At 47.0% G+C, this 71,288-nt stretch overlaps 2 protein-coding genes across 3 annotated transcripts; both read right to left on the minus strand.

The window, feature by feature from the left end:
- Positions 1 to 11,068: 11,068 nt before the first annotated feature.
- Positions 11,069 to 34,543, minus strand: MFSD4A (major facilitator superfamily domain containing 4A; the record flags this gene model as incomplete). Of its 2 annotated transcripts, XM_079698207.1 has the most annotated exons (11): positions 11,069 to 11,090; positions 11,332 to 11,383; positions 12,529 to 12,649; positions 13,948 to 14,018; positions 17,421 to 17,568; positions 20,294 to 20,467; positions 21,540 to 21,655; positions 22,101 to 22,263; positions 25,295 to 25,555; positions 26,217 to 26,415; positions 34,314 to 34,543. In XM_079698207.1, the coding sequence occupies 11 exons, from the start codon at positions 34,541 to 34,543 to the stop codon at positions 11,069 to 11,071; spliced, it is 1,557 nt and encodes a 518-aa protein (XP_079554333.1). The 2 variants fall into 2 exon arrangements, with proteins under 2 accessions (XP_079554333.1, XP_079554332.1); XM_079698206.1 differs by lacking the exons at positions 11,069 to 11,090; positions 11,332 to 11,383 and having other exon boundaries at positions 12,452 to 12,649.
- A 13,812-nt stretch (positions 34,544 to 48,355) lies between these two features.
- On the minus strand, positions 48,356 to 48,838 carry LOC307048784 (large ribosomal subunit protein eL21-like; the record flags this gene model as incomplete). The annotated part of the gene is made up of 1 exon (XM_079697997.1): positions 48,356 to 48,838. One exon carries the CDS (start codon positions 48,836 to 48,838, stop codon positions 48,356 to 48,358), a length of 483 nt encoding a protein of 160 aa, XP_079554123.1.
- Positions 48,839 to 71,288: the final 22,450 nt, after the last annotated feature.

The following is a 71,288-nucleotide window of genomic DNA, read 5'->3' on the forward strand; positions in this document are numbered from 1 at the left end:
CAGGGGTGCCTGGAACCAAGGGCACCATTAAAACTCAGTCAAAGCAACTTCCTAGGAACCAGTCTTAGTGAGTCCTCTGCCTATAAACCTCTCCCAGAAGTCTCTGAGAGGTGTGGGCCTTAGGAGGTTGAGGATGATCTGCTTTCTCTTTGAGATCAACTATTTTGGGGAAGTTGGTGTGTGTGTTTGTGTGTATGTATGTGTTCACTTTTTTAAGTGAAATGAAACTGCAACCATAGTGCAAGTGTATGAGGCAGATCGTTCTATTTGTAAACTACCTCCTTCCTGGAAAAGTCTCTGTTTTGTATTTTTTTGAACATCCACAGAGTTCTTCTTAGCATCAAAAGGTGACATACCACTTAAGATCAGTATTCACTGGAGAGACTTATATTTGGTAGCGGTAGCTGGTATCCATCACTAGTCACTTTGCCAGGATGAATGCTGGTGGGCAAAAGTAGCCCAAGTTAAGATAGGGGAGCAGGTTTAGTGAGTTTTTGCGACTTCTGCTGTGATTAGCTTAACTTTTCATTTGCTCTGGCCAATATCTAGTCAGTTGTATGCTGCGAGATGTTTAACCACCAGGCTCTCTGAAGGGGAAAAAAGGCCCTTAAATTGTAGCATTTGCTGATTCCCATCATGTAAGTTACTCCCTCTGTGGCTGATTTTAAGCCACCACCTTGGAGTTGAAAAGGGGGGGCGCACAGTTGGCTCAGAGCCATACACTCAGCCAGCAAACCACTGCACTTATTTCACCCTAGGGTGGATTTTCACATAATTTCTAAAATAATTTTTTCTTTTTGGTTTGTCACAGTGCTTTTGTGATACAATATTCCTCATGGCATATTTTATGTGTTCAAACAAAGGTGGACACTTCCATTGATTTTTTAAAAATTTATACATGATGGAAAAACCAGAAACCCTCAAAAGTCAGCCTTATGCTTCTTTGAGTTAAAATGTAGGTTTAATTTTTATACATCTTGGTGGTTAAAATACAGGTAACAGTAATTTTTTTCTTTAGATTTTGATGGGGAAAATAAGCCCGTGAGCCTATAGTAAAAGGGTACTGGATTTTTTTTTACACTGGATCTTTTTTTACAATTCCTTGAAGATTTACATACTACATTAGAGATCAAAAAAGGCAGCACTGACTGTTGAATCTCTTTACATGGCACAATTTTTAGTTTTCTCCGTACTGTGTGTCACTTAGGCTTGGAGGAGACAGTAAATCAGAGGCTTGGAATTCTGGAGCTGTAACTGCAGGCTGTTGATATTATCACTTCAGTTCCATTCACACTTGGCATTGTGTGATGTCTAGTCTAATGACATTGTTTCATCCTGATCTCAGAACTTGTGTTATGATTCTAAAGTTCTCAAAGGCAGTTTTGTATGTTTCTAGTGAATTTATGCACATTAGAGCCACTTACTGGCATTTCAGAAAAGCAGTCTCCAACCTTTTTGAACACACACCTTGATCAATAAAAGGCTTTGAACACAAATACCCTATTGCAAATTTATATGTATATATGTTAAGTTATATACTGCTATACTAAAGTCCTGTGTACACTATAAGACATAACACAAAACAGAAATTAAGGATGGCATAAAAATAAATCTTGAGTAGAAATTCTAATATTTTTTTCCTGCACCCAGTAGATTGTCTTGTGCACCCCCCTGGAGGCATGTACTCTACTTTAAAGCCCCCTGACTCAGGGTCTGTTTGTCAGTCTAATCTTGAAAAATACAATGTGGAAGCTTTGGTTGTGATATATGGGGAAATCCTTTACATATTTGATTTGATTTTTATGTAAAATCTCCAGTAGAGATTAGGAATTTTTCAGCAGAGCTTGTCATCAACTTTCTGAAATTTCCTATTTCTTTTTCATAAGAAATTTCTTTTTCATACGTTGCCAAATAGCCCATTACCAAATGTTTTCCAGAGCTTCATGCTTATTATTTTTGACAGCCTGTTGTCTCTTTCCTTTTCATATTAGGTATGACTTTATAATTTACTTTTATTTTACTAGCTGCTCTCAAACTTCTTTTGGCCTTATTAATGTTACATTTTACCAACAATTTCAGAATTATTTCAAGTTGCCTTATGTTAAAATACATAACCACCTCCATTTTCTTGCTGCATTGGTAAGTTTATTATTATTATTATTATTTTTTTGGTAACATTTTGGCATCTGAACAAATAAATATTTTCTTGATGGGTCTGTTCTATCTATCACTTCATTTATTGTATATATTTTATTTACCCATGCCAGAAATCTAGAATTGTGCTGAGGTGCCATTCTTAGGTGTGTAAACAAGTATGGGAACAAGTGCAGGTCTCCGTGCAGAAGCCTGGAGCTCTGAGTGAAGGACCACAGCAACAGGAAAACTAGAATCTTCATGAAGTACGTAGTCTGTGATCTGAGGGTGTGACAGGATGGAATTGAGAACTTAATTGTTCAATTCATAGTAGTGAAGTGGAGGCCAGCCATAATTATCTTGAGCAGGTACTCTGACCAGAGAATTAGTTCGATGGAAAGTGTTTGGTTAATTATCTTCTTGGTTTTGGGTCAACAATTAAATTAACAGTTGTTACTGTTTTTAATGCTGCTGGCGTTGCCTGAAACAAGGTGCCCTGATATTTCTCTGTGTCATCAGAACTCTGCTTACTGAAGTTGAAGTTTTAATCTTAAAATCTAGAATTCTTGTGGGTGGTGGTGTATTAAGCAAGAAAAGAAGGCGGTTTGATTTCATTTCTCGTACTTGGTGGAACCTGTTAGGATGAAAGTCATGTTTTTACCTGTAAACAGAGCAGAACTGAAAAGGTGAGTTATTGATGTAGTATAAATGTTCCATTTGAAGCTGCCAGTTTCTTCAACCTACTTTTCTGAAAAAAAAAAATTGTGATAGATTGACAGCCTGCCAGAAAATAGCAATTTCTAGGGTGCTGCCGTCCACACTTAGCTGTGGTGAAAATGGAAATCAGAGTGGTTTGTGCGAGAGGGGAAAGGTTGGCTCTAAGCTTTGTATAGAAACCAGGAAATTCAGGCTGTTGTTAACATTTTAAATGAAACCTTTAACAAGAAAATTTATGAGGGATACAATCAAACATAGTAAGAGTATAATATAGATCAAAAAGTTTTATGAGGCTTAAGTTTTTATTTTAAAATATTTTGGGAAACTAGAGCATTTCTTTCCAAGTCATACTGATTGGCTGAGTGCATATATGTGTGTGTATATATACTGATGTATTGACTGAGTATATGTTTGTGTGTATGTGTATAAACAAATCTATTTTTCAGAGGGAACATATGGTCATCCTAGTCTAGGATGGTTCCTAGGCTATTTTATACTAAAACTTAAAAACAAAAATTGGCTGCACTTTGCAGTTGTCACTTTTTAAAAATTAATGCCTTGCACATTTGTTTTTTTTAATGCATAGAATCATAGGCCTTAAAGACTAATTGCTTGTTTACTCTTTAGAAATAATGTACAGTGCTACATGTGACATACTCTAAGCAAAGTCATCTTAAACTGTTTTCTTATATTCATGTATTATTGAGCAAATAAGCATGTTCTTTCTAAAAATTTCTACATTTCTGTGTAAAATCCTTGTTACGTTGGGTTCTAAGTTTCTCAGAGAGGAGGTTTATACTAGACGTAGTATTTCTAAAATACAGATTTAACCATGATTGATATAGTGGTGGAGGAATTCTGGCATTGTAGCCTATTCATCCTTTTGAACTGTACATAAAAAGCATTAGCAGAAAACTCAGAGTATCTTGGGCTGGTCTTCTCAGCTTTGCCTTGTTTCCCATCTCTTAAGGGCCCGTTCTTGTTCTTGTCCCCTCCAAGGATTATGAGCCCTGCGAGGACAGGCCTGGGATCTTCTGGACGGGTTGGGGGTGGGGAGGTGCCCTGTGGCTGGGCCTGAGTTCTAGCCAGTCCATCATTCAAGCTTGCCTAGAGTTCAGGGGTGGGAATGCCATATACTGGTATGAAATCACTTGGCACTTTTTGGGACACCATTATTAGCACTGTTCTGTTTTTAATAACTGGAAGCACTTAATGGTTATTTTGTTTAATTGCATCTTGAGGATATTGGGGGTCAGGGAAGTTAAGGTTTATTGCTTGTTTATGTTTTCTGGAACTTGACTGTTTGGAGAAGGGATAAATGGATTACCCAGTGAGCCATTCTAGGCTCTGTAAGGTATGCTGTTTTGGCTAGGATGCTTTAAAATAATTTACAAGCTTTTAATATTCTGCTTTGTAGAAATGTATGACTTTTAATGATTTGCAGTTGGTGGATTATACTCAACTTTGTGAATTCGCCAACTTTAAGTTTCTTTTCTGTTTAATCATTGTTGCTTATTGCCTGTCAGGTAGGGGACACAGTCCTTTCTAAGACATTTCATACTTTTTTTTTTTGATGGCAGTATTACCAAGGGCCTTTAAGTGTACATTACATTCACTGCTTATGTGATAAAGTAGCATATTGTATGAACTTCCCTGTTCAGTATTAGTGAACTAAGATGCATATTTGTAAAGACAGAAATGAATGCAATTAATTTTTGATTACTTGAGGCCTATTTATTTGGTTTGGCCATTCGACCTTTTCTAGTCACAATCCATGTGTATTTCTTCACTTTTACCTTCTAGCAGTTTCATTTATCTTTGTGGGTAGGGAAGAAGATTAAATATGAAACTCAGTCCAGTCATTTTCCTACTGGTTGGCTTTGGTTTGAGGCAAATAAAATTTTTGACTTAGTTTTTCAGAATTCTGCCCTTTACACTAGATAATCAAGTTGGCTTTTAAAAAAAGTGTACAATTTTGTCCTTTGAAGAACTAATAATTTTCTGTGAGCCCTATTGGATCTTCAAGTATGGATATCACTTGAAAATTAAATACTGTTAAACTTTTGATTTTCGCCCACCCAATCTGTAAGTCAGAAAGAGAGCATATGTCTGCTGTGGTGTTAACACAGAGAGATGTATTCTTTTACCTCAGCGTCTTAGTTTGGCCTCTGTAATAAGAACTTGTCAGGGTGCTTTTCTTAAACTCCGATTCATTCAGCTGAGAAGACAGTTACTTCATTGTTTATTTTTCCCCTTGTTTATTTTATTGAAATCTATCGCTCACAATATCTAGTATCCACTACTTTTGTATAAACAGAATACTTACATATAATGCCAGTGCACACCTATCCAAAAGACTGCATTATTGTTAAAGTGTCATTAATAATTTGTCTTGATTAATGTCAGTTTAATTTACATGAGGGAGACCTTCGAAGTATTAAAATCACTTTCTTTTTCCTAAAAAAGCAATTCAAATGATGGTAACTGCTAACATTTATTAAAATCACATTAATTGTTGATGCAGCTGGAGAGAAACTGCCACATCTTCTAGCTAAGCAGTCTGACTTAACGTGTTGGGAAACTAAGGGATGTTGTTTTAGGGTAATTAGTATGGCTGTAGCTGGAGCCTTCAGCTCTACATGTGTGTGGCAAAAAAACTTTACAGAGTTTAGGTTGGTAAGGAAGAATATGCGCTGGCACTTTGAGGGCTTTATAATATGCTGCTTTTAGGAGGGAAAAGTGTAGTTGATATTCAGTGCACCTCCAGACATAGTAAGGGGTTGCTCTGAATGACCAATCAGGTGATCTTTTTTTTCTATGGCTTCAAGTTTTATGCAAAAATATTGTTAAATTCTGTAATGATGATATGCATCTTTTTAGAAAGATGATACATTTTTAAAAACTATTTTATATAAGAACTGTCAGAGGAATCTGCTTTGTATAATGGCAAGCTAGCTTTAAGAAAGCACTGTATCAAATTTACTAAAGTCCAAAATTATATAGATATGTTAATAGATGTATGTGCAACTTGATATGGACAATTGTATTTTTTTAAATAAATATTTTTAACAAAATGACTTTCTGAATTATTTCCCTCCTCTCACATCTATTGAGGTAGTCTTTGTGTATTATATTCCTGTCTATGCTAAATGTGGGTAAGGAAAGTTCTGCTTTCCCAAAGGTTATCATTAAAACCTGGCCTTCAACTATTTGATGTGTATCTACATTAAAATATTTAAAGCTTGTGTTGAGATAGGTAGTGAAAAGGGGAAACTGTAAAATGATTGTTGATATAAAAAGGAATTAAAAGAGTACTAACTGGCTAGAAAAATTATTTGCCTTGTGAAATCTTTTTATTTTACTTTTAAAATTTATTTACATTTTTTTAAAGTATTTAAATTTTAATCAGGTTCTTTTGTTTCAGTCCTTTGTAAGAAGCAGCTCTTGCTTATTTCCGCTCTAGGCTCTGTTTCTTCACGTAGTTTTTGAGATTAGAAACTAGAGACTTCAGTTCGTTCAGCAAATGAAGTTAGGCCTTTTTAGAACTGGTCTGATAAAATATACATGGGGGCAAGTGGGGTTAATAGGTAGCAAAATCACATCAGAGCTCTGTTTCATATCTCTAGATGAAAATAAGGGTAACAAACTGTTCCGCAGGGGACGACAGTTCACTAGCCCTGGTGACATGGCTGTGATGGGGCAATGATGGGGCAAGGTTCACTCAGCACAGTGGGTGGTAACCACTTGTGAGGACTGCTGGATTCCCCTAAACCAATGTTCTCAAAATGCATTGCCTAGAACAGTAGTCCCATGAGGGCGAATAAGTTTGGGAAATGGGGTCTTCACCTCTTGGAGAGTTGAAGTGCATATTAGAATATTAAAAGCCCTAAGAAATCTTTTACTCAAAAAAACCTGTTTAATCCACCATTTGCTAACCTTTCTGACTGCCGACACGTCCTCTTTTGAGAGGCATAATGTCTGTTTTGCAATTATCAATACTTTCTGTGTTTCATAGATGCATATAATGATAAAACAAATATCCTAATATTGGGTAATTTTCCAGGGCTGGCATTATTCGGTAGGAGATAATCATTAACAGTTGTAAGATTTCACATTGATTGTCACTACAAAGCACTGCACTTAACTGGAATACACCCTGTAACTGAAGGGAGTCCACAAAGGTGACTTCATTTGGAATAATTTTCCAATAAGAGGGCAGTATATAATGAAAACTGAAACAGGGACAATAATTTCTAATAGCTGTGCAAGTTAGGTGGCAAGCATTCGTGGCAAGGAGGTTGCTGGAACAGAGCTGATTTTATGATTCTCATAAGTTTTGAATACACATCATTTGATAGAAACCTCTCTCTAGTCAAGGTCACCTTCCGTATTGCCAAATCCAGTGGCCGATGTTCAGTCCACATGGGACCTTGTAGCAACACTGATTACTTCCTCCTTCTTAAGATATTCTTCACATGCATTCCAGGAAACCACATTCTCTCCTGAACTTCCTCCTACTTCTCTGGTTGCTTCTCTCATTTACTCTGCTGGATCCTGTTCTTTTTTTCAAACCTCTTGGTGTTGCAGAATCCCAAGGCTCCATCTTTGATCGCTCTCTACATTTACTCCCTAGATGACCTCATTCAGTCCCGTGGCTTTAAACATTCTTTATATGTAGGTGACCACGAAGTTTGTATCTTCAGGCTTGACTTTTCTTTTAACCTCTAGATTTTATATCTATCAGCCTTCTTGACATCCAAGATAGCATCATAAAATGAACACGTCCTGAAACAACTCTTGAGCACTCCTGTTGTCTTCCAGTGTTAAATGGCCTTATCACATGCCCATAACACAAGTCAAATGCCTTTGGGGTTATCCTTGATTCCCATCTTTCTCTCATGCCCCACACCTGATTTATTGGCAAATTGTCAGCGTGACTTTCAAAATATACTTTAACCCAATCACTCTGACTGCTGATGCTACCAACATTGTCCAAGCCACCACCATCTCTTACATAGTTTACAGCAATTATACCCTTTCTGGTGTCCCCAGTTTCATCCTTGTTCCACAGTCTCTCTCTTCTTCACACAACAACCAGAGTATTACTTTTAAACATGTAAATCAGATCATGTCCCTTGCTGCCCACAACTCTCCCAATAACCTCACCTAAGTAAAAAAAAAAAAAAAAAACCACATTCCTACCATGGTTTATATGATCTGACCCCCCCACCCAGCTACCTCCCCAACTTATTTGCCACTCTTCCTGCTTCCTCACTGCACTTAGCCACACTGGCCTGCTTGCTGTTCCTCAGACACTATAAGCATATTCCGTCTAAGGCTCTTGCACTTGCTGTGTCCCCTGCCTGACAGGAAATACCTCAGGTCTTTGGGTGGTTGCTCCTGCCTCTCATTTCGGTTTCTGTATAAATGGCACCTCTTTAGAAAGGCCATCGGAGCATCTCTTGACATTCCCTCTTCCCATCCATCTTCCCTGCTTTATCTTTCTTTCTTTCTTTTTTTTTTTTTTTCTGTACGCGGGCCTCTCACTGTTGTGGCCTCTCCCGTTGCAGAGCACAGGCTCTGGACGCGCAGGCTCAGCGGCCATGGCTCACGGGCCCAGCCGCTCCGCGGCATGTGGGATCCTTCCAGACCGGGGCACGAACCCATGTCCCCTGCATCGGCAGGCAGACTCTCAACCACTGCGCCACCAGGGAAGCCCTGCTTTATCTTTCTTTACGCGCTCAATTATCACTCACCCTGTGGCATGTTGTTTACTGTCCTTGTGAGGCAGGGACTTCTGTCCCATTCTCTGCTGTATCTGCACCTAGATCAGTGCTTTAAACCTAGCAGGTGATCAATAAATCTTTTTTGAATGAATAAATGAATTCTCTAAAAGACTTTTTATGTCACTGTGAATCTGGTATACTTCCAGATTCTGGTATACTGATGGGGTTAGATTCCCACATCCAAGGGCAGAAGGAAATCTGGGAACAGGGTGATTCCACAGCACTCTGAAATGTCAACACCCTTCAAAGAAGATCAGGAAAAAAGCCTACTTTCTCTGTAACTGATATTGAAGTGTGGTATAAAACCTACCTGCTTCCCCTTATTCTGATCATATGTAAGAGGGAACAGTAGTTCTCAGTCCTCCCTCTGAGAGTTTTGTTTCTTCTAAAATATCAGCCATGGGAACCTATAGTATGAGAGAGACCTGTCTTTGGGGAACATCTGGTCATTTGTTTCTGAGCTTTTATAAAAGGATCAATTGTCCTTCATAATGGACAACACGCTTATTAAATTTAAAATATTTTATTTTAGGAAAGGTACTCTTAGATTTGTTTCAATCTTGTTTTCTATATTCACAAATTAATCATGATCACCTTAGATATAGCTATTGATTCTTCTTTCTAAATCTGTATAAAAAGGATGTTTTCTTGAAAAAACCACAAGAAAAATATAGCTGCTTTCTTTTTCCCCAGGTCAGTCACTCACTCTGGTTAGATTGCACAAGTAAGTCTGGCTGCCATCTAATACTTTTAAGTATTTACAGGCATAGTTAAAACTATACCCCTAGACCACCAGCTTTCAAAAGAATTTGGATCTGTTTGATTTACAATAAATATGTACCAAACATATGAACAGTTTCTAAGCTGCTAACGAGGAGGTTTTAAAAATAAAAATTGCTAACAGTTATTAAGCAAATTTCTATGTCAGGCATATGATAATTGCTTTACACAAATTCACTTAATTCTTTCAGAATTCCTTTGAGGTAGGGTAAGGTTCTTTTAGAAATGTCACTTTACAGATGCAAAAAAGCAAGGCTGGAAGAGCCTCAGTGATCTGCCCAGGGCCACATAGCTACAAGGTGAGGCCAGGGCTTCAACCAGGTCTCTCTCTATAGCCAGATTCTCACTGTGACGCCACGTTGATGGCAGATGGAGCTGGCTAACATGACAATGCCGATGGTTCCAGGACAAGCCTTTGGTGTGGGGCATGTGAACTGCTCCACTTGGACAGGTTATTGAGAACCGTGATCCACTTATTTTATATTTATACATGTACATTTGTATTTACACAGAGAAAGTGCTGGTAAACTAACACACAAACAGCCACTGGGATAGCCATTTCACTACTTACAGAAGTCTCAGCACTCTTAACCGCTCCAAGTTGCTGAGTTTGCATTCTGTCTCTGTATTACTACAGGATTTGATCTGGAGCTGATACTCCTTGACAGACACTGCTTTCAGTATACTGCACAGCTCGAATTGGTCAGTCATCCAGCTTTATATTAAAGATAATTCTGACGTGATATAACGAGTTTTTTTCCCTATAGAAGATGTAAAGTTTAAATTAGGTATTTTTGAGAAATTCTTAATGCTGTTTCTATACCTTTTATAAGCCATTCAATGTCAGTAAGAAAAGCAGAAACTCTATCCCATTCTCCCAGACAACTTCTGGACAAATGAGCATTGATGATTAGCAGTGGTATGCTGGTAAATGTTTATCAAATGGCTCTCCAAGGGGACAATAAAGCCATGATTTGTAGCTTTTGCCAATTTCTGTGGTGAAAATACTCCCACCATGGCTGATCTCAAGCCACTAACATGTTATCACTGAAGGTGGGGTTGGAAAGACATACACGGAAGCATACCTTTATATAATATTTCTACCCTGCAGGCACAATAAATAACTTCAAGAGCATAGGTATAAAAAAGTTAGGAAGTGATGAGTTTTGAATAGTTATAGTTAAATTACATTAAAAACAAAGGTAATAAGTTTCTCTAATTTAATTTTAAATAATGGCTGTGTTTAACAACCAGCTCTCAAAATGAAAACTTAACAATTGGCTTTTATAAGCTGGTATGAGCTAGCCCAGCATACCACTGAAGTGCCCCAAAGGCAGCAAGATTCAACTTTTCCTTTCGATGTTTTAGATTACAGACGAACTACTGACAGCAGCAGCAGGAATTGGAGGGCCTTTGGACTATAATAAGTAAAAGCACATAAATCCCTTGAGCATGCCAGGGAATAACTTGGGGTTTGTTTTGATTAATTTAAAGTCTATCTACATATAGCAATGATCATCGCTCTTTAAAATTTCAACTTATTTTTTCAAACTTCAACCAAGAGTGATCTTCAAACCCAGGGTATGGTCCTTGAAGGAGGCGGCCAGTGGAGTGAAGCATCTAGCTGTCTTCTTCCTTCCCAGCTGGGTATCCTAGCCCGCTCTTACCAAAAGTCTGAGCCAGGGAAGAGGAGAGTAACTTGAATAGCCAGGTAAACATCTAATGATTTGCCCAGGGAGGACCCAGGTACCAGAACTCAATTTAATTTCTTCTACCCAACCAAGAATTAGTGAAGATCGGAACCAAGGCATCGAGAGGTTGCCTCCGCTGCCAACCCAGCTTTCTTCCGCCCTTTGACCTGAGCTGGTGCTCAAGAGGCCGGAAGTCTTCGCCAGCCTCCTTCATCTAGTTTTACCTCTGGTAGCACTCCAGGCTTTCCATTCCAAGTGCTTTGTCCTGGGTAGGAACTACAAGAGAAAAAACAGGTAGCATGTTTGAGCAGTTCTGATTCACTAGCCCTTATTCATCCCGAGAGCTTACTTTTTGTTTCTCTGCCATTCAATGGCTCACTTAGGGAGCCGAGTGGAAAGTCAGACCTACAAGTTATGGCAGACTAGTCGGTGGAGGCAGTTTGCTGAGACTAGTGTCTAGGGCTTGGGGGATATGTTTTTTTTTTTTTTTTTTGTCTCCCGTGAACAGGGAACTCATTAAGTCTTACTCATTGGATACTCATCAGAGCTTTCTTGAACAGTGGCCTAACTGAAGGCCCTGTGCCGAGTGCTGGACTGAACAACTCTGGTACCTGCCATCTCAGGCACAAGGATGTAGTGTGTGCTGACTGGGGGGCCCACACTGATGTTTAAAGGGAGTGTAGGTCCACCTACTGAGAGATAGGACCATGGATGCCTGACCCTTCAGTCTTTTTGTGATTGGTATTTTACTTTCTATGAAGAGGATAAGGGTTCTGCCTGGACACCTTCTCTTAAGAACTGGCTATGTGCACAGCTGGTTCAGTTGCTGGGACTTTGAGGGCTCTGGGCGGAAAGGCAGGTGAGGGCTCAGGGTTATGAAAACAGCTTTGGGACTCTCCCTGCCTGGGGTCTCCAGGAGCGAGACTATTCTTAGGAGGTGTCTCTGCCCTGAAGGAGCTTTTCTTTGCCACTTGGCCTGAAGGACTTCTTTTTGAAAAAGAGATTTGGACTCGAGTCAAGTCCCAAACTGCAAAGAAATGGCCAATTAGGCTGCTGGGCCGAGTTCCAGCCAAGGAGGCAGGCTCTGCCTCTCAGTGCTCAGCACAGGCTGGAATGCGATTCTTGGCCCATGGTCCCCTGGTCTGGTGGGATGCAGGAAGCCAGTTCACAGACCATGCCCCTCTCCTGATGGAGAAACCATGAGTCAGCCTATCCCGTTCCCTCTTGCCCTGAGAGCCCAGCACAGACAATTGCAGGGCAAAGCAGGAAGAGGGGAAAAGGAAGCTGTAGAAAAATAAACATTTCCTTGCATTTTACTTGGAACAGAACATCATTTGTGGCGTGCTAAGATCCACAGCATCTCTCACGTGCCCCCCTGCTCTGTTTTCCTCCTCTTGTGTAGAAACAGATTCTTTCCTTACCTGATGAGAGTCCAGGGTGCATCCTGTGGAAAAACAGGAGCAAGATATAGAAGGTAAAAGCCAAGCCACCAAAGATCACGCCACAGACCAGGAAACTATAGCTGCCCTGAGCCTGGAATATCTGCCAAAGGGGAAAACACAGAGAAACAGGCCATCAAAACCTCACATAAAGATGTATTGGAGGAAGCAGCCTTCTCGGGCCTCAGCAGGTTTTTCAGTCAAGTTCTGGCCCATCATGCCAATAGACAGAAACACTGGTAGGAGGGACATCTTGGCCTTGTTTCAAGGTTATGTTTCTGGAGGTGGCAGAAATCCTGCTGTACGGCAGAGGTTGGACCCAGTGACCCCTGCAGTCCCTTTCAGCTCTGTGTCCTGGAACCTTTGAAAATCTCCATATCTTCCTTAAAACTCCAATCATATTAGGTGTTTCTATACCCTCAAGCCCTGACCAGAACTCTGCAGAGGAGAGAGATATATATACATATCCTTTTATTATGATATATATGTGTGTGTATATATATATATCTCCTTTTATTATGGAAAATTTAAAACATATACTCAAGTGGCATATGAAATCCCCATGGACCCATCACCAACTTTAGTAATTAGTATGTTTCCTCTGTACCCCTCTGTACCCCTTCTTCCCTGCACTAGATTACACTGAAGCAAATGACATCACGTCATTTCAATGCAGATGGTAGCGTAAGATGTAGCTCTTCCTCCTGTCCAGCAGGACAAAAGAAAAGGGAAGGAGAACTGAGTAGTGATTAGAGGGATTTTGGAGACTGAAAGACATAAGTATGGACATCTCTGTTGGTTATTACAGGTGTGACTGAAGGCAAGTTGCTTAATTTCTCCGAGTTTCAGTATCCTCCTTTGTAAAAGGAAGCATAGCAATATCTTCATTACAGTCTTCCATAAAAAGTAGGTGGATTTTTTTTTTCCTGATGAACGAATGAAACGTGGGTATGTCTGAAGAGAACTGGGTGAGTTGGGCCCTTGATCAGGGCAGGAGTCGGGCAGGAAAGCTGGGCCCTTTGTAGGTGGCCAGAGGCGAAGAGAGGTGGGGCAGGGAGTGGTGGATTGAGAGGGATGGAAAGGAACTCCGCCTGCAGCCCAAACCCATCCCAGGCTCCGAGAGCTAAACATTCCCACGGGGCCCTCTGGCCCTGCTCCCAGACATGGCTTGTGTTTGCTTTGGACAATACCTAGCATCCCTTTACACCTCCGGGTCCCACATTTGGAGGCTCAGCTTTCAAGGGTGTCTCGGAAACGGAAACAGGTGACAGAGACAGAGTGGGGCTCCCGCTTGCTGTGTGGGAGGCTCAGGGAAGGGACAGTGGGGGCTGGCCACATCTTCTCACCTGCCTGGAGGAGCGCTCCCTGATTACTCCCCCCACCCCGAGTTTCCCCACATACCGAACCAACCAGCATCTGGAGGGCCATCTCACCAACGCCTGCCCCTGTTACCAGCACTGTGGTCGCACAGCCTAACCAAAAGAGAAGGATCTGGCTTAGTAATAGCAAGTTAAGGAGACCGAAGTCCGCTGGCATAATCCAGGTTGTTTCCGGGAAGCCTCTGGAAAGTGGTACAGCTGCCTGAGAGGACTACTTTGGATCCCTGAGATTTCTCAGACTTTAGCTCTTAACTTTCCTTAGGTCCTACCTGTCATTATATCCCTTCCTTGTTCTGAAACCTTCAGTTGCTCACGATCGTCTCCAGCGTAAATTCCAAGTTGCTTAGCCTGGCATTCAGGGCCCTTCCCAATCTGAACGCCAACTACCTTTCCAGAAAGATTTCCTGATCTCCTCTGCCAGGCAGGCTAGTGTCCTCACTGCCCTGGCATCGTGCTGACCAGCCACACCTCTGGTCAATCCGGCAACATGGCACAGACCTTCGGAGCCCAAGCTTCAGAGTCAGACTTGGGTTCCAAGCCCGCTACATCACCTACTAGCCATGGGACCTTAGGCAAGTCCTTCCCATTCTCTAGGCCCTGGTTTCCTTCGGTAAAATGGGCACGACAACACCTCTTTCGCAGGGTGGCTGTGTGGATAACTGACGCAAGACACGTGAGTGCTCGGCAGAGCGCTGGCCAGTTCTCCGCTTAAACCCTTCAACGCTGGCATCAGGATCAGGTCCAAATGCTTTAATGTGGTTTGCAGGGTCCTCTATAATCTGCCCCCGTTGAGAGCTCAGACTGTCACAGTATCTGCTCACAATCTACCCTCCAGTCAGGAGAAACCCTCTTCCGTTTCCTGACCCTGCACACACTCTCACCGCCAGCTTCTCATACATGCCTTCACCCCCTCCTGAACATTCCTCCTCTTCCTCTTTGTCTGGAAAACTCCTGTTCATCTTTTAAGTTGAGATTTCCATCATAATCTTCTCCCCCAGCCCCGTCCTTGAACCTGGATTAGCTCCTCCTCTGTGCTCCCTCAGCCCCCTGCACTCTACTCTCAGGTGCCTCACCCACCTCCCACCTGTTTATCAGGCAGCCTCCCTCTATAGGCTGGAAGCCCATGAGAGAGGATGTGCCTTGAATTTTAGTTCAGTGGCATATACCACTGCTTAATATTAGCACAGTGGCCAACGTACGGTAGACACTTAGTGTTTTTTGAATCAGAGGTCGCCATTGTCTCCTGTCCTTCAAGTTCCTCACTTACATTTATACCTGTCTCTGTGCCTTTGCTCTCACCCTGTTCACTGCCCCCCACCCCAACCTTCCCCGGAATGCCTTTCCTTTTTCCTCCGACTTTCCAAACCCTGGGGCAGTTCATGTTCCCTCCCCTCCATGAAGCTATCTCTAGATTCAACACTGGTCAGTGGTACCCACTGTCTGTTCCACTCATACATTCAAAAACCTTTCAGTACCTGCTATGCATCAGGCACTGTGCTAAACACTGAGGGTACTCAGATGAATAATAAGAGTTAACATATATACTGATCACCTGTGAGCCAGTTACGCTGCTAAGTCAAGAGCTTTACATTTCCTCTAGTGCACAAAACCATCCTCACAGGAAGGTATTTGCATCCCAATTTTGCACATAAGAAAACTGAGGCTCAGAAAGGGGAAGGAAATTGAGCTGCACAAGGTCACAGAGCCAGAAGGTGTGGAGACAGGACTGACCTTCAGATCTGCTGATGACCTCAAAGCCCATGCTCTTGCCCTTGTCCCTTGCTGGTGCATTCAGGGAGCGTGTCGTCAAGGAGAGGACACAGATAACATAGGTAGAAAAGCCTTGAGGTGGGACAAACACGAGAGGCAGGTACAAAGGAGGGGGGCACACCTTCCCAGTGGGGTCAGAGAAGCTTCCCAGAGTGGGGGGAAGGGGAGGGACTTGAGCAGGCAGATGAGAGGGTGGGACAGAAGAGGGCATTCCAGGCAGAGGGTTCACTTTGTGCCAAAGTGTGGAGATACAGAATGGGTTTTGTGCCGTCAGGGAATAGCAAGTAATTCAACATGGCTAGAAGGCGGGCTCTGAGGGGAAGCAGGGAGGGAGAAGGCTGGAGAAAGGAAAAGCGCTCCACAGAAGATGTGAAGGCTGTGAGCAGCTCTGTGTTTCCAAGCAATCCCCCTGGAGCCGTGTAGAGGACGGCCCAGTAAGTGTTCCTCACCCTGGCTACACGTTACCATCACTCAGCAGCTCTGGACCAGTTAACATCAGACTTCGTGGAGATGAAGCCCAGGCATTGGGCTTTGTTACAAAGGCTCCAGGTGATTTTAATGTGGAACCAGCAGTGAGAACCACTGATGGAGGCAAATCTGAAGGCCAGGAGACAAGCCAAGACCTGCCAAGGCAGGGATGGGAGTGATTAGAAATTACGAAAAGCTGGGAACCCTTAACTATTCCAAACAGGTTAAGTGGTTGAACTAAGGCGGGGATGGTGAGAAAAGAAGAGGACCGATTTGAGTGATCATTTGCAGCAGAACCAACCAACATAACATTCTTCTTCTTATTAAACTCTAACATTTGTTAATCACTTCAACCTCTGTGGGATATACGATGTGACAGGTGATACCAACATTACTTCATTACTTCCTTTACTCGTTTGAAGGTTGGGGATTATCCTTTGAGTTCAAGGACCCAGGTCTCAGGATCAACTCAGCGGATGAGCGGGATGTAGCTCTCATTGCTCTGACCCTGCCTGGCGCCCCCCGCAACCCCCCACACCAACGGCCCCCACTCCTGCTCTAGAGAAATCACTCATCTTTAGTGCTGGTTTTCCAACACTCTAGGGCACCTCTGATTACTTCTGAGGGTAACGTTAAATGTGTTCAAAACATAATTATTTTTAATTAACTTATTTTTTTAAAAAAGATCTTTGCTATACGCCCTTGGCGGGCTACGGAAAGGGAAGGAGACTCGTTGAGGGAATCAGAGGTTTCCGACATCAAGGAAGCTAGGCACAACCCTGAATCAGGTGTGGAGTCATTGTTCTACTTCTCTGTTTCAAACAACATCCACAATAGCAACAAAACACAGAGGTCCTTTTACTGATAAGTTATAAAACCCCTTTCCTGTGCTATAATTTTTCCTGTGCCACTTTGCTTTTCTTTGAACTTGTTATTTCCAGCACATGGGTGTTACACAAGATGCCAGCTGTGGGTCTCTAGACACCGCTACGGGGGAAAAAGAAAATGGGAAAGAGATGCTTACTGTTTCTCTGTGGTCTGAAATCACATGATCCGGTATAACGTTGAATGGGGTGGGGGGGACACGTGGGCCAGAACAAGCCTGTTGCCCCCAGAGTCAGGAGGGGAGCCTTCACTTCTGTGAGGAGGTGGGTCAGGGACCTTGTAGCTGGAAGACCCCAGGAAGAGGGGCTTGCGGGGAGGAAGCAGCGCCCGGCCCGAGGGAGTGCCTCTTCGCTCTTGGGCGTTCGGGCTCACCTTTGTACTGCAGGATGTCCTCGGTGTAGGCCAGCATGCTGGGAAAGGTGCTGCTGAGGAACAGGCCCAGACTGGCTGTTCCCACGAACAGGAAGACGACGTTGTAGGAGAAAACAAGAAGCACCAGGAACGTCACCACCACGCCGACCTGTCATGGCGGAGACGAAGGCGATGAGAAATTGGGGAAAAGCTGGGTGGTCATGGAGAAAGGAAAACCAGCAGTCCGTCTCCACACTTGAAAAGTTCCTCTCCGGCCGCAGGGGCAGCGCTGTGAGACCCTTGCGCCCCCATGTGGAATATATGGGAACTGCACCTTCCCCAGTTGGTGTCGGCCAAGGAAACCCTGAGAATAGGAGAAAGGGGGGAGGGGAGCCCGGCCAGACCTCACGCAAACAGCGTACCGCGCATGCCGTAGAAACGCTTAGCTCCTACTCCGCTCCGACCTTACAAACAAAGCCTTGAAGAGTCGCCCGGAAAATCTCTAGACTTGGGAAGTTTTAAAAACACCTAACTCTCTTAAGTTAGCCTGCATGACAGAAGACTGAGGATGCCAAGGGCGAATTAGCAACTCTGCCAACCAACTCTGCTCCCACTCGGCGTGGCCCCCTCCTCAGTCGGTGGCGCGGACTGGCTGTCATCCTGCTTCTCACCTCCCTACCGGTCCCTCATCCTCACCTCTGCACCGGGACACACACGCTCCCTCTCCCCTGCCCATCTTCTTCCCTAGCCAACTGTAAGCTCCTTAAAGGCAGAGACCTCATCTTATAGAACTCGGCACCCCAGCAGTTCCCCGCAGCACCCCCCCCACCACCACGTGTGTACTCATTAACCAGTAAGTGGTTGTTGAGATCCAGGAGGACATCAAGAGCAGAGTGACCCTTAATTTTAAAATGAGCGGAATCTGGGAAGAAGTTGCAGTGAATTCGAGACATGGCAGCTGCAGCATCTGGGGGCTTGCTCAGGGCTGTTCAGCTGTGGTCCCAACAGGCTGCCCACGAAAAGTACCTGAAAAGCTTTAAAACAATTCAGACACCCAGGTTCCCCTCCACACTTCCCCCTGCTCCCTGAATCCGAATCTCTGGGGTAGGGGCCCAGGAATCTGTATATTCCAAAAGCACCTCCAGTGGGTCTAATGTATTTGGGAATCACTTGCTCTAGGATAGTGTTTTCCCAAACTTGCTTGACAACACGAACCCCCTAGAGTGTTTGTTGAATATATAGTTTGCTAGCCCCCTCCCCTGGGCATTCTGATGCACCAAGTCTGAGCTGGACCCAGAAATCTGATTTTCCTTTTTAAAAACCAGCACCCCGGGTGAGTTTATCATCAGTGCCTAATTCATGTGGAGGCTTCAGACTTCCTTTTCTCACCAACCCAGAGTCATACCCACTGTCTTCTCTCTAAGCAGCTGGCCTCATGTGCTAGAGAGTCTGGCCACCAGCAGCCCCTGTACCCTCGCTCTTCTCCACCCCACGGACCTCAGGAGTCTTTCTGCCTGCATCACGTCACCATCACCCCAGCTCCACAGAACAGGGGCGCTCTTCTTACTAAGCTTAGCACTTCCTTCGCCTCTGTCCTTCGACCCCGTCCCCTCTCCCCTGGCCTTCTTCATTCACTTACTCTCTGACGTGTTATCCTCACAGGCCTCCTCCTTACAGGCTTCCTGCCTTTCTCCTCTGCCTACAAACACGCTCATACCACCTGACTCCTGTCAAACAAGACTCCCTTCACAGACTTATTTGCAATTCTCACACCTCCACTTCCTTCTTACCCTCAACCTCTTTTTTTTTTTTTTTTTTTTTTTTTTTGGCTTCCACTGTGCGGCTTGCGGGATCCTAGTTCCCAGGCCACCAGGGATCGAACCCACCAGGGATCAAACCCGTGCCCCGTGCAGTAGAATCACGGAGTCCTAACCACTGCACTGCCAGGGAATTCCCACCCTCAACCTCCTGAGTTTGGCTTCTACGCCCCTCCCCCCACCTCCCATCTACATTGAACAGAAAGTTCTTTCTTGAAAGTCATCAACCAGCACAAGGCCAAATCCAAGGGCCTTTCTTGGGGCTCATGATCTTTGACCTCTGTAGCCTCTACATTATTTCCCAACCTTCTCTCCACTAGAAACTCAACTCAAGGAAGTACTTTCCGACAGTGGATTGGACTTCCTGGAAAGGTGGTGCGTTTCCAGTCACTCGGGGGTGTTTAGACAGACTGTGGACCCCTTGGAAGGGATATTACAGAGGTGATTCAATCCCTGGTCGGAGGTTGGGCCAGACAACCTTACAGGAATCTGTAGTCTGGACCTCTTTGTCATAGATGGTGGCATGGACACACAGACCTCCTGCCTCTGGAGCAGACCAGTTCCTTGAAGGCCATCCTGCATGCCAGTCTGGCTACTTAAGAATCATCTGGGAGAGCTGCAAGATGTAAATTCCCAGGCCCCAGCCCAGAGACGGTGATTCTGAAGGCCGAGGGATCCCTGGCCTCCACTGGCCATAGGGCTCTGACCAGCTGGGCACCACGCTGAACAAGGGAGGATCAAGGCCAGCACCTGCTTCTCTCTACTCCTTGCAGGCTGTCAGCTGGGATCTGCTCCAGACACAGCACTAATCTTCTCCTACAGCCCCTTTCTTCAATGGGTACAAAATCAGAGCCCCACAGAGGGGAAAGGACTTTTCCAAGATCGCACGAATAGGCTCCACCCCTTGGATTTCCATCCCTTCCCCACCAGCATCCCTCTCCTCTCCTCTCCTCCCTCTACTTCTACATGTCTCACCTGCTGGCAGAGTCCAGTTCTGAGCAAATGTCCTGGGGCAGTGCTAGGGCCAAGAGTGAATGGTTCTTCTGGGTCTCCAAAAAGTGAAAGGAGGCCACTTACCACATTGACGAAAACCATGGTAGCTGGCTTCACTCTTGAGGAGATGGGAATGGAGATGAGCCGACCCAGAGTGATGAAGCCCCAGAAGAGGCTGGGGAGGTAACCGGCCACCTTGTGTCCCACAGACAGCGGTTTCTCTACTGCATAGCTGTACACAAAGGCGGAGTATGCCCCCTGTGGGGAGACAGGGCCTGCTGAGCACACCTGCAGCGTACCCCCCGCAGAGGAGGCCTAGCTGGGGCAGGTGTGGTGTGGGCTGGCAGGGACTGGTCCTGCTGCTGGAGGCTTAGGGGTGGGTTTGGAGCCGAGACCACGCGGCACACACAGGCCTGAGCTGAGAGTGGAACCTGGGCACCACAGCTTACGGACGGTGCCTGCAGGAGCTAGGGGATCCAGGAAGGTGTCTCTGGGTCCCCACGGGGGTCCCGAAGGGTCTGGTCATGCAGACTCTGTCCCCGCCTTCAACCAGAGCAGAGTTCCACTACATGCCTTATTTATGAGGATCCCACAGAAGGTTTTTTGTTGAAGGAAGGGTGCTGCAGCTGAAAAAAAGGTGTGTATAGGCATCTCATTTTACAGATGAGAGGGCAGAGGGAAGTGAATTGCCCAAGGTCACACTGAGAGTTGGAAGTCAACCAATACTGTCACGAGTACTTGCCACCAGGTCATCTAGGTTTTTAGGGCCTTTTCTTTGGAGAGTCCCTCATATGGCAAACCAGTTAATCAATCAGCCATTCAAAACTGTCCTAATCCTTAGAGATTTCTGGAAAAAGGCACTAAACAGAGTAACAGAGGTCACTAGTGGACTGAATAGCTGGGCCCAGGTCCCGCCTGTAGTTTGGTTACCACGTGGCTTGAGAAGCCCAGGCTTCGACTGTATTCTAGGGGGCAGAGTGCCCTAGAGTTTATATGGCATGACCTCTACTTGGGGGAAGAGGACACCGCCCCTTTAAAAAATGCGGGGAGCCTACACTCAGTAACAAACCAGAGGCCCCTATCCACAGGGTTCATGAAAATAAAGACAACTGAATGAGACAGGAGACCACAGTTCCAAGGGGCTGTATTCAATTCTGGAGAGACTCTCCCCTGGGACTTGTGCTCGGTTTAAATTTTGGGACCCACTGTAGTACAGGTGAGGTCTCTAGGAAACCTTGACGTTCCTCCTTTCTCTTACCATCCCCAGACTTGAGGCTCAGGGGGCACAAGGGGCTGCCCAATAAGGGACACCGTCCAAGGGCAGGCTCACCGTCAAGCCGTCGGTCATGAACAGGACCAGGGCGGCTGTGATGTGGATGGCGAAGAAAGAAGAAGGGACTCCTTTGAAGTTCTTCCTCTGGCAGCAGTGGAACAGGTCCTCGTGCCCTGGATGAGACACGAGAAGAGCAGGGACAGGTCTCAGCTCCTGCTCCCTTCCTCTGCGCACCCAGGGACAGTGGCCGGCGGTCAGGAGAGCCCTGGCAGAGGGGAGACCACTTACTGCCTCCCACCTTCTCCAGCTTCCAACTGTCTATTAGGAACAGTCCCTGTCCATCTCACAGTGCTGTTGGAAGCAAGGCTCAGAGAGGTCAGGTAACTGGCCCAGGGTCACACAGGAGGGGTTAGGTAGAATGCAGGCTGGAGCCAGGAGTCTGCCTTCCTCATTCTCTTGGCCAGTTTGTTCCATCTCCTGCCTCCCGAGACCAGCAGTGCCAAGGGTTCTTCCCCAACCATTCTCACCTGTGATCTACATTCTCCCTCTGGGTGGGAGGGCTTACCAGGGAAGCCTCGTTATGGGGCCATGAGCCTGAGAGTTCATTAGAGCCCCCACCTGGGTGAAACTTAGGGGGCAGCGAGGAAGTGTCTTCCTTCTCAGGAGGCTGCGTCTCCAGGGTGAGCTCATCTGCAGACAGCAGGAGGGGCCTCCTCTGAGGGCAGCAGGTCAGCAGCCGCTCTTTGGACAGCAGATACAGCACAGCCATGGGCACCGGGAGCTGGGGGTGGGCAGAGGGTCAGGAGAGCCCTGTTCCCATTAGGGTCCCCATTTCCCATGCCTGGCCTGCCGCATACACCTCCACGTGGCTGTGTGGCAAATGTCTGCACAGTCCTGGGAGAAGACAGCTCTTTTCCCACGGTGCCCACCTGGGAAATGCAGCCAGGTGCCTTGACCCCTGGGCAGGCTTGGTGTAATTGCTGCCCGACTTTAACCACAGTCATTTCCCTGAAAAGACAGGTACTTGTCACATGCAAAGCTTGGACTCACACCGGGCCTCTGCTGGCACAGGAGGTGCTAGAGATAAACTCCTTTCTAACATCCTTGTCCTGAGCAGGGCTGGAGCAAGGCCCCTCACACTCATTCATGCTGGTAGAGCATGTGATGCTTTCCAAAGAAGTTTGGCTTTTGTTCATCAGAGTTCTGTAAAACGTGCTGGGGGGAAATCATTAACCCCATTTTCCAGGTGGGGCAACTGAGGCTCAAAGTTATTACTTAGTCAAAATTGTTACAACTGGAAGAGACCTGAGAGCGTTAGTGCCGGTCACACAGCTGACTTGAGGCAGCGCTAGACTGGCGCCCGGGCAACCTGATTCTGACCAGTGCCATCTCCATGTCAGGGGTTGTTCTGGGTGACGTTATACCTTATGAAGGTACAGAGAGTATCCTCAGGGAAAACAGACACAGGGACTCCTTTGGATTGAAAAATGCATGCTGTGAGCAACACACATGCAGAGCTCAGTGTCATGCTCACTGATATTTATGTTAAGCCGCTTCAGTTTTATGAACTCCCCAGAGGAATGGGAAATGTCTCCTGTTCCTGAGGTTGCCTGGAGAAGCCTTCACCACCTCCCTCAGGTGCCTTGCCTGTGTCTAACCACCCTCACTGCCAGGAAGCTCTTCATCAAGTCTAACCTCTGCCCTTCCTGCTGCAACTCCTTTCGCTTCAGAAAGAGAGGAAGCCCAGGGAACTGCGGAAGTGTCCCAGGGGCTAATGGGCTGCTCTGGGCTCGCAGGCGAAGCTGGCCTGGTAGACGGACATCAGGGGGCTGCCAGCCCCTGCCTAGTGCTGCTCTGGGGAAGCCTCCCCGTCGCCTGGAGGCAGGCTGGCTCACACAGACATTTTCCCAAGTCACCTGAATGCCACCCCTGTGCTGACACCTCCCTGTGGGCACCTTGGGAGCCTCCCTCCACTTATAAATAAGTCAGACACACCCCAGCAGCATTAGAGCCATAAATCTGGTCTGAATGCACAAGACAGCCCTCAGGAGTCCCGGGTCTGATGGGGGAGGTGAAGCCCTCCCTCCAGTTTGATGGGAGAAACAGGAAACCCACACGAAGAGGCCTGTGGTAGCAGAATGCCTGGGGGAAGGCCAAGGGGAAACAGCTGTATAAGAGGTGTGCACACGCAGGTTGGGCTCTCCAGGGAGGTGGGTGGTGGGAAGGACTTCACAGAGGATTGGCTAACGTTGCTGGCAGGAAAACACCGGATCTTTATAAGAAGCCCATTCAGGGAAGGTAGGCTCTACCTTTAAAGTCAGAGAATGCCAGGTGGGCTGGCCTGTGTGAATGTGTTTGCCCACATGCATGCACAGCCCATTCTCTTCTGGGGTGGGCTGTTTATCTTCAGATACAAACCAATGGAAAAAGTCCGGAAATCCTGCAGCAAACAAAGTGCCTCCAGTCTGCACCTCATGGGGCAAGAGAAAACAGACCTCAGGCTTAAGCTGGCTGGACCTTCTGGCTTCCTGGTCCCAGAGTCTCAGCCTTGACATTGTACTGACAGTGCTCTTTGCCTTCGTAGGTCCCCTGTGGAGGGCACAGGCCCAAAGCTGCATTGTTTCCAAAACAATGATGGGTATGGACAGAAAGGAAAAGGAGCAGACGGAGAGGGGTATGTTTTTCAGAGCCCCCAGTGAAGAATCTGGTACAGGGAAAGTTACAAAAGAGAAGGGAAAATGAGCAGGGACTATAGGGCAGCTGTTAGGGGCTTGTGCTGGGGGTCAGGGTTCCAGCCTGGCCAAGCCTCTTACTAGCCCCTTATCAGGCCCTTGAGCCAGTGATGGTATGACAGCCCTGCCCTGCTGTTTAAGTGGGACTGGGTGCCCTCAAAGGCCTCTTTCAATGCTACGTGTATAGCATCACTCTGAGGCCCAGCCTACCTGCCTCAGGAGGAGTAGGTAACAAGTCTGCCTAGAGCAAAGACAGACTCCAAGTTGGGGTGACAAACCATGTGGCACCTCCATCCCATAGCGAGGTGGATGGCCACCTGGAATACTCCCCACCCCAGTGCGTGCTGCTGGTGTTCACGACCATTCTTCCCAAGCTGGAGAGGAGCTGGCGGGGAGTGTGTCCCACCTCTCCCTCTGGCCCCAGCCTGGGCTAACTTGGGCCACAGGGCACCAGAGGAGGTTTCCAGCTAGAGACCAGAGTCGGTCCTGACGTAGCAGGGGAGGATGCGAGCTGGGAGCAGAGGGCCTTGGTATCTGACCCAGACGCAGTGACGTGGTCTCCCTGTTCTGTTCCCACCAGGGCAGCCTTGGCAGGCAGGGTCCCTTGGAGGTCATCTTGTCTATCTTCCAGCCTCCACAGGGGCCCACCTCACAGCAGGCACAGGAGAATCCCACTAGTGACTGAGGACCCTGGAGAAGAGCCTGGTATGTCCTGCAGTGCTGTCCCAGGGTCTACATCATCTGGCCTTGGAGGAAAAGAGCTGGTTCCCCAGGGAACCTCTGATGACTTGGAAGTTGACCCTGATCTCATTGCACTAAACCTGCTCACTGTTTCACCTCCCTCGAGAATCACAATCCCAGGATGTCACAACTGAAGGACCTTAGAGGTGATCTCCTGCGACCCCCTGTGTTCAGATGAATCCCCGGGGGTCAGTTCTCCCCTCTTCTTGCCTTCCTGAAAGCACATCTCAGCCCCAGTACGTTTCTCAGAAACAGAAGAATCTGTACTGGGAGCTGGTATGGACTGGTATGGGTGACTGTCCACTAGTCCCCACCCAGCCCTGCCCCAGTGGCACTCACATTGATCAGGGCCATGATCCAGAAGGCGTAGGACACGCGGACCCCTGCCCCGTCCTGTGGGGTCAGCCCAGGGAGCGTCTGGTTGGACCAAGGCTGGGCCCCAGTATGGTGGTGGGCCAGGACCCTGGAGGCATGCAGCAGGTGGCTGCCGGAGGTGGTGTTGGCTGTTCTATTGGTAGGCAAGCAGTTGGCCTCAGACAGAAAGGGGTCAGCGATAAGGGGGCTCAGCAGTGCACCAAAGCCCACAAAGAAATGGAGAACCTGGGAAGGGAAGAGAATTGGGGTGGGTGGAGGCATGGCTCAGGCTTTGCCTGCCCCCCACCTTGTGTCCCATCGGGGGAGCCCCTGCCTGGGAGCAGTAGGGTGGGAGGCAAGAGAGGTGAGGAGTGAAGCTCCTGTCACCACCTTCCCACCTGGGATAACTTGGTGACAATGGCCAACCCCTCCCTCTCTCTTCTTTCCCAAAGCTTAACCACCAGCTGGGGGCTGTTCCCAAGTTAGCATCCACCAGTTAACACCCCAAAGGGAAGGGGGCTTAATAAAGGGAAGGGCTGGACTGGAATCCTGGGTAACTGGGAGAAGGAAGGAAGAAGAAACACAGAGGGAGGAGATGAGAGAAAACACCAAGTCCTTCCATCACGCCCTTTCCAACTTACAAAGTACCTTTTCTCATTAGCACTTAGATTCCTCTGACCACCTGCAGGCCAGGATCATCACTCCATTTTAGAGATAAAGAGATCTGAGTCCAGAGGTAACGGCCCAGCATGGTGCAGCTGGAAACGGTCACACTGAACTTGACCCTGCTACTCTCTCTGGGTCACCGTCCTGGTCTCGGGGAGGAGACGCCTGGCCCAGGGGAGAGGGCTGAGGGAGCTCCCCTGTGCCCTGCCCGCCCCCAGCCCCACGCCTGCTGGGGGCTCACCTGGAGGAAGACCGCCGAGTCCTTCTGGTAGATCCTCACCAGCTGCATGTTGGCCACGGTGTCGATGCAGCCCATGGCCAGGCCCGCCAGCGCCATGACTGAGGCCAGCACCTTCACGTCTCGGCAGAAGGGGATGGCGGCGAACACCAGGGAGATGGCCAGAGAAGAGGTGAAGAGGGCCCATAATGACTGGGCCAGGCTGCAGTAGCAGAGGGTGCGGTCAGTGGAGGGGGGCCGGAGCCCTTCGAAGGAAGACTCCCCCACCCTGTCCTCCGCTCACTGGGTGGCCCCCGGGGAAGCCGAGACGCTTCCCCTCGCCTCCGGTCCAAGGGCAAAGGGAGCTGTGGCAGAAGCTCTGTCACTCGTTAGCTGTGGGTGGTGGGCAAGATGTCTGAGTCTGCCCAGATAACCATCCCTACCACACAGGGTGGTTGTGAGAACTATGTAATGGACACTTCACACAGCGTAACTGCTAATTTTGGACTTAGAAGTGATTTTGTATCATTTACTTAAACTTTAAATTGTTTGCTTATAAACAATTATATGCAAAGATATATCCATCTCTCTCGCGGAAGGTGGGAGGGGAATGGCTTTGAGCGCCTTCAGGGAGCCGTGCCACATGCGTGAGCCTGGAGGGGGGCCGGGGAAAGCTGCTGAGCCGGGCTGCAGTGCCCTCCCCACACACGAATGGAACATGCCAGGCCCTCTGCAGGCACCAGGCCTGAGCTACCTGAACCAAAGCCCACAGCCGAGGTATTTGGGGAAATTGGTGACCCCTCTATGGGCAGAGCTGTTGGACTCTGTGCCTGGCAAGTGTCCAGAAGGGAGGCCCCACTGAGAGGTGTCTGAGTGGTGACCTTCCCCCAGAGGAGCCCACAGCAGCAGGCTGAGCGAGTGAATGGATGAGTGAACACATGGGTGGAGGCCTAAGGCTCTGTCCGGTCTTTCGGGTACACTCCGCCCAGTAAGCAGACTCTCGGAGAAAGGAAGGAAGCCTCATATTTTCTGGGGCCAGTCTGAAAGGCTAACGTGGGGGGAAGGAGAGTGGGCAGCAAGCAGGTTCTGGAAGGGAGAGGTTGCAGAGGAAAGTGTCTCAGATTATGAGGAGGTGGAGAGCCCCAGGTGCCTTTGTCTGGCTGCCGGACCTGGAGGGGTGGAGGTGGGAGTGTTGGTATTTCTGTGACAAGAAGACCTGGGTTTCCAGCTCACTGAGGAAAAGGGGGAGGCCCCAAGAGACCCCTCAGACTGTCTTTTCCTGGAGATTCTTGCCTCTGATCCTGTTGGCTCTCAGCTTTTCATCTCGCCCCATCTTTGATGAAATCCTTTATCAGAAGGGCTCTGCTGGTAGCAGCAGTTCTTTATTTTCTCATTTTCTTGTTTCCAGGCTGATCTGCTAATTGGAGATTACCAATCATGACCCCTGTCTGTTCCCAGCTCAGAGCTGTGTGTGAGGGGGCAGGGGAGACTCACTTCACCCCGGCCACTAGAGGGAGAACAAGAGGGTCGTGTTGTGGAGAGGCCTGTTCAGGTCCGAGATAAAGAACGAGGAACCCAGGAACGAGATAAAGAGTCTAGTGGGCCAAGTTGCCAGGAAGGTGCTGACTGGAACAGCAGGAGGCTCAGGAGACGGGGATGGGGTTTGGGAAGGGCTGGTGGCCAGTGGGCAGCCCTGTCCAGGCCTCTCCTCTCTCCAATTGGTACCCTCACACCTTGTTATTCCAGAGAAGGACACTCGGTGCCCAAAGGGGGCTCTTTCGTTCCCAGGCCCAGTGACAGGCAGGAGGGAGGGATAAAAAGAGAACAGGAGGAAAGGAGAGGCTGGAGGGAGGCTGGCTTGGGAAGTCCCCTCCCTGTGACTCCTGCCAACCCCAGGGCCATGGTTTGACCCTGCAGCCTGCCAGCTGCGTTCCTGGGGTATCGGGCGGGGTGAGCAGGTTGGGGGGGCGGGGGAGATGGAGACCTGTTCCCAGTAAGTGGGGACCCACAACGAACCCTGGGTTTGGATCCCAGGCTGCCCACCCTCCCCAGTTGTTTCAGCAGGGCTCTGCCTGGTCATTCCAAAAATCAGTCTGAACAAGTTTCTTTAGAATGGTATGTTGTTGCCAAGAAACAAGGAGTCCTAGACACAACTCAGAGCCAGGCCGAAATACACTGATTGTCTTGGTCACTTAATGGTTTGGTCAATGGCCCCTTCCAGGAAAGTGGGTAATTGAAAATTATGGAATAATAATGTCATCGCAGCTTTGGCAGCACGGATGTGGTGGGATTTGTAATCTGAAGACGGGTCCTAGGCCCACCTCTGCCACTTCCCAGCGGGCGGCTCACGGCAAGCCACTTACACTTAGCCCTTCTGAGCCTCAGGTGCTCTGCTATAAATCAGGGATATGAAGCACGGCCTCAAGAGGCTGCCTGCAGAGGGAGTGAGATGTCACAGTCGGTCCTCCTGTGCTCACTCACTGCAAGCTGCCTCCCGGCCACCTGCAGGCCCTGGGCTGCCCCAAAGAGCACCATCAGGCCCAGAGAAGCAGGCTCGCTGGGCAGAAAGGGTCAGAGAACTGGAGCCAGCTGCTGCCTGACACCCCCGCCCCGCCCATTCCTGCTGCCAGGCCCTCTGACTGCCAGAGTGGTACCGAGGACCAAAGAGTCCTGCCTCCCATTTTACAGATCAGGAAGCTGGCCCGGACAGGGATGAGAGCGAGTAATGCTGAGTGGGGACCCAGTTTCTGACTCCCAATCCAGGAAAAGGCCAGCGTGGTGTCGTGGAATGTCCCTCCCCTGGCCCTGGGTTCTGACGTTAATTCAGGCCAATGAGAGGAAGGGCCCCACTCCCCCAAGACAGTCTAGGGAACCCTTCCTCAGGAAGCCTGAGAAACGTCCAGGTTACTTATTAACGGCTCCACACGGAAGGTGCAAACGGGCAAGGGAAAGCAGGGAGCCAGGTGCCTGCCCTGCCAGCTGGCTGCGTGACCTTGAGCACACTGCGGACCTGTCAGCCCCCGTGCTCTGCCTTACCCAGAGGGCACATGTGATCACCTTGTCCTGCCGTGGGTGCCTGCTCTGGCCTTCCTGGTTCTGTGATAAGAGGAGGGGCTGCTAGGCTCCAAAGCAGGGGAAGGGCTTGAGCAAAACAGTAAGATGTCAGCCAGCTGTCCAGCCCTCCACTGCCCAGGGGTGGGAAAGAATGCTGCTGAGGGCCAGACCCATGCCACCGGGGTGAGCGACCCCAGGGCGGCACTCACATTCTCCTCACATTTTTACTCAAGGGATTCCCCCTGTCCCCCATGGATAATCTCCTTCCCTGAAGGACCAGGGAAAGGGCAGAATGCAGAACCAGGAGGGGTCAGAGGCATCCCCAGCTCCCCTCCACCCCCAAAAGGGCCCGGCAGTCTCCCAAGAGAGGAGCGGGGCCTGGGACAGGAACCAGAGGACAGGACACCCCCTGGGAGTGAGGGCAGGCTGGAGACTGCAGCGCAAGCCAGGGCGAGAGGGAAGGGGTGACAGACTGAGGGAGGGGCAGGGGGAAAGGTCCCCCTCTCACTGGGTCCCCCCACACTGACACCCCAGCTTGCCTGACACCCTTTGTTAAGGTTGGGGGGACCCAGAAGGAGGAGCAAGGAAGCCTGTCTTTGGGGGGATCCCTGTTAGACTCAGATCAGGGGAGCACCCTTGCATGACGACGTTCCCTGGCTCAATGGGTGCTGGACCCGCAGGGAGTGCTCCTTACACACTGGTTAAACTTGCAGCTCTGTCTGCCTGGAACACCTCTCCCCATGTTCTTTGCTTGCATGGCTCTCTCCTGTCATTCAGGTGTCAGCTCAGAGAGGCCTTCCCTGAGCACTGAGCTAAAGTAACCCCCAACTCTGTAACTCTCCATCCTTACCCTGCCTTATGTCCTTCATTTCACTAAAATGATCCTCCAGAATGTAAGCTCCATTAGAGTAGGGACCTGTGTCATATTCACCCCCAAAACAGGGTCTGGCTCAAGAGATATTTGTTAAATGAGTGAATTAAAGGGTGAGATGAGTTTTGAGATTTTTTTAATTTAAAAAATGAAATATAATTTATATACCATAAAATTAGTCTATTCAAAGTGTACAACTCAATGGCTTTTTTTTTTAGTATATTCAGAGTTATGAACTCATCACCACAATCTAAGTTTAGAGCATTTACATCACCCCCCAAAGAAATCCTTTCCCCATTAGCAGTCACTCCCCATTCCTCTCTGCACCCCACCCTCAGCCCTAGGAAACTACTCGTGTACTTTCTACCTCTATAGATTTTCCTACTCTGAACTTTCACATAAATGACACCATAATAGTATGTGGTCTTTTGTGACTGGCTTCTTTCACTTAGCATAACATTGTCAAGGTTTACCCATGTTATAGCATGAGTCAGTACTTCATTCGTTTTTATGGCTGAATAATATTCCATTGTGTGGAGAGACCACATTTTGTTTGCCCATCCATCCATTGATGAACATTTGGTATGTTTCCACTTTTTGGCTATTATGAATAATGCTGCTATGAACATTTATGTATAAGTTTTTGTGTGGACATGTTTTCAGTTCTTTGAGGAATATACCTAGGAGTGAAATTGCTGGGTCAGATGCTACCTCCCACGTAGAGATGGATTTTTAAGCCAAGAACCATGTCTGGTGCCAGACCCCTAGGAGACCTTCAGCCCACGTTTGCTACATGCTGAAAGGTGGACAAGCTGCTGGAGGGAGAGGCAGAGGCTTTCTAGATGGGAGACTGACCAGGGTCTGGCTCAGAGAAGGGAACTGGCTTTTGTATTGTGATCCCAGAACCACAGGGGGCCAGCATCCTGGGGAAGTAGGTCAGATAGTGGCCTGGGGAACATTGCATGGAGATTGGGTTTCATGCAGTGGGCAGGAGAGAGTCAGAGGTAGGTATTGGGAAGGCAGGGCTGCAGGAAATTGAGAAAAAAAAGAAAGGTAGAGAAAGAGATAGTTAATATAGCAAAGAGAAGAACTCAAGCCTTCCTTTAAGAGCATGTGTGCAGAGGAGAGGCCCAGGTGAGGCTGGGAAAAGGTTGGGGAAACTCTGAAAGCCATTTATGTGCCCTGATGCCTTTGAGATAAAGGGGTCTCCCAAACTGCCCAGGGTGGTTAAACAGGTCCCCATGAAACCAGGAACAAAACCCTAACCTTTTGTCTAAATACCCCTCCTCTTTCCTATCTGACAAAGCACATATCTATACACCCTGCCCACCAGGTGGCTTTGGGTTTTTCTCTTCTCTGAAAGGCTTCCTGCTCTTGATAAGCAAGGTTTTTCTAAGGAAGGTCTAGTTCAGGTTTTTCTGGCCCTAATTGCACCATTCTCCCTCTTGGCCTGCATGTGGTGGCCTCCTTCAAGATCTCTGTCAATGTCAGAAGAGAGAGAGAGAGCTGGTCCCATCCTGAGTGGAGGGCTCCTGCCCTCCTCTGCACCCACTCTAACATCAAGGCTCTCTACACCCAGTCCCTCTAACGTATGTCCCTTTGGAGGCAACCAGAAACTCTGCTCAGCCCTGGAACTCAGTCTGGGCCAAGGAGTAGGCAGGACTTGAGCAGGAATCCTAGAGAAAGAGTGCTGCCCTGACTCTCCTCTCCCTGGTGTGTGTCATCCCGCAATTCTCCCCACTCCCGCACAACAGCTGGCCCTCCCGTCCCAATTTGTTAAGCCAACCCTCCTCTTGCAGTAACAGACTAGCTGCACCAGCAGTAATCACGTAAGCTGAAAGCACTAGCAGTGGTATTAGCATGTTAACTTGTGGTGAAGCCCCAAGGAATCAAGCTCTAGAGGCTGGTCTCAGGGCTGGTGGAGGTTCTGTTTGCTTTGGGGGATGGAGGATTGCGATGAGCTGTCCAGCCCTAGCTGGGTGATGACTCCTGTCTACACACAGGCCACCTCTGTGATGTCCCTCTATTTCCACTGAAGTCTACTTTGCTCTTAACCAAGGGAAGAGGTTCTTTAAGACATTTTGTCTTGCGGTGGGAGGACTGAAGTTCAGAATTGAAACCTGAACCACTGATGGGACAACTCCCCCTACTCCACCCTACCCCCACCCCTCAGATCCCAGCCGGAAGCCCCAGAGGCCCATAGTTTCCTTCCCAGGAGTGTCAGCTCAGGAATACTCAGCCCATAAGTACACACAGGGATACTCATGCCATGCCTTTGCCTGGTGAGTATAGGGTATAACTTGTACCTTTCAGAGTTGAAGCTGACTACTATGAGTCAGCTTGCTTTTTTACTCTACAGGGTTGTTGTGAAGGTTAAATGAATTGATACAAGCGAGGTACTAAGCAAGAACAGTGCCTGGCATCCCCTAAACACTCAATAAAGCTAGTTATTACTGCTACCATGATCATTCTTTTCTGTGAGCCAGTTTCCTGAGGCAAGACCCTTTCCACTGCCTGTTCAGAGCCCCTCGTTGAGTAAGGAGCCCTGAGGGAGGCACAAAGCAAGTAAGGAAGAGCTGGCCCAGCTTGTTGTGTATCTCTGCTGTTTTCACAAAGCCTGGCATGCCAACCTGCCATTTAGAATGATCCTCATTCCCTTTCTTGTTCTTTGCATTACACAGGCTCCTAAAAAGTTCCAGGTAAGGGAGCTTTTGTAAGTCAAAATACTTAAAAACAAAACCAGAAAAATACCCTGACTGATTTCTAATTAAACGTCTAGGCATAATTAGAAAGGATCTGGAACTTTTTCTTAAGATTTTTGGAGTCCCCCATGCATGCAATCCTGTACAAAACCCCCAGAAACACTATTGTACACAAGGAGACTTGCTTCTCAAGAGGACACTTCGGTTTACAAAAGGATTTTGGTAGTGGGGATAATCATTCCTTAATTGATGCTTTGTCAGTTGGGTGGCTTAATGTGGGGTCTATATGTATAGACACCTATGCTCCTCTCCATCAGCTCTAGAAGTGAGGTGGAGGGGGAAATCCACCTCACAGATACCTCTAGCAGTGAGCCAAAGGGCAGAGCCCTTGGCGCAGAATGGCTCCCCAGAGGCTTCAGCTGTGGTTTTGTTCCCAGGCGTCTGCTTGCTTGAGTCCATGCAGTCCAGGAAACCACCCAGCCAGAAGCCAGGACTAGGGAAACCTCCAGCAGCCTCTGACTTGCAAGTCATCTAGCCCCTGCTTTGGGTCTGTTCTCCCAGTTGCACTAGGAGAGTGAATCCTACTGCCTTTCCAAAGGGCTCTGTGGAGGTGGCCCTGTCGAATTTGAGCCGGGAGGTTGAGGCTCTGCAATGGTGTCCAAAGGGGCATCTCTGGGGGCCATGCCAGGCAGAGGCCAGGGAGGAGTAACATGGGGTGGGGGAAAGCAGATGGGGATCCTGGCACCAGAGCTGGAGAGTCACCTCACTAAGCTATGGGTGAGTCACCCTGTTTCTCCCCTACGTGGACCCAAGTGCTAAGGTCCTGTTTGTCTCAGAGGCAGAAGGGTGCCACCTCCAGGGGCCAGTGCAGGAACCCTGGCTCCCTCAGGAGCAGGACCACACAGGACCCACCTGCCCCGTAGCCGCCCAGGGGAAGGGACACCCTGTGTCAGCTGATCTGGAGCTGAGGATCTGAGTGGAGCACGCCCCAGGGCACTCTGTCCAGCCGCAGCCAGCTCTGGCACTGGGCACGGCCCCTGAGGTGACACTCCCTCTCCTTCCACCTCACTTCCAATTCCGTCCCCCACCCCCGGCAGCAGGGGCTGCAGACATACCTCAGGTCTGCTGTGCAAGAGGGCGACCCTCCCACCTCTGCAAACTCCCTCACCCCTCTCCCTCGGGGTGTGGGTGGGAGAGAAGAGGGGTGAGAGCTGAGTCTATGCCCTCACAGGGGTGAGCGAAGGCAAATAAACAATCCAGAAGTCACCTTCAGTCGCCAGAGAGAGTTTTGCGGGGAGAGCTGGGGTGGGGGAGGGAAGCAGCCCTCCAGCTAAGGCTGGGCATGGCTAGCGCAGCGGGGAGGGGTGGTCGCTGCCTTCCAGAAGGCAGGGACAACCGGCGGCCCGAGCCTCGCGGGGGCAGAGACGAGCGTGGTGGGAAGGGTCGGAAGGGTCGGGGGGCTGCGGCGCTCGGGCGCGCGGACCGGGCACTCACGTCCTCTTGAAGACGCCCCCGAGGGCGCTGCCCAGCAGGAGGCAGAGCTGCTGCGAGAAGAAGACCCAGGAGATCTGGGGCAGCGAGCTGTGCGTCTGGCAGCGCAGGTCCAGCAGCGTGGGCCCCAGGAAGGCGATGCACAGGCCGAAGCTGAAGAAGACGCTCCAGTAGGTGAGCGTGGGCTGCAGGTTGCGGCGGAGCAGCCCTGACACGCGGACGTCGCAGCCCATGGTCCCGGCTGGCGGCTGCTGGTCAGCGCGCGCGCGGTGCCGAGTGCCGCTTCGCCCGCGGGAGGGCCAGCAGGGCTGGGGAGGCCGGGGCCGAGGGAGGGGAGGGAGGGGCGGGAGGGGCGGGGAGGGCCGCCCGGCGAGGGGCCCCGCCCTCGGGCCCAGGGAGCACCGGGGGCGCCTGGGCCGCCAGTGGGCACCGCGTCCGGGCCAGAGCCTTCCTCGTGCGGTGCCAGGCGCCGGCCTCCCCTCCTTCCTGAACTCACGTTTCCACCCTCCCCCGGCTTCGGGAGACCAACCGGGAGCCGCGGTTCATCGCCACCCCCGCTCCCACCCAGCTCCGTGTCTCTCCAGCCTTTTTATCCAGCCCCCCAGGGTTGGAGGGCCTGGACGCCCATTTTAGGGCTGGGCAAACTGAGAGCCTGAGACGTCCTGTAAGTACACCGAGTGGCTGGGGAGCAGGATCTTCCAGCGCTTCTCCCTCGGGGCAGCTGCAAACCCTCCCCAGACACCGATCTGGCCTGTGCTTTGGTGGTGAAGGAAACACCGAGCCCTCCCCTCTTAAACCTAGGGGCTTCACTGATGGACTTCGGGGGTCTGACAGCATCCCATCTTACCCTGGAATAGAAGGCAAAATTTCATACATACGCTTTTTTCTTGGTAGAGTATTCATGGCTTTCACCAGAAAGGTAATCACTCTAAGCTCCACAGAAGGGCCTGAGAGCCGGTCTTCACCTGCCACATCACATTGGCGCCCTGTACAGGTGTGGGATGGAGGAAGATGTAGACGTTCTTCCAGACTCCATCTCTCTCCCTTCTTCCTAGTTGGGGGAGGGGTGAGGAGAGGGCGGGAAGAGCAGGTCAGTGACTTGAAGGAATTCTGAAATAACCCTCTAGGAAAAGAAAAAAAAAGAGTTCTGAGGAAAATTGCTTTTTTTGTTGTTGTTGTTGCTGGAAAAAGCTGGATGGAGGGTGGAGTGGGAGGGTGTTATATTCCAGACTGGGAGTCCTTCCAGGATCCTGCAGCTGACACAGGCTGTTACTCCCCCCAAATGGCCACGGGGCTGTTGGGTCCCGTGTAGTCCTGCTCATGAGGCTGCCAGATACCTTTCCTGTGCTGACACCTGGAAGCAGAGCAGAAAAGTCCTTCAGGGTCACTCTGCCCAAGTGTCCTAGTAGTGGCAGGAGCCATGACATCATGACCACTTGCCCACCAAGGGGACCAGGGCTGAAAGGGCTGAGGAGATAGGTAGGTAGGTGTCCCCATGACAGCTTGGCATGTGGTGGGGCAACCAGCTTCTCTTGCAGGTACCCTCCCCCCTCACAGTGGCACCCTAGCATCTGCTCCATTCCCCTAGATTGTGAGCACCAGGGAGGGGAGCCCCAGGGTCCCTCTGGCTCAGTTGGTCTATAGGTGATGACAGTTACTTATTCAGTGGTGATAATGATGGGCCTGCACAGTACTTGCAATTAAGTAACAAGTTATCCTCTGGGGGGAAAAAGCAAAACTAAATAACAACTGCAAATGTTTGAGAACTCTGCCACTCTCAAAGAATTCCAGAACCATAGAAGCTTCAGAGTTGGAAGGAGCCATCTCCAGTTCAGTCCCATATCCCCACCCCATCATTGCTGATAAATGCTTGTCAGTGTTGTTCTTGACTGACACCTCTTACTGATGGGGACCTTACTTATCATTTCCTGGGGGGCTGCCTCCAATGTGGTTCAGCTCTGGTTGTAAGAAAGGTTTTATGTGGAACTGAAATGCTTCTCCCTGTGGCTCCCCACTGCCACCCACAGGACAAGACTATTGCTTTGTGCGTGTTAGCCCTTCACACACACAGTGATCTCACCCACCACCACTCCCCCCTCCTGCCACACTTGGCTTTTCCAGCCCAAATTCCTGAAATTCTTTCATAATTTTCTTGGATGGTGCTTCCCAGTTACATCACCCTACTGGTTCAGATCCTTGGGCCACAGTGACAGTGACTCAGGTCAGTGAGGAAGCCCACCATGTCTGGAATGCTAAAAGTATTCTATAACTTGATCTGGATGGTGGCTACACAGCTGTAAACATGTAAATATTCATTGGGCTGTATGCTTATGATTTGTGCCTTTCACCGTATGTGAGTTATACTTCAATAAAATAGTAAAAAGTAAAAATAAGTAAACAAAAACAAAGTGAGACACCCCACTGTGAATGCAATACCCAGTCACATTATAGTGAAAGGCCTTCCCTTCTTCCTTCCTTCCTTCCTTCCTTCCTTCCTTCCTTCCTTCCTTCCTTCCTTCATTTGGTGGTCTGGGGCCCTTGATCGGAGAAAAACAGATAAGGAAACAAACAATAAGGTATATTTTGTAATAGGCATGCTTTAAGAGCCTGGAGGGGGGGTGGGCAGTGTCTAATTATGCCTGGGAAGGCTTCATGGAAGAGGTGATTACTGTACTGAACCTGGAAAGGCAAGCATGTGAAAAGGTTTTGCTTATGTGCTCTTTCTTCTTCTCTTTCTCTATCTTCTCTGTTTTCCAGAATCACATTGCCCACCTCCTCCAGGAAGCTTTCTCAGCAAAATTCTATCCAGCCCCCAAATTCCAGCAAGCCCCCTCCACTCCTTTCACCCTCCAGTTTTCATAGTGTCAGCTATTACATTTAACCAAGTGTTAGCTTCCTGTTCCTGCCACCCTGCATCTCCTGCAGCCAATTAAACTGTGGGTTCTTAAGGGCTGGGACTATATTTACCTGTATTTCTAACTCCTCTCCTTTACCCAGTGCCTCACAGAACACCTTGCAGATAGCAAGTCCTGGATAAGTAGCCGGGAGCTGAATTATTTGCATAACACCTTTACAATTATTTTTGATTTTCATTTACATACCATATCTCCCAGTAATAACAAGTTTCCCAAGGGCAGAGTCTATCTTATATTGCCTCTGTGCTGTGTATTCAAATGTCTAGCCCTAGCTGGGCACCCTTTGGTCATTCTTAAATTTGAAAGAAAACCTTGGGTAGTCCCTTAGCCATTCTCTGATTTACCTCCTTCTAAATTGAAAGGAAATTACCCTTCCCTCTCACAAGCTCTGGAAAGCAGTGTGAGACCCCAAAATATGGAAGACTGAATAGACTGGCAGAAAGAATCTGAAGGAGTGATGTGTTCTCAAGCTCTTGCCTGAAATCTATTCTTTTGCTTTAAGCGTCATCTCCTCCAGGACGCTTTCCCTGACCTTCCTAGAGTCCCTCCTTGGGGCTCCCAAAGTAAACCATTGCTAATTACCTGTTTACTGCTCAAGGCAGGGACCATGGGGTTTGTTCTTCACTGGGTGTGGGAATTGATTCCTTGGTGAGAGATGTTTGCACTACACTAACTCCTGCTAACATCTGGAAGTTTACAAGCAATAAATCAACTGCATGTCTTGGACTATGGATAGGTGATCGACATCCTGGAAATACTCAAGGAGAAAGCAAACAAGATAATGTAACACAAAGTGAAATAAGAACTAGGTACCCTCACCGTGATTCTTTTACATCCATCACGGCTGCCCAGATTCCTTAGTGTAGAAATGCACATGATGTGCATTTTGTTTTTGTTACTGTTTCTGTTAGGATTGAAAACCTTAAATGTTAAGAAAATGTACAAAGAGAAAAGGTCTGATTATAGCAGCCTAGAGGGGAGTCACTTGGACTTGGGCCTGATTTCATGCTTCGCAGGATCCTCTAAGTGACCATGGACCTGTCCTCGTCCCCAGGGCCCTCTGATCTCTGCTTCCCAGACTCTCAGGAGGCCAGGCAGGAGCAGTAGAGTGAAGTCTCCAGTTCAAGATCATTAAGCATATCCTGCAGTTCCTCTGGCCTCTCTAGGGCATGAGGCTGCCCCTCCCCTACTTCCGGATTTTGTGTTCTCCTCCACATCATTGCCTGCCTGGCCAGACTTGGAGAGTGAATTGGCAGGCTCTGTTTGGGGGTGGCATGGGGTAGGTTGCAGACAGCTTGGTGCCAAGGAATGCACCCAGATGACCCAGCCACCCTACCACACGTGAACTCAAACAGCAGATATGGGTGTGTGTACAAATATCCAGATGAACTGAGTTCTCATCTGCATGGAGGGTGAAGGGGTGGTCGCTGCAGATGCCAAGAGGGATAGGAGCAGGTGAAATGGCCCAGAAGCATCTTAAGAGTTAGACCAGTGGCCACACGCATCCTGGAGAGAATGTTGCATAGCACCTGGCATTTAGTTGGTGCTTAAAAGTGCTAGTTAAAGCTAGTCTAAATTTGAGAGTTGGAAGGACTCTCTGAAATTATCTAGTGCAACCTCCCACTCAGAAACGGAATTCCATTTATAGCATCCCTGCAGGTAGCCACAGCTTCAGCATGCTCAGGCTTGAAGTCAGAAGAATCTAGTGTAAGCTATGAGACCTGTGAAAAACTGAGCCTCAGTTTTCTCCTCTCTAAAATGGGGAGAATAATTCCTCCCTTACTGAGAGAAAATGTAGACAGAGTGTATAACACAGGAGCTAGTACACTAGGTTCTCAATAGATTATTGTTAATATTATTATATTTACATCCATCACGGCTGTAATTACATTACATCAACAACAACCCAAAATGATCTCCTGGTCTTGTACGCTAGAACAGTGGCTAATGAAACTGAATCCCCCTAAAACTGAGTCCCCATTCTGAGTTTATGATTAACCTCTCTGTCCAAAACTATTCCCATCTTATCCCCTCTGGCCTCTATCCTGTGCAAACTAAACACTTATCACCCAGAGTCAGATGACTAAAATTGCTGTTGTCGATAACATCATTAATGTACAGACTCAGGTTGTTTCTCCAGGGCAAGATGAGCTAACAGACCCCTGGGTCATGGACCACCAGACAAGAGACACATAAACCTTTGGCATCCTGACTCCCAAAATTATGGTTAAGAAATGTCATAAGATGACTAATCCCAGCTTCTTTTCCTTCCCCTTTAATAACCCCTAACTCAAAGACCAAGTGGGAGTGGATCTGAGGCTTGGATCCCACTCCCTTGATTGGTGCCCTGCAATAAACTCTTATTTTGCTGCAACACCTGCTTTCAGAGTTTGGCTTTCTACATGGTGGGCTCATGAGCCCTTTTGCTAGGTTATAATTTGGCGACCATGAAGGGACCTCTCAGGTTCCTCTGAAGTTAGTGCCTGTGGTCTGTGGCCCTCTGCCAGTGCAGTCTTCCCTTAGCAGATCTGGCAACTGAGGTCTTTTGGCCAGGAGATCCAACTGGGGAATTCCTTTTTTGACCAAGCATCAGCAACCCTAGGCAATATTCCAGGCTTGTGGTGAAGGAATGGTTTTTGGATTAGAAGACATCTACCGGTAAACAACCAGCACAATGGTGTAGGCCAAAAACTTTTAGGTTTGTATATTGATGCCCTCCTAGGCCCATTGCTGGATATTGGGGGAGGGATTGGGTTTGATAAAAGTATGAGCCTAAGGTTGCTTTTGGAATTGGTTCGGCTTTAAACCTTTTGGAATTGGTTTGACATCTGTCGTGTGTGTGTGTGTGTGTGTGTGTGTGTGTGTGTGTGTGTGAGAGAGAGAGAGAGAGAGAGAGAGAGTGTATATTTCTATCAAAGAAGATGCAGTATTTTAATTGGCACACATGACAAACAAAAGTTCAGTTCCTAAAAATAGCCTTTTAGAATACTACAAAATTAGACCACCTTTAGTTATAGTTCCCCAAAACTGGGTTGCCAACTTGATAAAACATCTTTTCAGAATTCTGACCCTAAGGGAACAAGTGCTTCTAGGAAAAACTTGCTTTTCTCTACCTGTGCCTTTGAGATGTAAGTATTCTACCACGGCTCTCAGGAAATTTTATCTTCCTCTTATCTAGACCATTTCCAATTCCTCAGACTGAGAGAAAAAAAGAGAAAAGAGATCGTTTTAAACTTAACTTATTCCAACTGTTATTTATAAACTAGTGAGTTTTATATTATAATACCTGATTCATGACTAAGCTTTAAAATGAAGCTATGAGATTGTGTCTGTCTATATGTCTATGTGTGCATTACAAATATATGTCTTTTCCTTTGGATGGTATTATCAAAATTAATTTGTAAGTGAACTCTGTTTAATTGGCTGAAAGGAAATTAAGCGCTTATTTAAATTTTCAGAAATAGAAAAGATATAAAATAAACTAATACAAAAACAAGCACATATTTATTTTGTCATTAATATGATTCAATTAAAAACTAATGTGATGGGCTTCCCTGGTGGCGCAGTGGTTGAGAGTCCGCCTGCCGATGCAGGGGACACGGGTTCGTGCCCCGGCCCGGGAAGATTCCACATGCTGCGGAGCGGCTGGGCCCGTGAGCCATGGCCGCTGAGCCTGCGCGTCCAGAGCCTGTGCTCCGCAATGGGAGAGGCCACAACAGTGAGAGGCCCACGTAACACACACACACAAAAAAACTAATGTGAAAAAAATCAAAAAAAAAAAAAGAAAGAAATAGAAAAGAAACTAACCCAAATTAATTTCAGGTTCATGTGATCTGCAAAATATTCAGTATTAAATTATTATCTGGTATTAAAGTTAGTTTAAGGAACTTCCCTGGTGGTGCAGTAGTTAAGAATCCGCCTGCCAACGCAGGGTACACGGGTTTGATCCCTGGTCCAGGAAGATCCCACATGCCAAGGAGCAACTAAGCCCGTGCGCCACAACTACTGAGCCTGCGCTCTAGAGCCTGTGAGCCACAGCTAATGAGCCCACGTGCCACAACTACTGAAGTCTGTGCACCTAGGGCCCGCACCCGGCAACAAGAGAAGCTACCGCAATGAGAAACCCGCGCACCGCAATGAAGAGTAACCCCTGCTCACTGCAACTAGAGAAAGCCTGCGCGCAGCAACAAAGACCCAATGCAGCCAAAAATAAATAAATAAATTTATATTACAAAAAATAAAAAAATAAAGTTAGTTTAAGCTTGTTGGTTTAATTAATATAGACATGTCTTTAGAGTCATCAACATTAATACTTTTATTATACCTAGGTTTACTGAAAGTCAAAAAAGATCTTATTTCTTCCTTTCTGTTTTTTCTTTTTTTTATTGAGGTATTGTTCATTTATAATATAATGTAAGTTTCAGGTGTACAATATAGTGAATCACAAGTTTTAAAGGATATACTCCATTTATAGTTATTATAAAATATTTACTATATTCCCTGTGCTGTGCAATATATCCTTGTAGCTTATTTATTTTGTACATAGTAGTTTGTACTTCTTAACCCTCTACCCCTATCTTGCCCCTCCCCCTTCCCCCTCTCCGCTGGTAACCACTAGTTTGTTCTCTGTATCTGTGAGGGATCTTATTATTTCTGTTACAAAAATTTGTCATCAAGAAAAATAACTTGATATAATGAAATTTTTATAAGTAAATTAAATGTAAATGAAATGAGAGTTTTTAGGTAAACTCTTTAGGAATAATTATGTCTTAGGAATGTCTACTTAAAAATAATTTCTCCAAAATAGATAACTAATAACCTGCTGTAGAAAAAATAAATTAAGTTAAATTAAAAAAAAAGAATAAGTGTTAAGTCTTGAAATGATAGAATTATCTAAGGGAAAATGAAAACTTATGAAGAAAAAGAATCTCTATATAAAATGTCCTTGAGAAAATATTTCTGACTTGAAATATTATCCTTCTTCACCAGCGTTTGTTAAAAAAAAAAAAAGTCTCTCCAGATTTTTGGTAGCTTGAAGCTTTAGAGTTTTGCTAAATTAAGTTAAATGATGGAAGTTTATTAAATATCTAGGTCACTTCCAAATAAAATAAGAGACTGGAACATTAATTACTGAATGTAGGCTTCTTTTTACAGAAAGCTAAAGATATTTAGGACTATTAATAAATATTTTTGGTGCCACACCAAGATATTTTCTATAAGAAAGCATGTGTTTTTTGAAACCATAAGTACTGTTTATGTTTGCCAATCTACAGAATGCTAATGTAAAAGGCAAAAGATTTATATGACCTGAAGAGAAATATGAGTATGGATAGAATGCTAGTGTAAAAGACAGTTCATAACTGTTTCCTTTTAAGTTTTCACTAGAAACTAAGGTTTTTAAAGGTTAAGAATTCTAATTATTATATGTAATTAAAACTACTAAAAATGAATAAGGAAAACATCTTTGTATGTGAGGGAAAAGAAGGTATAAGGAATGGAAATGCATTTTATTAAGGGAAAAGAAAATAATTTTGTCCTAAAGCTGATTCTTTCTTTTTTTTTTTAATTTTTAAAATTTATTTTACTTTGTTTTTTTGGCCACGTCATGCAACATGTGGGATCTTAGTTCCCTGACCAGGGATCAAAACTGTGACCCCTGTGGTGGAAGTGTGGAGTCTTCACCACTGGGCTACCAGGGAAATCCCTCAGTATTTCTAAATGGGAAAGAAAATAAGGGACAAATTAATATGAATATAGAAAGTGTACAAGGTTTATAAGAAAAAAAGGGTCTTTAGAAGGGAATTCCATGTGTGGTCAGGACTGACTAAAATTAGAATACATTTAATTGATTAAGTGAATTTTAATATTAAAGATAAAATGGTGCACAACTAGAATTTGTTTCCGCTGTGTTAAGAGTACAGAGTTTTCTTGGAATATTGAGCTGCTTTTGATAACAGACTATAAGTTTCTTCACCTTTTAAGCGACCCGTTGTAACTTTCTGTATTACCTTTGAAATCTTTTACTATCACTTTGGTTAAGTGAATAAGTATTGTTTCACAGTGACCCATGATTCTATTTCACTCAGTGTTTTAAATTTTTTAAAAAATATTTTTGACAAACTTCCCAAATATCAAATTCTAATTGAAGTTCCTTTGACCTCCAGCTAACTTTGGGATGTTTCCAAGGACCTCTGAGGCATCTGAGAGATAGTAAACTAATTTAGGATTACTTGGAATGTTAAATTACATGAGAAACATTGTCAAATGAGTGGTAATAAACATTCTTAGGTTATATTGCATAGGTAAAATGGCATTAATATAAATTTTCTAGAAATTATATGAAATTTCTAAGATTTGAATATGTCCTGATATAATGTTATATTCCTTTAATATAGTATGTCACAAAAATAATCAGATTTCTTTGTCATTGCAATGTAATCAGATCTTTGTGCCTTTTTAAGTCTTTTGTCATTCATGGACAGTTATTGTTTTACACTAGTGCTTTTGCAAAAATGCTTCATCTTCAAGAAGATTCATAGAAAGGACTTTCTGACAAGTCCAGATTTCTGATAACTTTCAGATCATACTGCTGAACTGAGTAAGAAATTAAAGAATTCTAATGGAAAACCTGATGACTTCATAAAACTGTTAACAAAAAGGATTAGTTACATAGTACTGAGTGATCTGATTAATATGGTTATAATTTTTAATGTTTTTTTGGTCTGAAATACTGCTGGCTTTTAATCTATGTTTTCCAAATATAAGGAAACCATTCCCCTTAAGCTAATTATGACTTACAGCAATTTGGTAAATTATACATTTGTAAGCAGAATTGAAACATTTACCTTTTCTCTCTACCTAATCCCTCTAGAAATTGGAAACTCTTAAGTTCCCAATAGCCTTAACAGGTGAACAAGAAAGGCCACCTCCTTACTGGTGCAGGAATCTCAAGATATGTTAGGGAAACTGAGAAGAGAGGAATTCACCCAAATCTGTAGATATCACAGGCAGAATCTGATGGCAAGTCCTTGGCATGGCTTTCCCAGTCTTGAGAGGCTTCTTAAAAGTTCAATCTGAGGTATCTTATGAAAAATTCCAACACAGCTAATTTAAAATAGCCTTTGTGAATTCCCTGGCAGTCCAGTGGTTAGGACTTGGTGCTTTCACTGCAGGGACCCGGGTTTGATCCCTGGTCGGGGAACTAAGATCCCGCAAGCTGTGTGGTGTGGCCAAAAAAATAAAATAAAATAAAATAGCTTTTGTGATCCATTACATGTATGTAAATAATCAGGCCAAGCTTGAAACCAGACTTATGTTGCAAAAGAATTGGTCTTAATTTGGCTATATTTGGTAGAAATGAGGGTAATTTTAGAAAAAAAGATTATGTTTCAGTGGATATTAAATTCTAGTTTTGTTCATTGAGGTCTGTGTTTACTGCTTAAGACACTTCCCAGACAGCTCCTTCTTGGTATGTTACATTATTGTAAAGTTCAATTGAATTATTAAAAGGATACTCTGTTTGTTTCTGAAGCTTATCACAGCAATCTATCTTTGGATGAAGATCAGATACCCCAGAACTTGCAACGAAGAGATTATGCATATGGGAAAGGACTGCTCCAACTTAGAAGAAAGGCCCCATAATAGGTAGTCCTAAGTAGCTCAATATCAGTAAAACTGAAGGGAATTGACTCTTGACTTCGTATTTCCTTTAAGAAGGGCCTCTGCCCTGATCAGGCCTATAGAAAGGGCTGATAACCCCAAATGACATCAGCATAAAATGATGATGACAGCAGTAGTAGACAGCTGACCCAAGAATACAAACCAGACCCGTAAGACGCATCCTACTAGTTCAATTGAACTTTTTACCAAATGTATGTCTCCTTATCAAAATTGGAAGTTATTATTTTACTTGTAACCATACTATTGCCTCCAGTGTTCAGGATCAGTGGTCCCCAAACATTTTGGCACCAGGGACCGGTTTCGTGGAAGACAATTTTTCCATGGATGGGTGGGGGATGGTTCAGGCAGTAATGTGAATGATGGGGAAAGATGGGGAGTGGCCGATGAAGCTTTGCTCACTCACTCGCCCACTGCTCACCTCCTGCTGTGCGGCCCAGTTCCTAACAGGCCACCGACCGGTACCAGCCCACGGCCTGTGGGTTGGAGACCCCTGTTCAGGATAGAAAGAAAATTCTCTAGTGAAGTTGTCACAGAGTATAACTAACCATGACATATATCACTGCTTGCTTTAAGTCTACTGCTAGAAGCACATGTACGATATTTGTGCGACAATTTGGTATAGTTGATAAAAATGTATAGTCTATAAAATGTTTCCCCATTAGCATACCTCTGAGCTTGTTCACTGTGTCTGATTAGTTTTCTCTCAACGTGATAACTAGGCAAATATATATAAACAAAAGGAGGCACCAAGGGACATGGTGAACCTAGGGCAGGCAACAACCACCCTGGCATTGGGGGACAAGTATTTTTGATGATCAATGCTTTCTATTGAAAGATTTTCAAACACAAGGGGAAATGATAGAAGAAATTTTCACATATTGAAGAATACGGAAGTCATTCTGGCTTATACATGATTTAACTTAAACTTTATGCCAATTAGAAGCACCTGTTTTGTGGCCTATCAAACATGCATTGTACGTCTGCTTTAACCATTAAGGAAAAGAATGCATTTTGAAATCAAAAATAGACTAACGTTGGTTCAGGCATCCAACATAGAGCTGGATGGCCATTGTGGATATGGTTTCAGACACATTCCTGTATTACTGAGAACTTGAATTTTCTGAACTGTATCAGACTCAAGGACATCAGCTATTCTCAAAAACAATATCTTCTAGCAACTGCAACTGCAATCTTATGGTCTCAAAGTCTCCTCTTATAACTTTGGAAAGAGTAACAAATGAAACAGCTCAAGTCATAGCCTCCCAGCAGAAGGCACTAGGTTCTTTAGCCAGAATAGTACTAGACAATAAAATTGCTTTAGATTAGATTTTAGTAGCAAAGGGAGTCATATGTGTAGTGGCCAATAGCTCCTGTTATTTGTATATTAATACTACAACTGAAGTTAAAACCTACTTAGATAAAATTAGGCAACTCTTTACTATAAGTCTCTCCAGAAGTGCCAGGTCCAGACTGGTTTTCAGGCTTATTTTCTTGAATTTCTCAGGGAAGAAGATCTATTTTCCAAGGTTTCTTAAAGTTCAAGTTACAAAAAGGGAAAAAAGTTCAGGTTGTCACTCTTCCTCCTACTTCTAATTGGGTACCTGAGTATAAAATATGCTATAAACTATTACACCAAAATGGGTAGACCAAGGTACTAAGAATTTAATTATGCAAGATTTAGAACCAAAACCTGGAACGTGGGAATATTTCCAACTTGGTGTACAATATTTCCATTCATCAAATTGAGGCAGGACTATGCCCCTTTTCAGCAGAAAGTAGCCAGAGCAGTCATTGCCCCATTCCCTCAAAGATTTGGAGAAAGTCAAAACAGGAATAGGGATTGAAACTGAGTCCCCTCAAACCAAGTTCCCCTGCTGAGTTTATGATTAACCTCTCTATCCAAAACTTTATTCCCTGTCTTGTCTCCTCTGACCTCAGTTGTGTCCTAACTGAACACTGATCACCCAGAGTCAGATGACTAAAATTGCTGTTGTCGATAACATCATTAATGTTCAGACTCAGATTGTTTCTCCTGGGCAAGATGAGCTAAAAGACCCCTGGGTCATGGACCACCAGACAAGAGATTCATAAGCCTTAGGCATCCTGACTCCCAAAACTATGAGTAAGAACTGTCACAAGATGATGATTAACCCCAGCTTCTTTGTCTTTCCCTTTTAAAAACCCCTAACTCAATTACCAAGTGGGAGTGGATCTTAGGCTTGTCTTCCACTTCCTTGCTTGGTGCCCTGCAACGAACACTTACTTTGCTGCAAACACTTGCTGTGAGAGTTCTGCCCTGCTCAGTTACACTAGCAAAGTGTGTCCCTGGACCAGCAGCAGCTTGGCCTGGGAACTTGCTAGAAAAGCAGATTCTTGGTCCTGCTGAATCAGAAATTCTGGGGGTGCAGCTCAGTAATCTGTTTTAATAAGCCCTCCAGGGGATTCAGTTGCAGCTGCAGTTTGAGAATCACTGCCCTAGAACCAGAAAGGAAATGTCTAATTCCTATTCTACAGAGTGCCATTGACTACTTGAAGACATTCTTCATGTTCTTCCTAAGTTTTATTGTCCCCAACATTCTCTCCACTTCCTTCAGCCATTCCTCATTTACTATGTGTTCCAGACCCCTTGCCATCCTTATCTCCCCATCATATCATGCTCTGATTGTCAGTGACCCTCTTAAAAAGGGAAGCTCCCAGTACCACACCCAGGGCTCCCAAGTGGCCTAATCAGCACACAGTGCAATGAGTTTGCTGCCTCCTCTTCTCTAGAAAAGGAGAGTTTTGACAGCTATTTATTGAGTGCCCACTCTGTGCCAAGCACATGACATACAATAACTTTTTGTTTTCTTTATCGAGGTTAAACTTACATACATTAAAGTGCATGAGCCTTAAGTGAACACACTGAATTTTTACATATGTATTTACATAGCCAGGTGACTGCCACCCAGATCAAAATACAGAACACTTCCAGCACCCACCCCAGAAACAGTACTGTACTTGCTCAATGTTATGTCTATGAGAGTAGTAGTTCATTATTTCTCATTGCTATATAGGAGAACATTATATGCATACACCACAATTTATTTATCCTGTCTACTATTGATGGACATTTAGGTTGTGTCCAGTTTGGAGCTATTATAAATAAAGCTGCTGTGGACATTCATGTACTTGCCTTTTGGTGGACATAAGCTCTCATTCTATTGAGATAGTGCCCAGAAGTGAAATTGCTAGGTTGTGGGGTTGGTTTAACTTTAATAGATGCTGCCAGTTACCCAAAGTTATTGTATCAGAGTACAAACTTACTAGAGTTCCAGTTGCTCCACTTCCTTGCCAACACTTGGCATTGCCAGCCATGTTCATTTAATCATTGTGTTGGTAGTATACCAGTATCTCAGTGGTTTTTTGTTTGTTTGTTTTTACAATCCAGGTCTTTTATTTTCTTTACACCCATCATGCCATGAATTCATAGAGAATGGGCTCCAACAGCTTAGGCTCCTTTCCACTGGTTCTCACGAAGTGTGCTTCTCTGGGTGGAGCAGGCTGGAGCTTCAGTTGAACCCAAGTACCTCTCTCTTTGGCTTCGTTCTTTTTCTGATCATTTTCCTTCACCCGTTTCAGGAAGCTATCTTGACTCTTAGAGTGCTTAATATGCTCGATATGCACATTAATTCTCTTGGCAAGAATCTTGCCCTTAACTTGTTTGTTTACAATGATGCCAACAGCATGCTGGGTAACACTGTAGACTCTCCCAGTTTTGCCATGGTAACATTTGTGGGGCATTCCTTTATGAACAGTGCCCATTCCCTTGATATCTACAATATCACCTTTCTTGTAGATTCGCATGTATGTGGCCAAAGGAGCAACTCTGTGTTTCCTAAAAGGCCTAAAGAACATATAGCAGGTGCCCCTCCTCTTTCTCTTTGTGTTGGTCATTTTGGCAAATTACTGGAAGATGGCTGTTCCGGCCGAAAAGAAGCTATCTCAGTGGTTTTAATTTGCATTTCCCTCACAATAAATACTGTTCAGTATCTTATCGTGTGCTTATTGGCCACTTGCATATCATCTTTTGTGAAAAGCCCCTTCAAGTCTTCTGACTACTTTAAAAATTGGATTGTCTGTCTTTTAAGAACTTATTTAGGAGTTTTTGATATATTCCAGATATGTCTTTTCTCAGTTATGTGTAATAACTGAGTAATGGAAATATCTGCTTCTTGTCTGTACCTACGTTATCTGTAATGTTCACAACAATCCTGTGATATAGGCCTTATTATCCCCTTTTTATAGATTAGGAAGCTGAGACTCAGGAATGCACAGTATCTTGCCCAAAATCACACACCTAGTAAGTATTGAAGCTGAATTTTGAGCCCAGGTATCCCGATTCCAAATAACATGGATCCTTCCCATGACACCATCTGCCTCTCACACTCCTCCTTACACACCTAAGACTTGTGCTTGAGCTTATAGCTATTAACATTTTCCCCCACAGGAAGTGCTGTTGAACCAAGTCTTCCATCTCATTTATGAGCAGTCGATGTGTTGAATCCAAGTATAAGCCTTGGTATACGTTGAATAATGGAAAGAATCTGGACCTGGGAGTGGGTCAGGCCTGGACTATGTTCTGGGCCCACACTTGGCCATGATAACTCAGGGCTTGACACAATAAACCTAATTTTCTTCAATTGTAAAATGTCAAATTCTTACAGTGTTATGGTGGGATGAAATTAGAGCATATGCAAAGCCTCTGGTAGACACTCTTTGGGGCTGCTCACACTTCTCCGTCGCCTTCCCCTGCTCCTGTGTCTCATTTAGTTTTTCTTTGGGTTCCTCTCCCCTGCCAGCATGCTTTGGGTTCCAATTCAGCCATGCAGCAGAAGGGCTACTCCTCCAGCTGTTCCAGAGAAGGATGGCACCTCACATTCATAATGTATATTTACTAATACAATTGACCCTTGAACAACATGGGTTTGAATTGTGTGGGTACACTTATAGGCAGATTTTTTTCAGTAAATACAGTATTGAGGTTGGTTGAATCCTCAGATGCAGAACCTGGGATATGGAGGGCTGACTATGGGACTTGCGCATCCACAGATTTGGGTATCCGTGGTGGGTCCTGGAACCAGTCCTCTGCGATACCACGGGATGACTGTACTCACCCAAATCACTGAGAAAAATATTCAACGCACTGCACCATTCTCCACCCTCCTCTTTCCTGATGAACCTTTCCTTCAGGGCTCAGATGAGCTATACGTTCTACCGGGAGCTCCCCACCAACTCAGGGCTGCCTCTTTTGCCTGCCTTGTGTTCCCCCCATCTCCTCACTTACCTCCCTTTCTTGTGGTCACCAGCTGGGGTGTTCATAATGTGGATCAAATGTCAGCTCCTTGAGGATGGAGGTTGAGTCACACATTAATTCTCAGGGGCACTATACAGCACCTGCCTGGAACATAGCAGGCATTCAGAAAATATTAGCCATGCAAATATATGTTTAACTGTCATAACCTTGAACTTATGAAAAACTGAGGAAGAAATAATATTCATAGAGGATTCCATGAGGGATGTACGACTCTTCTATTGTATTTAGTCTGTAGTTCTCAGACTTGGCTTCTTGTCTTCCCATGGAGTTACGTCCCCATAAGCCCATTGTAAGTTGAAAATATCATTAAGTCAAAAATGCATTTAGGGCTTCCCTGGTGGCGCAGTGGTTGAGAGTCCGCCTGCCGACGCAGGGGACACGGGTTCGTGCCCCAGTCAGGGAAGATCCCACATGCCGCGGAGCGGCTGGGCCAGTGAGCCATGGCTGCTGAGCCTGAGGGTCCGGAGCCTGTGTTCCGCAACGGGAGAGGCCACAACAGTGAGGGGCCCACGTACCGCAAAAAAAAAGAAAAAAAATGCATTTAATAGGGAGATCCCTGGAGGCCTAGTGGTTAGGATTCCGGGTTTTCACTGCCATGGTCAAGGTTCAGTCCCTGCTCGGGGGACTGATATCCTGCAAGCCCCCCTGCCTCCCTCGCCCAATAACATATTTAATACACTTAACCTACCAAACATCATAGCTTAGGTTAGCCTACAATAAACATGTTCAGAACACTTACATTAGCCATTAGGCAAAATCATCTAACTGAGAGCCTATTTTATAATTAAGTGTTGAATATCTCATGTAATTGATTGAAAGTTGTACTGAAAGTGAAAAACAAAAAGGTCTTACAGGTAAGGAATGGTTGTAACTGTATTGGTTGTTTACTTCTATGATCCCCTGGCTGACTGGGAGCTTTGGCTCACTGCCACTGCCCAGGATCATGAGAGAATATTGTACTGCATATTGTTAGCCCAGAAATCAAAATTCGAAATTCCAGGTATGGCTCCTACTGAGTGCATATCACTTTCACGTCATTGTAAAGTCAAAGTATCAGGAGTCGAACCATCATAAGTTGGGGACAGTATGTATGTTAGCATCACTTGGAATCTCAAAAAAGTCAGACTTTCTGGTTGATGGAGTCTTGCGTTGGTAGTTTGCAAAAGCTCCCCAGTGCTTTCTAATGCACAGCCAAGGTTGGAAACCACTGCTCCAGAGAATCCACATTTTATCAACAGGAGCTGCTTGCATATCCCGCACCCTTTAGGCCCCTCATTAAAGTGCCTTTACTGAATTATCCTTGGACTTTATGCCTAGTTTGAGCAACTTGAAGATATGTGACTGGAGTTATGGTAGGGATGTTGTTGCCAATGGACCACTATACAAAGACACACAGAAATTTCTATTGGGCATCTGCACCAGGAAAAGCTGTGATTCTCCTGAGCAACCATTTCATGTTTATCTTATGCATGCTGGGAATCATTTAATTGACACTATTTCCAAGCTTGTAGTGGCTTCTGGAAAGCTCATGGTCAAAGTCATGATCCACCTTTATCACCTATATGGAATTATACAGTATATGTGCTGTATACTGACTTGATTCCTCTTTATTTTCTCTCCTTTTCTCTTCATCCTCCTTTCCTCAATCTTCCCCATAATAATGCTTTTTAACTGAGATAGAATTCACATACTCTAAAATTCACTCTTTTAAAGTGTACAGTTCGTGGTTTTTAGTATATTCACATCCCCACTACCTAATTCCAAAACATTTTCATCACCCCATTACCCATCCTCAATCCCTCTTCTCCTCAACCTTTGGCAATCAATGATCTACTTTCTGTCTATGGATTTGTGTATCCTGGACATTTTGTATAAACGGAGTCATATACTTATGTGGCCCTTTATGTCTGGCTTCACTCACATTGTAGCATGTATCAATACTTTATTCCTTTTCATAGCCTAATAATATTCCATTGTTCACAATGGATGTACCACATTTTGTTTTTCCATGGACATTTGGGTTTCCACTTTTTGGCTATCATGAATAATGTTGCTACAAACATTCATTTACAAGTTTTTATGTGAACATGTTTCAGTTCTTGTGGGTATATACCTGCAAGTGGATCTGTTGGATCATATAGTACTTTTATGTTTAACTTTTTGAGACTCTTTTCTCATTAAAAATTTTTAAAAATCTTATTGTATTGTACATCTCTCTATAAGCCACTACAAATCCTTCTTTTTGGAAGGAGGCAGAGTATAAATAAATAAATAAATCACAAAGCACTCCCAAGCCATCTGTTTAATAATCTGTGCTAGAATTTTGCCAGGATTCTATATTGAGCCATTTGGTGTATAGTTTCCAGAAATACCTTCTGTCTCTTTGTGAAAATCAGAACATTTTCTTATCTCTAATGTCCTCATCATTTACCCAGGTTGTTTTTCAGTCCTACCTGCAAGGTATTTCATGACCCTGTGTCTAATTCATCGGAATCTGGCCCCCAGAATTCATCTGCAGCCACGTAAGCTCTCATCTATCTTGTGATGTACTTAAATTTTTATATCCAAGTAATTCATGTACATGGTTAAAAATAAAGTAGAACAGAAGAGCCTGCAAGGAACAGTCCCACCTCATTCCTTCCCCCTCTAGTCCTGCTCCCCGAGGCAACTGCTTCTAAGTCTTTTAGCTCTTTATTCTGGGAATGACTTCTATATCTCTAAATAATGTGCTTATGTGGCCGTTTCTGGATTTCTCAGTTTAAAACATCCTTTCTTGATTTATAACTATGAAAAATAAGGATTTCGTTTATATATATCATCCAAATAACTCTCCCCCACCCTACTCACAACACGGTTGTATAGCTATTTTTATTTAATTCCTCTAAATAAAATAAAAATAAATCTGTTGATTACCTATGTTTCTTTAAGTAACACATTTATATCTTTATTTCTCATACCATCAGCTATTGATAGTAGTTTTGACTCACTATGTTGAAGGATAAGGATATCACTCCTACCTTTCCCTTTTAGCTCCCCTTCCCAGCTTCTGTCTTCTGAACATTTACTTTAAATGCTCAAAGTTGATTACCTGTATATATAATTTTCTAACCATAATTAAGTCTTCTGTGCTTTGCCTATTAGTTGGTTCTAAAAGTTTAAAACCAATAAATAATGTTTACATTTGTAACAATGTAAATGTTGTTTATTACAGAGCCAGCAATATCCTATAATTATGTTTCTTTCTTTTATTTGTTTTAGTTTTTCATAGTTTCAGATTGCCTTTCTTCTCCTTCCCCTTCCCCCTTCTCTTCTTCTCTTTACTTGCCATGATTATTTCTTCATGTTTGTTTCCTACTTTTCAGCTTATCGAGTATTCTATTTCTGAGGTTCCTCTTTTTCACAGGGACCTCACACGGGGCCCTCTCCATTATATGCTCTAATTTGGGCGTGTTGCTTTTCTCTTACATAGTTGTTGGTCGGGGACCTCTTTTCACTGATGCCCTTGACTGGGCTCACTGTTTTCTCTCCCCTCCCTCCCTCCCTCCCTCCTTCCCTTCCTTCCTTCCTTCTTTCCTTCCTTCCTTCCTTCCTTCCTTCCTTCTTCTCTTCCTCCCTCCCTCCCTTTGTTTTTGTTTTTGTTTAGGCTATCATTTTGCTGCACCACATCTCAGGTAATTTCTTAAAAAGGAGTGTATGTGTGTGGGGAGAGATAAATTAGGAGTTTGGAATTAATGTATATATACTACTGTGTATAAAATAAACAACAAAGACCTACCATATAGCACAGGGATACTCAGTGTCTTGTAATAACCTATAATGGAAAAGAATCTGAAAAAGAATATATATATATATATATATATATATATATATATATATATATATATATATGTAACTGAATCAATTTGCAGTACACCTGAAGCTAACACAGCATTGTAAATTTACTATACTTCAATTTAAAAAATTGTTATTAAAAAAGAAAGAAAGCAAAAAAGGAGCGGGCGGTGTGTCATAGATTTTCTGAGTCCCTAGCTTCTCAAAGTGTTATAGCTCCACCCTCACACTTGAATGATAATTTGGATGGATATAGGCCGCTTTGTTGAAAATTGCTTTTTTCACAGAATGTTGAAGGCATCAGTCTAGGCTTTGCTAATGAGAGCCCTGAGACCAGTCTGATTCTTATATTTTTAGAGGTAAATTTTCTTCTCCTCTAGGGAAATTTTAGGATCCTGTCTTTATCATTGCTATTCTAAAATTTTACCATGATGGGGCTTCCCTGGTGGCACAGTGGTTGAGAGTCCGCCTGCCGATGCAGGGGACACGGGTTTGTGCCCCGGTCCAGGAAGATCCCACATGCCGCAGAGCAGCTGGGCCCGTGAGCCATGGCCGCTGAGCCTGTGTGTCCAGAGCCTGTGCTCCGCAATGGGAGAGGCCACAACAGTGAGAGGCCTGCGTACCGCAAAAAAAAAAAAAAAAAATTTCACCATGATGGTGCTCATATGTGGGTCCCTTATTCACTCACTGTGCTGTATTCTTGGTGTCCCCTTTACAAGTTGTCCTTCAGCTTTGGGGAATTATTTTGTTTTCTTATTTGAGAATTTCTTCTCTTCTGTTTTTCTCTTTACTTTTTTTCTGGATGTTTCTCTTATCCAGACATGAAACTACTTCTTTAATTCTCTTACCTCCCAACACTTTCTATTGAAATTTCAATTTCCATAATCCTATCTTTTATTTCCAGGAGCTCTCATTTATTTTCTGGTCTTCCTTTCATAGCATCCTATACTTGTTTAGGGATGCAACACCTCCTCAAATCTCCCTGATTACCTATTAGTTACTGAAAATTTCTTTAGTCTTCTGTTTCCTAAATTATTTCTCTAAAGAGAAATAATGGAATATGTCCATTATGGACGTTATGTTACCCCTCCCCCATTTATCTTTATTTTTTTTTCATGCCAGAGGCTTTTTCTCAAATGTCTGATGATCTTTGTCTTTTCATATTTAAGAGTGAGACTGGGCTGGTCAGGTGGCAGATTTCATTTCATTTTGGCAGTGAGCCTGCATCACACCAGGACTCCAGTATTAGAGGTGGAAGCCCCTGCTTTGGGACCATTGAACTGAACCCTCGACTGGGGATGGATCCCTGGCTGCCCTGTGTGTTGTTTGGGAATTGACTGTTCCATGTACCATTGGCCAGTCCTCCTCAGTTCAGCGGTGGCTATGTCTCCTGCTTCCTCTACACCGTCCACCCTCATAGCATCTCGGAGGCCTGAGCCCCACTGTGGTTCTGCTGGGGTAACGTGCAGCTGTCTCTCTCTCTCGCTGCCTGCTCCTCTGGGCTCACTGTCCTCCACCCACTTCATCAATGACCACTCTCTTCTCCATTTCTCACCTCCTATATATTTGCTGAGAATGTTTTTCCGCAGTGACCTCCCTCCTGTTCTCTTCATCACTGGGAGGGTAACATTTGCTCATTGTTTTATAATCATTTTCGTGGGGTCAGGAAGGAGAAGTGTCAAACACATGTGACCAATAATCTGCCTTTTTAAAGGGGAATCTTCAATTCCCTCTTAATGTGTCTGTTTTACCTTTTCCAGAGTGAAGGTCATCTTCCTTGATATAGGAGAATGAAACAAAGTAAGAGCATTATCATTATAATAAATGTCTCTACACTTCAAGAAATGAGGCTCCAGGGGGCTCCTTCCTTCTCTGTTTGGCTGCTTTTGTTTCGCCTTTTTACTTCAGACGCCATTTCCAGACCCACCCAGTCACTCTGTTAGAGACCTTTGCACCCTCACATCCAAATGCGAGTTTGTGTCTCTATCCTGTCAGTTCTAAGTCCAGAATGTTTCTTGAATTCACTGCTCCAGCTCCTCTGTCCAATGGTCCTGACCCATAGTTCAGTTCTAGGCGGGTTTCTCCTGCACTATTGCAGTGGCCTCCAAACTGGTTCCTGCCTGCCCACCTCTAATCCAGCCTCCTTACACTCTAAGTTCTGACCTGATTTTACCCCTCATTTACATCAAAAGAGGGACATTTTAAAACAATTAGTATCACCTCTACAGAGGGCTGTTAAGAAATATGCATCAAAATTATAACTGCATCTGACCCTTGACCTGTAACTGCACTTCTAGGAAGTTATGCGCATATGGAGTTTTCCTTGTGCAAGACGACATATGTAGAGTTATTTATGGCAGCACTGTTTATAAATGCAAAAGATTAGAGAAAACCCAAATGACTATTAGTAGAGACTTGCTGAATAAATTAGAATACATTCATATGATGGAAAAGTATGTAGCATAAAAAATGAGAAGAGTTTTTATATATTCATAGGAAATGGTATCCAAGATATACTAAGTAAAAACTGAAGGATGCAGAATAAGTGGCTAACACTTGTGTAACATTGTGTAAAGGGGGAGAGAATAATATGTTTATCTTCTTGTCTATGCATAAAACTCCTGGAAGGTTACAACAACATTTATTGAGTCCAAGGAGGAGAGCTAGATGGTAGGGGATGGAGCAATAGAGACATTTTCACTATATAACCTCTTGTGCCTTCTGAATTATGGAGCACACGAATGTGTTGTCTATTAAAAATAAACAAATAAAAATTAAAACTCCCTCTTTATATCATCTCCATTTAGTTTTCTTTAAAATGAACTATATTATACTACGTTATTATATAACTTGTATGTTAATTGACATATTCTCTGAATTCAGATTATGTTCTAACATAACGTAATCTTTTAATATGAAATATGCATTTTGCTATATTAATATGACTATATATTACATGTTGTATCTATCCTACGTATACCCTTTTTAAAGTTCTCTTATTTATAAGAAAGAGTCTGAAAGCAAAACCTCAGTGGTTATTTCTGGATAGTTGACATATGAGTGATTTTAATTTTCTTCTTTATAATTTTTCTTTTTCTCTGGTTTTTATGCCAAAGGTATATTGCTCCTAATAATCAGGAAAAAAATCATGTGTGCTCCCACTCCCCTCAGTCCACAGGGTAAAGGTCGGCACCTTCAATATGCCTTTCGAGCCCCTGCCTACATTTCCATCCTCTCCCATCACCCCTCCCCCTGCCCCCACAGGAGGCTTTGTGACCCCTGAACAAGTCCCCTTTGCTATTCCCCACTGTCCTGTAGAAATGCAACCTAGCCTTCAGTGTCCAGCTTCAATGTTCTCCCGCCTAGAGAGAATCAGTGGCGCCCTCCTCTGTGCCCAGGTGACCCACTGTCTCCCTCTGGACTGGATTCCTCATGCACGTGGCCCCTGTCGTATGAGTCACTGAGCCTCTGGAAGCAGCCCAGGCGCTGACTCAGGATGAACGTCGGGAGAGTGTGGGCCCAACGGCTCTCTTGTGGTTTCCTCCACCTTCTGTGAGATGGAGGTGCTAAGAGAGTTACTGTTGGCTGCAGTGCTCACTTCACTTTGGTGTCTCCTTTCTATTCCTGGGTTTCTGGGGCGTGATCTTGCTGTCCTGCCTGACCTGGCCGCAGCCTTTGCTCCCATCCTGGTGGGGCCCTCTACCTAGCGGCATTCTTCACAGAGAGCTGCATCTTCCAAACCAATGGTGGGCAAGGATCAGTCCCCAGTGGTCCAGTTTGAGGGGGAAAGGCTCTCTCCAGGGTTGCTGGTCTGCCCAAGGGAGAGGAGGTATTTTCTCATGTCTGTTGCAAAAAGTGGGGCTGGGAGATGAGGTGACATTTGCCCTGAAGACTTCCAATCTCTTCCAGAAGCCTTCTGCGTCTTCTTGCTTGCTCCTATCCAGAGGGAAATTAGCCAGAAGGGAAGGAGATGATAGGAGCAGGAAGAACAGGTCCCATCATCCATCCCCTTTCTTGGAGGATTTGAGCCTGTTATTTGCCTTTTTGCAGACTCACAGACTGGTACAGAAGAACAAAGCTGTCAGAGAATCCCACTCCTTCCCAGGATCTCAGAGTGCAGAAACCCCGTGATTTACCAAGCCCTACCCCCAGTTCACAGGCAAATGAACTTTAAGAGAGAAGCAGATGTCAAATTCCCTTCATATCTACCTATGCTTTCCCTTAAGCCCTGGCTTAAGAGATACTAATAGAGACTCTCCCCTAATCCAGCCGCTGTTGCCCTCATCCTTATCCTTATTCCCAAGGAGATTTACCAAGAGGATGAATCCCAGCTCAAGAACTCAGACACTTGGCCCCATTTGCAGCATTCCCTTTAGATGACAGCTAGGGCTAAGCTCGGACTTGGTGGGCACACAGCCCTGGATGGACACAGGCACTTACCTATGAAATCCAGACTAGTAAATGTCCCAAATCTTTCCATGAATGCGCAATAATGACTAACATTTATTGAGTACTTAATATGTGCCAGACATGCTGAGACTTAATATGTGCCTGCATTAAAGAAGTGCATACGTTTGCTATTTCTCTGTTTGATACCTAAGGAAACTGAAGCAGGTGGTGCAAGCTCACTCAGCTAACGAATGGTCTAGCCAGGATGAACCCTCTGCCTCCAGAGCTTGTAGTCTTAACCTCAAGGCTGTACTGCCAGGGGAGAGACCCTCTTCAAGTCCCCCTGGACTGCTTTCTTACAGCTGCTTGTAAAGTGCACCTATTCCAGGGGAGGGCCTCAGGCCTGCTTAGTCCACCCGCTGGGTATGAATTGGTTTCTCAGATCTTTTCCCCGGAGGGAGTTAGCAGTTGGCCTGAGGATGACCCCTGGGCTTCCTGAGAGGGAGAGGGGGAAAAGGAGCCTCTAAAGAGGGCATAATGGTCAAGGAAGAGGGGATAGGGGTCCTTGGAGGCACCCAAGGGTGATGGGGGAGAGGAGAGGAACAGTTAGGTCCCCCAGCTCAACAGAGACAACTCCAGGGAAACAAGACTGAGTAGCAGTGAGGGTCATATGGGGAAGGGCCCCTGGGCTGACCTCTCAGAGCCCATGCTTATGGTGTGATTCTTGGTGTGAAATTGAGGGTTTGGGGAGTGGACGGACAGGGGAGTGGAGTGGTGGAAACAGCCCTCCGGACACGACCTGGGCTTCAGGGTCCTTCAGACCACAGGGCTTCAGGGCTTCAGGGCTTCTGACCCTCTGAGGGTGTACCAGGCCACTCCATCAGAGTCCACAAGTCATGATTCTGAATTCTAACCTCCATCGCCCAACCCAGCCCTTGGTTCTCCAACAGAGTGAAGTGGGTCTGTGGCAGCTGGATGCTGTTGGGAGCCCTGTCAGCATTGCCTAAAAACTTAGAATCAGCTTCTTCCACCGCCCACCTGCTGCTGTCCATTCAGTGCCCACTGTGTGCTCACTGGATCTTCATAGCCAGGCGCAGAGGTGGACCGGACTATCCTCATTTGACCTTTGAGGAGTTGAGCTCAGGGAGGGTGTCACTTGCCCAGGAGTGCAGAGTGGCCAAGCCAGGGTTCAAACCCAGAATTCCACACACTAAGTGTGGCACCTCTTTCACTAGTCCACAGCTGCACCCCAGGTATTCCCACCCAGGCTGTAGCTTTGGGGCCCTCAGCTTCGGGAATTCCTTTCCTTCCCAGGCCCTCTGGCCACCAGTTCTCAAACCTCTATTTGTTTCGGAATTGTCTGGGGAACACATTTAAAACAAAATGAGTTCACCTAGAGTTTACCTCCCAGGGATTCTGGCTATGGAAGTCTGGGATGGGCCCCAGGGCTCTGCATCTTAGCAAACCCCCAGGTAACTTTGAAGCAGGAGGTTCCTGATGCATCCAGCTATACTTGCCACCTCAGAATTTCAGAGGAGTCTGTCCCAAGCCCTTTCCCATAGCAGGGGTCCATAAAAGTCTGAGGGGTGAACGAGGGCCCCTTTATTCTGACTTTGTTGCTCAGTTTCCTATCTTGTGTGTTTCAAATATTATAAAGGGTGATGGGAGAACTTTCTATGCTGCAGACGGGTTCCCTTTGTCTTCTGAGGCTCCAGGCTGCTTCTCCTGGGTTTCACACATAGGCAAGGGACAAGTGAGGGGACAGGGCCACCTCTTGAGGTCTCAGCAGGGGCCTGGGGCTGCGCCTCTGTTTTTAGTCCAGGATGCTGCTCTCTTGGCTAAAATCATAAAACAGACACCAACCCCCAAAGCAGTGTTTCTCAACCTGTGGCTCAAGTGCTTCAGAATCCCCTGTTATTTGGCAAAAATGCAAATCTCCTGCCTCATTCTGATTTATTGAATTAGAATTGGGGAGAATGCAGGGCCCAAAAATCTGCATTCTTAGCTAGCACTCCAGTCAACTCTTATGCAAGTGAATGTTTGAGAAATCCTGCTGCAGATCGTGGACTGTGGAGTGTCCCAGACCTGAGTTCAAATCCCAGCTCTGCCATGAAGTAGCTGTGTGGGCTGGAACTAATTCCTAACCTTTGTGAGACTCAGTTTCCGCATCTGTAAGAAACGGCGTACTATACCTGCCTATAATCCTCTTGTTGCCAGGATTCAATCAAACCATGAGAAAATGGATGCAAAGCACCTGGCATCCAGGAACCGCTCTGAAGGCACACCCAGTCTAGTGGTAAAGAGAGATGTGTAAATAAATGCCTCCCCTGGGAAAGAAGAGCTGTGAGTTAAGAACACTGAGCATTACTCACCCCACAACAAACACGGAACAGCTTTAAAACAATTCTGACCTTGCATTTCCCCTTGGGTGAGCACAGTGAAGCTTTTCAAGGTGACTAGGTCCATTCCTACCCTCAGGTGTGAGCCATCCCAAGTTGGGGTTAGGTGTTGGCAAACCTCAGGTCTGCCAAGGTCCCTGGGACCTTCAGCCTTGCAGTTGGCTGCCAGGAACCGGAAGTCTTCAAGCCTTCCTTTCCCTGGCTCCCCCAGTCCAGCCGATCCAAAGAAATGCCAAAGCTTGTAAAAAGCTTCAGCCATTCATAATGGGTCAGTTCCCTCCAGAAATGTTCCCCAGCTCTACTGAAAGTTTGCCAGGCAGCTTGGTGACGTCCTGCTCCCAGCCCACACAATGGGCGTGGGCAGAACAATGCAGAGTAGGAAAAACATCCCGCCTGTCCATAGGCTCACATCCTCCTGGGACCCCACCCCACGGCTCCCAAAGGTGGGGGTGGGGAGGGAGGGGTGCAGAGGGAGGCAAGAGGATGCCAAAGCAGCTGTGGAAGAGGGGAAGGGGAGTGGAAGCAGGACCAAATTCCCCCGTTTTGGCTGCATTCTGAACCAGCTGGGTGAGTCAGATTAGAAGTCAAATCTGCTTATTCTGGCTCCCCCGTCAGCCCTGGGGGTCCCTGCTCAACAGCCCTGACACTGGAACGGATTAAAACCTGAGCTGGAAAACAAAGCAGTTCACAGGGCAGTGAGGCAGGTAGGCATACCTGGTGGGAGGCCTTGCTTTGTCACTTAATTAACTATGTGCAAGGTGTTAAACCTCCCAGGGCCTCAGTTTCCACATCCATTGAATGGGGTCATCCCACATGCCCTGTCTACCACACAGGGTGTTTTCAGAGCAAAATGGGCTACCATGTATGAAAGCACCTCAATAACTATAAATACATTATTGGTCACCAACTGGTGTCATTATCCAAACAAAGCAATTGGGGAGTGGGATGGCATGCCTGGGGGAGGCACACTCGAGAGGACATGGCCCTCTTCAACCCAGGCAGCTTGCAACCTGAACCCAGGGAAGAGACCTAACACGTTGGAAACCTGGATACATGAGCGCAGACCACAGGCTGTAAGAATTTCTAGGCAGTTGGGCTGGGAGTGGTGGTGGTGGCTAGGATGGGGTGGTGTGTGGCGGGGGTGGGGGGTGGCGGTTATTGGAAAACTTACCTGGAGGTCACACTTCCATACTAGACTCTCTGTTTTTCCTTAGGTTGTGTATATTTGGGTAGCCTTTTGGGAAATGGAGGTTATGAGGGGCTAAGGCCCCCATGAAGCCCTTGCATCAGCATTGGCATACGCCTATTTGGTGCCAACAGAACTGAGCACATAGTGCTCAAGGAGTTGATCAGGGAAGGCTTCCTGGAGGAGGGTTTGAGGCACGCTTGAAAGGAGGAGAGAGGAAAATGGCTCCCACAAAACCCTAAAGTGACAACAGACAAGTTGATGTAAAATTGGGAGCAGGGAGGACACTCTGAGGGCATCTGCACCCCCCCATCCCCATCACTGTAGGGACAGGAGCACTGAGTCCCACCACCTGCCCGAGGCCCAGAGTCTGACTGAGCTGCTGCAGGAGGTAGGAGGGGATGTCTGGGCAGAGGTAAGAAGGCTTGAAGGAAGAGGCACCTTCGGGGAAAGGTGGTCCTTGGTCCGCTAGCAGGAGCGAGGAGTGTGCAATGGGTGGTCAGGTACGGGACTGGAGAGAGAGGAGGGTCAGGGCTGGGACACAGAGGGCTGGGGCACTTGCTGGGGATGGGCACAGCCCCTTAGAGATGACAGTGGGACAGTCAACAGGATGTCTTGAGGCCTCTAGGAGCTCCTCTGCAGCCCAGGGTCACATTCTTTTGAGTATTCGGGGAGTGGGAATGGGGGTTGGCGGAGTATAGAAACACCTAGAAACAAGACCGGCTTTACCACGTGACTAAATGGCACTGTGTCTAGAGAGGTCTAAGCTCAAAGTAGAGCGTCACCTGGGGGTGCTCACTGATGCAGGCAAGGAAGGGAAGGACTTGCAGAGGTGGGTTCCAGCAGGTTCCTAACATATCAGAGGTTTCATTTCTATGTTCATTCATTTTCATTCACTAATATGAACTATGAAGCCTAGAGGTCCAACTCACTTTCTGAGGCTTGCAAGACTGATAGGCAGAGGTTGAGGAAGGGGCGGGGAGGTAGGCAAGTGACAACCCCCCTGGGCAGGCTGCTCACACCCTCTGGGATTATCTGCATCTCGCAGATGCAGATGCAGATAACAGCCCATTACCGTCAACATTTCTGCAATCGGCTTCTCTCTCCCTGACCAGCCGGTGAGTTCCTTGAGGAAAGAGAACTGTTTACTTAATTCTGAATCTTTAGTGCTTCACAGAGTGATTTGGACCAAGGAAATGTTTAATAAATGTCTGTTAGGGGCCCCTCCAAGCCCAGAGCCAATGTGGTCCGCATGGATCCTCCTCGCAGTGGGCAGTGACCAGGAGGGACCAGCCCTGGTCGTGGGAACACAGAGTCATCCTCTCTGTGAGCATCTCTCCAGACATGTATATCAGGGAAATGGGAGTAAAAACTCTAGAGCCATGGAAACCCAACTGATAGCAACAATATAATCATAATAATGGCTTTTGTTGTCCTTTTCATTGACCATAAAGATAACCCATGTTCATTGTGAAAAATTGAAAAAATGGAGAAATTCATGATGGAGAAAGTGATAATCACTCATCTGTGTACATACTTCTAGTTGTTTTGTCATGAATACTTGTATAAATACAAAATTAGGACTATATATTTTACATACTTTTACATACTGTGTATTTTTACAACCAGTGTATTTCACCTATGTCATAACATAATTATGTTGTAAATAATTTTCATAAGAATGTCCAAAGCAGTTTCCCATGAGTTGAAATAGGCTTTGAGAAGAAAGTGAGATACAAATGTTTCCATACTAGCTATGTAATGGACGGAAAAACATGTATTTATACTTCTCTTGTGAGATATTTATGTTGCTTCCATCTTTTTCCTGTGTATAACAGTGCCACTGTGACAATCTCTGTCCCCAACTGTTGTAAACCTCTTACTATTTCTTTAAATTAATTTGGAGTAAAATGGTGTGTTCATTAAAAAAAAAAAGTCTGTTAAATTAAAAAAAATTTTTTTTAATTCAAATAATGTTTGTTATGTTCACAGTACCTTGCCTAACATACATCTGTTAGGATAAGGGACATCAGAATTCTGAAACTCTGGTGGCAGTTTGGGAGGATGGGTGGGTTCCCCTGGACAGAGGGGTTTTATTCACTCTTGTGTCCCCTACAACCCTTCCCCCGTCGAGAGAGTGATGCCTGCTTCCACCCTAGAGGACAGGCAACAAAACAACAGCCAACACTTAGGCGGTGCTTTTCTACGTGGCCAATACATTCGGAGCGCTTTCCATGTATTAACTCATCTAATCTTCACACTAATCCTATGATCACCCCATTCTACATATGGGGAAACTGAGGCACAGAGAAGCCATTTTATGTGATCCCACAATTAGGAAGTGATGGAGCCAGGATTCGAGCCAAGGCACTAGAGCTCTGCTCTTGACCTCCACACGGCACTGCCTCTATTGCTTGGAAATTCCAACCTTTCCCCCTCCTCTGGTACCCTAAAGGTGGGCAGTCAATTCCATTACTGAGTAGAAACGTTTAGCCAGAGGTGTAGAATCACAGGTGGTTGAGGGTAAACTTCAAGTCATCACCTCAACGCATGAAACGGTACTGGGCCCATCCCCCTGCTCCAAGGCAGCCCTCCCTCCTGTCCTCATCAGCTCCAGCTTTAGGAATTCCCACACCCCAGAGTCAGCCCCAGGTCTTGAAAGGCCAAGGCAGTCTGGCCTCAAAGCAAATGGCCCAATCGGATGCTCCAGGCATCCTGCAACCCAGGTGGAAGGGTGTTTGCAAGCCTGCAACCACGGTTGGCCACATTCCTCTTGGCATCTCTGAGGAATGCTTCTTACCTGTGGGCTGTATCTTGCTGCCCTGCTTAGCAAAGTAGAGACCCAAGGAACATGGTCAGACCAGGGGCAGATCTGGCCTATCCCAAGACGGCTCTTTCCTCTGCAACCTGGTAGGACTTACCAGAAACAGTGCATGCCCCTGGAATTCCCAACAAGTGGTCTCCCAGCCTCTGCTTGGATGCTTCTAGGGACAGAGAGCTCACTGCTTCAGAAGGCAGCTGATCCACTGAGTGATACCTGTGACCCAGTGCTTTTTATCCTAAACTCTCTTTCCATGTTTACTTCCCCAGCTACATTTTAAACTCTGTGGAAACAAAGCTCTGGGATGAGGTAAACTTAAAGTCTTGCAAAATCTTTTAGGTAGAATGTGCTTAATACATTCTTGCTAATTGAGATCTTATCAAGGGTGAAGGATGCAAGACAAGAAAAAGTATGATCTAATTTAAATGCCAAGACTAGGATCCCTGGGGGAAGGAGGGAGATGGAATTTCTGCTGGTGGAGAAGGGGCTGGGCATGTGCAGAGTGATATTCATGCTACCGCTCACTGAGCACTCCTGTCAGGCCCCTCACGGGAATTCTCTCATGAATCCTTACAATCCCATGGAAAAGGTGTTGCCACCAACTCCATTTTACAGAGAAGGAAACTGAGGCACAGAGAGGTTAAGAAACATGCCCAAGGTGACACAGCTTGCAAACAGCAGAGCTAGGATTTGAATCCAGATTCATGGATTTTGGAGCCTTGGATGTGCAAGATGCCTCCCCAGGGACCTGGGACCCAGCTGATCTCTCCTCCAGGGAAAACATGGATGGTATAAAAAGTCTTTGCTGTGTCTGAAAAAAAAAAAAAAAGTAAAAGACAAAAATCCTTGGTAAATTTGAAAAAAATCACTAATGGACAACTCCCCTTCCCCCAAGAAACTGAGACCTCATGAGAGGGAAGCAAAGATCGCATCCTATCTGACGCTGAGGCTCTGAGCTCCTGCAAGTGGGGTCTAAGGGTCAAGTTTGTATCCCAGATACTGGAAAGAGCCTGGCATGTAGCCAGGAAGTCTCAGATGAATAATGAGTGAATGTGGGAGGGAGGAGCTCAGAAGGAGACTGGGAAGATGAGGGCCTGGGCTAGAAGCTTTGAGCAGGGAGGAGCGCTGACTGCGTCCCGGAGGGCCGAGCCCTGTATCCACCACTCTGGCTGGAGCCGCTTGCTCACACAGATGCTGCCACAGCACCGCCTTGCCTCGTGTTGACATCACCAGGATGAGATGGACAAGGGTGCAGGAGACAGAGGTGCCGCTTGGCATCAAGAGAGCTTCTCAGGGATTTGGGGCTGGGGTGGACAGCTAGGAGAGGCTTCCCTCGGGAAGAGGCCCGGTCAGATGATCGATCTCTGCATTTGAGTTACTCAGGGCAACCCCAGCAAGAGGAAGGGGCAGGTGAGGGGCAGAAAGAGGGGGTAGCAGAAGGAAAGGGGGGACAGGAGAGAGAAGGAAGTGGCTAAGCGGCATCTGCGATCTCTCTGGAGCCGCCCACCCACCCCGTCCATCCTGTTGAGGAGAGCTGGCGCCGGCTCTCCGGAGCTGGGCACCGACCATCAGAAAGGATGCCGGTCACAGCTCTGGCGCAGGAACTGGGGCCCCTGGTGCTCAACGCTGCCTTTTGAAGTGGTGGGGAGGTCCGGAGGGTCCCGAGGAGGGGCTGGGCGATGGCAGGGCACATGTGGCGGGGTGGGGCACAGTGACTTTCAGCTAACTCACTGGGACCTACTGGTCGCCTCAGCCAGGCCTGTAGGTGACCCCGGAGGGTGAGGGTGCTGTTCCCAGTTCCCGGGAACCCAGCAGACAGTAAGGTGGCGCCTCCTGTGCCCGCCCACACCCACCTGGGAGGCAGACGGTATCGTGCGAGCACTGCACTGCTCAGGTAGGCAGACTTGGGTTTGAATTCTGACACTCTGCCTTGCTTTGTGTGGCGCAGCAAGCTACCTTGCCCAGAGCTTCAGGCGCCTCACGGTAAGGGCGACGACAGCCCCCATCTCAGGGCACCGCCCCCGAGAAGAGGCTCCTCCTCCCCTCCTGCGCCCCTCAGCTGCAGCCTCCTCCTACTGCCTGTATGTGGTGGTCGGGGGGGGGGGGGTCTTTCCCTCTTCCGCCCATAGCACCCTCCTCTCGGGGGCTGACTTCTCCTATTCGTCTCTCTGAGCCTTTAAAAACAGAGGTCAGTGGCTTCGCAATTCAGAACGAGATCCAGAGTCCCTTCCGTGCCCCACAGCACCCCACGTGAGTGCTTCTCAACCCTGGCTACTCGTTGGGGTCACCTGCGGAGCTTTTAAAAAACTACTGATGCCTAGCCCCACCGCTGGAAAATCCGTGTGAATCACTGGAGCTGGAGCCGGGCATTCGTACTTCTTTTTTTTTTTTTTTTGCTGTACGCGGGCCTCTCACTGCTGTGGCCTCTCCCGTTGCGGAGCACAGGCTCCGGACGCGCAGGCTCAGCGGCCATGGCTCACGGGCCCAGCCGCTCCGCGGCACGTGGGATCTTCCCGGACCGGGGCACGAACCCGTGTCCCCTGCATCGGCAGGCGGACTCTCAACCACTGCGCCACCAGGGAAGCCCGGCATCCGTACTTCTTAAATGCTCCCTGGTGGACCTAACGCGCAGGACCACTGCTCCACGTGAGCCAGCCTTCCTGTCACACCGCCCAGATGCTGTGCTCCAACCTGGCTGCCTCCTTGTTCATCCTCAAACACCCTCCTTTCAGGACCTCTGCTGGAATACTCTGTCCTTGGAGGTCCACATGGCTCCCCCCTTACAAGTCACTGCTCCCCAATCTTATCAGTGAGGCCCCTGACCATACCGTGTGCCAGCCCCCCACCCTGTGCCCTCACATCTCCCCTGACTCTGCTTGATTCTGCTTCATCACATTTGACCCCTGATGTGCCACATTTATTTGGGTGGTGCTTTCTCCTTCACTAGAATGCAAGCCCTGTGAGGGCAGGGACATGGCGATCTTGCCTCATCCTCAGTGCGCAGCACAGTGCCTGGCACACAGTGGGTGCTTGATAAAAATCTGCTGAGAGAAAGGCCATCAACGCCAGGAGGTCTGAGCTCCCACTGCTGGAAAGCAAGGGTGGAGAGTCTTGCACCTCGGTGTCCTGGCACCCAGCACAGGGCCAGGCTGTGACCAATTCATGGGGCTGATGATTTGCTCTGGAGACAGGGGCTCAAGGGGTGCTGTGGAGTGTCAAGACTGGAAGCAGGGGTCTAAGCAAAGATGAAGGTGGAAAGGTAGCCCAAAAGGAGCTGAGCTGCTTTGAGGAGGAAGGAAAGGGTCTGGCAAGTGTCCCACACCTGGCTGGCCCACGTAGCCTAGCAGGACAAAGAGAGCGGTGGCCTGTGGGGCAAACAGCCCTGACCACTGGGCCCAGACCAGAGGGACAGGGTGACTGAGAGCCCACAGGAAGGGGGGGGCAGGGGAGAGCCAGCCCCAGGTCCCACCAGGGTGGGAGAGGACTGGGGCAGAGCCCAGCATGAGAGCTGCTGTCACCCTCTAATAGGACCTTTTGTCCGGCAGCTGCAGGGCTGCTGCAAAGCACAAACGACCCCGCCGAGTGGGCCCAGTCGGGGGCCCCAGGCACTCCTGACCCATCCCAGGAGCCCATGGCAAAAGTGAGGCCAGAGGGGGAAATGACTGGCTGGGGGGTTTGGCCAGGGACTCCAGCATATGAGGCAGGCTGCTGTTTGTGAGAGCCAGCCATAAGGCATGTGGGAATGAAGCTGGGGTGCCCAGGAAACTGAGGGCTCCAGGACACGTGCCCTGTGTGGCGGCAGTCTGGCCACCGGAGAGCCTGACGGCAACCCTCGAAGCCCTCCTGCCCCAGCAGCTCATAACCAGTGACTCCGCCCCTCCAGCTTCCTTCTCCAGAAACATCATTTTTCCTTGAGCACTAACAACATACAAGGGTTGGTAGGAGCCTGTCCAGCTGAACACCCCCAAGCTTTCTAGGGCAGAAGCTCAGAGAAGAAGCTTAATGTCTCCACAGAGACCTCCAAAGTCCCCCCACCCAAGTGAGCCTCCCTGACAGAAGCTGAGCAAGATCAGCTGCCCTGCCCCCCAAGACTCTTAAAGGGGCAGAAGCCTCTGTAAACTGGTGGGTGCTGCTGTCTGTGATACAACGGTGGTCTCTGGTGTCAAGAGGCACTCCAGCAAAGCAGTGTCTGCTCTGGGGCCTTCCCTGCTGTGTGTTTCTCTGGCTCCTGGGGCTCTGCCTGGTCTACACCTCCCTTCCTCACTCCTTCTCCTCTTTGAAGACCACGGACTGGAGTGGCAGACAGACCTGGGATTCTAATTTGCTACATGACCCCAGGCAAGTCCTCTAACCCCTGAGAATCTTACTGTCCTCACCTGCAAAGTGGGGAGAAAGGGGGTTGTTGTGAGGATTAAATGAGAGGCATAGTGCCTGGCACATAGTAGGGAGCTTAGCAAACCTTAGGTCTTGGCTAGCCTCCTCCCAAATTCAACTAAAAGGCCGGACTCAGATGCCCACCAGTGTGTCTCCTGGCCCCTGCCCTCACTGTCCTCCAGTTTAGTGACTGGCTGCCTTTAAGAGGTGAGGAGGTCTAGGCTGGCAGAATCCATGCCGAGAATCAGGCCCTGATCCACTCTTTACTTCCATGATCTTGGGGGACATCACCCAACCTCTCAGCATGAGCCTCCTCAAGTGTGCCAGCAAACTGGAAAGTTCTTATGGCCAGACATAAGGCCACTGGTCAGGTAAGGCCAGGAGGTTTGGGGCCCGACATTCTCAGGGTGGTCTTGGGGAGAACAAACCTGGACACTGAAATGGAAAACGGAGCAGGATACTGAGAACTCTGGGAGATGTGTGTGAAAGGAGGTATGGACAGACCCAAGGTAAGAGGCCATCTGGGCAGCGGGAAGGGGAGTCAGGTCTGTGCAGTTACTGCTGGGCCAGAATCATAGGGAGGTTTGTATCCTAGTTCTGCTGCCCTGGCCTTGACCATCCCCCATGTCAGCCCTCTCTTGAACTTTCCTCCTTGCCCCCCTAAGAAGTCAGAGAGCCACTTGGTTGGGGGAGCACAAGGGTCAGCGACAGCAGCCAGAACCCCAGAACCTTCCCCAGGACTCCTGGCTAGCCTCACCCCTCAGGCACCAACTTGGGCCACGGCTGGGACCCCGAGCACAGAGTCCCAGCCCTCTTCTGCTCCCACCCCAGGTCACCCAGAGCTGACTTCCAGCTCTGAATGCAGCAGCATCCGGAATACAGCAGGGAGGGTGCAGGGCACCATGCCCATAGCCCAGGGTGGGGTCAGGGACACACACAAACCAAACTCTCTCTCCACCTTATGTACACATACAAGCAAGCCCCACCTGCACTCAGAAGGCCCGGAGAGGGCCTTCTGTCCTCCATCTTTGGCATCAATCTGTCAAAATCAGCTTTTCAGCATGAGACTGCTCACTCCTTTCTGTACAACATGAATTAAATATATTATCTGTCTTTGCGCTGAGTCACAGGACATTCACAGTACAGTGGGGGAGGAGTGGAGGGACTTGTGAGGAAGCCACGACCCTCCAGGGCTGCTCCTCAGGCTGAGAGGCGTGCGCAGGGGACCTGGCCTCCCCTTGGCCTCGCCATCCAAGATTCAGCCAAGTGTTGAGGAGACTTCGGGAATAGAATAGCTGTGCTCCATAGGGGTGGGGGGCGGGCCTTCTTGCTGGGGCCACGGCCCTAACACTCCCAGTCCCCTGGGGCCTGGGGCTCGGGATCAAAGTCTATCCCGTCCTGTCCCACCTTCCTGTACCTCAGACTGTGGTGCTGATCCTCCTCTGGGGAGGCCAGAGGCATGGGGAGGCTGGTGCCCAGATAGGGTGGAGCAAGGACAGAGCCACGGGGGCTGGGACGGAGGGGACGAGGGAGGCTGTGCCAGCCCCAGGGAGCTGGCACCAGTGTCAGGGTGACCCTGCATATCTGGGTACCGTCCTCGGGACCCTGGCCCAGGGCCGGCTTACCAGCACTCAGGAATGATAAGCAGGAACCACTCTCGGGAAAGGGTGGACAGGTAGCAGCTTGGGTCAGAGCTCCAAGGGCAGTGCGTGCTCTACCACCTGCCAATTTAAGGCAATCCCATTCAGACTGGGGAGACGGGCGGGCCCGGCTGAGCTGGCAGGAGTGCAGCTGGTGGGACCAGGCCACCACTGGACTCAACTGGGCGTCCAGCAGCATACGGGGCCTCTGGCAAGGAGTGGGGAATGGGAACAAGTGGGGGATGATGAGAAGAGGGGGTGGGGCTACAACTCCCTCTGTTGCTCTGGGGACACCCGCCCCTCAGGTGGGGGTGGGCTTTGGCGCACACGTTGGCACCCAGGATTCCAGGGTCCCAGACAAGGTGCCATGTTGCTTCCTGCTCTCGGGGG

Source organism: Hyperoodon ampullatus (assembly GCF_949752795.1).
Source record: "Hyperoodon ampullatus genome assembly, chromosome: 2".
Lineage (NCBI taxonomy): Eukaryota > Metazoa > Chordata > Mammalia > Artiodactyla > Ziphiidae > Hyperoodon > Hyperoodon ampullatus.